Source organism: Aphelocoma coerulescens (assembly GCF_041296385.1).
Source record: "Aphelocoma coerulescens isolate FSJ_1873_10779 chromosome Z unlocalized genomic scaffold, UR_Acoe_1.0 ChrZ, whole genome shotgun sequence".
NCBI classification, from domain to species: domain Eukaryota; kingdom Metazoa; phylum Chordata; class Aves; order Passeriformes; family Corvidae; genus Aphelocoma; species Aphelocoma coerulescens.
The window spans coordinates 5,727,941-5,800,029 of record NW_027184085.1 but is presented as its reverse complement, the minus strand read 5'-3'; the positions used below and the strand labels follow the sequence as shown (position 1 = coordinate 5,800,029).

Genomic DNA, 72,089 nt, shown 5'->3' with positions numbered 1-72,089 from the left:
AGCATGGGCATAGCCAGTGTTTGCTTTGGACTGTTAATTAGGGATGCTGGTAACTGGAAAGTCACTAATCAGATTCTTCTAAGTCTGTAGTATCTCATGATGCTGATCAACAAAATCTGCCATCAAGCTAACTTTCAGTAAATTTGGTGGCATTAGCCTGAGATCTGTACCATCTTTATTCCTTCTGATTGTTTATAGAGGAAACATCTCCCAAGTTACCCAAAGGTTAGAATTTGTGTGTGTCTATTATTCTATTTTAAAAATATCTTTGATTTTACATTAAGTTTGTTACTTCTGTAGATTTAGAAGTCAAATAAATTGATGGAATAAACCAGAGAAATTTAGCAAGGAAATTCAATGCATGGTATTAAGTTTAGATTAAATTAAATTGGAAGAATACCTGGGAAGATAATGTTTCTTAAAAGTTTTGAAGTGGTGGAGACTAGATTCTTATACAACATAAATAGAAAGGTAATTTTCATTGCTTTGGCATTTGTCAGACCTAGTCAGAAGACTAAATAGCTCTTCTGTCTATTTCAATCTTCAAATGTATTTCTGTTGGAACTTTGATTGAACTTACGATCAGTAAGGATTTTAGCAATTGTGTTTTGTCAGTAGGACTACCCAGAGAAAGAAAAATGTAGAACAATACCAACATGGGAAAATAAGGCAGGGGAAGATGTTCAGCTTTAAATACTTTAGAAAAATCAGTCCATTTCAAAATCTCTGTTAAAGCATGCACTTTTTCAGATTTTGAACCCAAAATGTGAACTACAATTTGGCCACTTTGCTTCAGTCTCTTTTAGCACCAAGCTGGTAAAGATAGGACCTTTTTTGGGTATGCTGAAGTTTCCTTATACCAGTCATTCTCCTCTTCTAGAGGACCATCCCACTGTGCCTCAGGTTAGAGCAACCTTAAGGTCACTCTGGTTTTTGTAAGTCACATATTCGCCAGCCCATACAGAGTTGTAATACAATCACTATTACCCTATGCAAAAAGCTAAAATTAGAGATTAAGGCACATCCTTTTTAAATTATTTGCAGGTTTTAGTCTGGTTTAGTCTTTACCATCTGACATACACAATCAAACATATGAATGAAAACATCACTGCCAGGTTTCACTACTCACATTCATACTCACAGTATGAAATGTACCTCTCATCACATGGTTTCCCATGTCTGTTAAAATGCACAAAATTATACTTTTAAGATTTAAAACCACTTGATTATAATTTACATCTTATTAGTATAACAAAAAAAAAAGGTATCTATTACCAAATGTAAAATTAAATTATCATTAAGATAATTAGCCAGTTTGTTGTTCTCATTGCGTTTATTGTTTCAATTGTGTCTGTGCAAATTAGCAAAGACCTTAATTTGCGCAGAAATCAATGAATTCTTTCATTGTTGTTTTCATTGGTGTTGTGATAATACATTCACATATTTAAATTGCTTCACTGTAAAAGTCTATAGAGAGAGTTTACTTCAGGCATTGCCAGAAAAACATAGTACCTGTTCTCAGATGGATCAAAGATCCAAATGATTGGTGAAACAAATATTCATGGCCAAAATTTGCTTGATATTTTCATGTGCTTGGGGCCTGGTAGCTCTTATCCTGAGGTTTTTTTCAAAAATAGAATATATGCATCTCATGCTTGAATCATAAGAGTACTGACAAAGTGAACTTTTTGATATAAGTCTAAATGCTATATCATATCATGTACAATTAGTCTGGTACCTATGGATCCTTCCTGTGTTCCTTCAAGAATATGAGAACTGTCTTGGTTCAAAAAATATGAGAACTGTCTTGGTTAAAAAAAAAACAGCTGTCTTGTCAAGGCAGACACCCTAAAATACAAAAAAGAGGCTTTTATTTTGCAGGGGTGAGTCACAGTGTGTAACTTTTAAGTTGTCTTGATGGTACAACTCATAATTGTGTGAGCAGATTGATCAGGCTGGGATTTATCTCACCTCTCTTTAGATAAATATTCCATACATTTATATCTGAAGTTTCTTTGCTATCAAAGAAAAGAAAAATATAAAAGGACAAAATGAAGTGAAAGAAAAGGACCTAGTATATGAACTCTCCCATATTTTTAATGGCTGCATTATGATGAGAGAAATAACCCCTAAAATGGACTGTTTTCCTCCAAGGATTACAGAGGATTACTAGAATGATGAGCTTTGATGAAGACATCTGCATAGCAGACATCCATATCTGAGCAAAGAATGTACATCCTTAGAATCTATACATAATGCATAGAAATACTCACATCAGTTCCTGTGCCTCTCCCCTGGCAGGATAAAGACTATGGAGAAAAGCAGTGAAAAAAGCCAGAGGACCTTCAGTTTGCTTTTAGAAAAGGAGGTAAATTAAGTTTACCTATCTGAAGAGATAGGTAGAAGATAAGAGGATAACTTTACTAATTGCTGAGACATGGTAGTTAAAGAGTCTTTCCCTCTTCCTTATTTCTCTTAATAATCATTAATAACTATTTGAATTTTGTCCTGTGTTCTGGCAAATTCCTATTTTTTACAGAGTGACTTCTTCCTCTACTTGAATAGCTGCTTCGTAAAAATATCTAAGAACTGTATCCTAACAATTTCATTAAATCCCTCAACCCTCTCTGGGGTATCCCAGGGTTATTTTCTTTATACACAATGGTTGCCATTACACCTTCTCCTCATTCTAAAAGGCTGAACAAGGTAAAGAGAAGAAGCCAAACAAGCAAACAAATAAATAAATGATACCATGACACACACACCCCAAAGCTGGATCATACAAGCTACAATAATTCATAAACAGGGGAAGAAAGGGATAAAAAACAACAGCAACAAAACACAATTCCCCAAACAGCTGGCACATAAAAGAGCCCAGAGGCAATCTCTCTTGTAGCACACCAGACAAACACGTAGGTATTTATGTGCAAAACAATTCAGTTTAATTTCCCTAATCCTCCTGACTCCTCCCTCCCCTGACAAAAAAAAAAAAACCAAAAAAAAAACAACAACTGTGGTGCTTATCACAGGAAAGCTGGTACTTTGCCTCGTCACTCATATAGCCCTGGGGTACGTAGGGCCTTAAAAGAAGCCCAGGTATGCGTCCCTTGGATATTTTGTTGGGATAGGGCAATAAGGAATCTAAGGAGACAAGCATTGACAAAACAACCCATCAGAACAAAGTGAGAGTTGGGTTCTCTGGACTAGATGTAGTTCAATTGTCTCATATTAATATAAATCAAATAAGCTTAAGGGACACATGTTAAAAATAGTTACTCATTTCCACACATCATAAAGAAAACCTAACTTTGCTAAATTATTTTGCTAGCGTGATTAGCTAAGGTATATACAACTCTTGGTGCTATATATGAAACTAATAAAAGTCACCCATTGCTGTTTATGGTTATGTTTCTGAGAGGTTTTCTTATAGTTCTTCAGTACTTCCTGAAAAGATCCTAAACCAGCATATTGAGTTTACATGGCAAGGTTTTGGTAGTGGGGGATTGCAGGGGTAGCTTCTCTGAGAGGCTGCCAGAAGTTTCTGAATGTCTGATCAAGCCAGTGCCAGCTGGATCCAAGATGGACCCACCACTGGCCAAGGCCAAGCCCATCAGTGGCAGCAACAGCACCTCTGGAATAACAGGTAGAAAGATTGGAGAGAACAATATCCGGAGAGAAGAGTGAGACTATACAAGTGTCCTACAGACACCCAGGGCAGTGCAGAAGGAGGGGCAGGAGCTGCTCCAGGCTCTGGAGCTCAGATTCCCCTGCAGCCCCTGGAGCAGCCCATGGTGAGGCAGCTGTGCCCCTGCAGCCCAGGGAGGGCACGGGGGAGCAGAGATCCACCTGGAACCCCTGGAGGAGCCCAGGCTGGAGCAGGGGGAAGCCCAAAGGAGGCTCTGATTCCAATGGAAGCCCATGGTGGAGCAGGCTTCTTGCAGGACCTGTGGCCTCGTGAGAAGAACCCACACTGGAGTGGGGGAAGAGTGGGAGTAGTCCTCCTACTTCAGAGGAAAGAGTGGCAGAGACAACAGTGATGAACTGACCAAAATCCATATTTCCTTTCTTCCTCCACTGGTGCAGGGAAGGTAGTAGAGGAAATCAAAAGTGAAAGATAGAACTGGGAAGGTCAGAAAGGAATGCAAAGTGTTTATTCTGGCCACACTATGGCTGCAACAGTGCCTAGGAAGTGATTTTCAAAAGGAAGAAGAAAAACTAGTCTGAATAGTAGTCCTGGAAAGGTTACATAGCCCTCAAGGATATTACATCTTACAAACGACTGAATCTTACCAGCTTACTGACTGAAACAGACTTCCTCTGAAGGCTAGTGCAATAGGAAATAATGAAATCAAGGAAAATTTGCACAGGTATCATGTTTTGAAAATAGGTGAACATCCCATATTAATATTATTTATCAGCTGTTCATAAATATATGAAAACCTCTGGATATAAATCACAGGATCACTGATGTTGGAAGGGACCTCTTGAGATCATGTAATCCAGTTTGCCTACTCAGGATCATCTGGAACAGGTTGTTTTAGGGGACATGACTGTTACTGTGTAGGCAAATCTTCGTATCAGAAAACTTTGCATGAGAACTCTAACCAACTCCCTCCCTCTGACCTCATGCTTACAGAGTATTCCTCAGCAAACTTCTGCTTAAATTCACAAGGAATTATACTGCATGGAAAAGCTGACAGTGATCATTTTAAACACACAATGTCAAAAGACAGCACAGAATTATCCCAGCCCTAGATGAGAAACTTGGAGAGGAGGAAGTAAGCATCTGAGCAACCACTGAAAGTAAAAAGTTTGAAATTTAGCTCTTCATCTCCATTTTTTTACCATGAACTTCGGTCAGCTACTAATTTTCCCTGTGGCAGTTGTGGTACAGGAAATTGTAATTATTGGGACACTTTTGTAAATTACTGAGACTGTGTTCTTCATTATATAATTATAATTATTCGTCCAGCTTCAAAATTAATTACTCTACATGCTTAGATGAAATTATTTAATATTGCTGCAGTGCATCAAGGACTAACAGGGTTGTAGCTGTGCTAGACACCATACACCAATCTGCAAGATGAAAATCCTTGCATCAGAGAGTTAATAGCCTAAATAGTGGGACTGAAGGGTAGCTAAGGGCATGGGAAGATGAAATGACATGCCCAAGGCCATATAGCAGTTCAGAAGTACAACTGGCAGTAGAAGTCACAATGCCATCAACAAGACCATCTTTATGTTAAACAGGCTTTTGTATGGAAATCTCTTTAAGCTCATATTCTCATGAACTCTTGCAAGTCTACATGACACACACTTTCCTAATTAAAAGTGAAAATTACTCTGTTGAACAAGAAGACAATGCACTTCCAGATTATTGTAGAAAGTAACACTGGCATCAAAACTTTAAAATTAATTAAAGGCAAAAATGAACAAACCATTAGGAGAGAAACATTACTTGATGATTTGTGTCTGCAGTAACATGACAGATGTGACTGAGCTCAGAATACTTTTCCTGTAGAGGAAATTAGAAATTAACCTTTTAAATTTTTTTTTTAAGAATTTTTCTTATGATACATGTTGGTCTTGGACTCTCTCAGAATCACCTTTTTTTTTTGTGATATACAACTTAATTAAAAAGGTAATTGATCTTTGACCTAAATCTCAACAAAATAAGTAGCTAGGTGATTACTGAGGTTGCAGCTAAGATATTAAAGAACCTTTTCAACCAGCTAATACATGTTACACAATTTTAGTCAGTGTTGTATTTTTACTGGTTCTGCCTTGAATGCTCTAATGCTGTGCAGATAAAACAAAGATATGCTGGGAAAAAAAAAACATCTGGGATTTGTGATAGCTGTAAAACACCTGGTAATATTCAAGGTGCACAAAATTGAGAATATGCTCTGCTCCTGCACGTGATTAACATACCAGCTTCTACAAATCTCTGAGATTTCTTGGCAAAGAAACACAAAAGTTAAAGCAAAATATTAGAAGTTATCTGCAATACCTCTGCTTGGGGCTGTAGTTCCATTGGAATATGCTTCACCCAAGGCCACTGAAGACTATGTCTTGCTTTAATTGATGGCTGAATTTCTTGGTCCATTAGAAAAAGATGATTCTCCCTTCTTTTAAGACTGATGAGTTAATCAATAGAAGGCTTTTGCTTTTGTACTCATGCCTATGAGGAAAAACTGGAAAAAGAATAGCACAGGATATTTGTTGAACCAATTATTCTTGAATAATCCAATTTCTTGTTTACTATTGAGCACTCTAATTTTAAAAAGTATTTCAAAAAATGTGGTAATTTTAATGTCTCTTCTAAATATGTAGTCTGATAGTGATGGCCCATTTTTGCGAAGTGCTGTGTTTTACATAATATACTGGGTAATGTGTGCTGAAACATAATTATGAGACTATAATATTGCAAAATAAAATCTCTATTAAAAACGTCAGTGGAGGAAATACAATCTGGAGATTAAAATTAAGTTGATGAAGAGGTAAATTCAATAGAATTGTAGCAAATAGGATGCGTGTGACTGTAAGCAAGTTACTGAATATTTTAGTGCCTGAGTTCACAATCTACAAGAAACCAGTTAATGCTTCATTGTTTTCTTTTACCTATCTTTTCTTCTCACCTGGACAGGAAAGGAAATTCATATTGTAGCCTGTACACATACTGCCAGCAAAAACAAAACATGTACATGTAAAGGAAATATTCCTGAAGTTCAGTAGATACACAGATATATGGATAGGAAACAGGCTTCCTTGAGACAGCTAAACTTCCAGCTACACTATCTCTGTGGGCAATTTAATTATCTCTCACTGGTTGGAAATAATATAAACTATATAATATAAAAAATAAAATCGTACTTTTAAATGTTAAACCTAATCAATTTCTGGGAAGAAATGTTATGGGTATCCAGCATGAGAACTATAGTACCTGCTTGTCAATAAGCATACCATGAATTTTTACACCTAAAGTAGTTTTCTTTTCTCCTTTATAGCATGAGAGATCTGTTACCCTCAGAGAAAGATTTCCTGAGTATCGTGTTTTGACAGATGCACAAATACATTAAATGAATCATCCTCTGGTGATATCATACTTTTGACTAAAGAGAAATTTATATGAGATACTTTAAAGAGCTGGTATAGAAACAGAGGAAGCACACTCTCAAAGTGCTGGCTCTTTTGCCCTAAGTGAAAAGGGAAATTTGATGTCTTCACTGTAGAAACGTCGCATACAATTTACATCCACTCAGGACACCCTAGTCCTTCTCCTGGTTTTCAGGACTGTCTCTCTGAAGGCATGAATCTCTTGGTGTCAGGAAAGGAAGAGTCTGCACTTTAGAACCTCAAGAGGATGGTTGTTGGTGTTTTGCAGTTCAGAATGTGGCAAGGAAGTGTCAAGATTTCACACCTGTCAATGTTTCTAAATTATGTTCTGCCTTTGTTCTAACCATGATTATCATCATGCAGAGCTACTTTTAGTTCTTTTCTGTGAGGTTTCCTTTTTCCTGTTTGTTGTATATGGAAGGGTAAGCAGCGTGTGAGAGCATCTGGTTCATTAAGTCACTTTGTTCAGGACCATTCAGTATATAAGAAATAACATTTAACAAGGAAAGTGATAAACACACAGACACACAAAGTTGACAAAAACATAATACTGGTGACAACAATGAAGACCTGAGCTCTTTAGCCACTGGCTGATGGACCACTAATGAAACTACTCAGGCATAGCTTGGAGAGGGTCAGCGTGAAAAACAAGTCTCTTGACACAAGTATTGTGAGATATCATAAGGGTATTATGGAACTGTGGAAAACTTGTAATGAGATCATTTGTGGAAGTGCCAAATGTGGGGGAATGGGAGGGGAAGCAGCAAAATAGAAAGAGACAGCTACATTCCAGAAAGCTTCCAGACCGTGTGCTTGCCTGATGGAACCCTGTACATGATCACAGCAGTCTGCCCCACCTTCTTATTAAATACTTGACTTTTTACTCCTGTGTAGTTTTGGTTTTTTTCTTCTGTCATATGTATGAATGCTGCAAGACCTAAGTGCCAGAGACTGACAAGGGGTCTGAGGGTCTAAGTGTCCTTATGTCTAAAAGTCAATATCCAGACAGACCACTGTGCAAGAGAGGTTTTGTTAACTGGGAAACAAACCAGTGGCCTCAGGGCTCACAGGTCCACGTGTTAGCACCTGTGCATATGTGTTATGTTTGGCTGTGTCAGAATGTGTGACAGAGACCACACTGGTATTCTAGGAACCGTGAATATGAATACTTTTGAAACTAGAGATGGAGGGGGGTGTGTGAACTTCAATCCTGTGTCTGTGGGATGCTCCCTCAGCCTTGCTGCTGATCAAACCCGCAAAGGGAAATATCAGTAACTGCACCTGTTGGGTGGGGAGCGAGAGGCTTCCAAGTTCTGAATGTGCAGTGGATAAGAATGCAACATCCAGGAGCTGCTTGATGTGTTGGCTTCCTCACATCCTTAAGACTGGAGGCAATACAAACTCTTCCCTGAAACTTTGTTATATTTCTGAGGCCAAACATCTGGGGCTACTATTTTTTTTTTTTAAGTGTTTCATTTTCTATAATTTATTTCTATATTAATCTGCATGTCTTCATGTCAACTCCTTCTGAGTTCATTGACAAAAGCAGAAAGACTCCTAGAAATATATCTACACATATAAAGATGATATTTCTTCTCCCTCAGTAGCCTAAGAATCAGAAATTTACAGCAAAATAACACAACTTCAAGAGGAAGACAAAAAAGTACCCATCTCCTCAGCACTCCCCTTTCCAGTTTCTTTCAGCCCCATTTTGGGGCAGCTTCCAGTTTTAGACTTGAAAATTAATCTGAATGTCCACAGTTTTAGACATTTGCATTTTAAATAAAGTAGAAAAAATTTCTATTTTGGGAGGAAAAGGATCATAATTTTGACAGATTTCCAGGCATGCTCTCTTATCTGATAGCAATTTTGACAAAGCAACTGGTTGTGAGCTGAGTGCTAAAATGTCTCTGTCAAGACAAAGTTACACCTAAATAGTCTCAAAAGCTTCTCAGAGGCAATCAGGAGGGCTTTGATAAAAAATGAGAAACTAAAGGCTGAATGAACATGGACTAGAGGTTTTCCAGTCCTCTGGTTTGGACTTGTGGTATCTAAATCCTGTCTAGGTGTCAATTTAGGAGCCTAAGTCACCCTGAGACTAACCTTTGAGTCCAAGGCTTCATCTAATTCTTGCTTATATCCCTTATCCAGGTTTTTTAGTGCTAGTTATCACCCTTGATAGAAGGCTCAGGAAAGAGAGTTAGCACTGACTCGTGGGATTTATGCAATCCTTTTGGTTTGTGTGAAGTAGCATTGGCTAGATGTTACTGCTTCAGTAGCTAAGCCTGAAAAGCATAAACAGTATGGAAAAACACAGAATTACTGTAGCTGCCTATCAGGGTTTAACCCCAGCCAGCAACTCAGTCCCACACAGCCAGTTGCTCACTTTACCCCTATTGGGATGCCGGAGAGAATCAGAAGAGTACAAAAAACTTGGGATGAAGACTGTCTAACAGGTAAACAGAAAGGTAAACAAAACTACCCAAAATGTGTAAAGCCAGGCACAGAGCAAAGGAAAACAAGGAATTCCTTCACCACTTCCAATGGGCAGACATGGGCTCAGGTCCATTCCTGGAAGAGCAGGACTCCATCACAGGTAACACTGACTTGGGAATACAAACACCATCCCTTCTAATGTCCTCATTGTTCTTCCTACTTCCCCCAGCTCTGCGTGCTGACTGTGGTGCTGTGTGTTATGGGATATTCCTGTGGTCACTTGTGGTAAACTGTCCCAGCTGTGCTCTCTCTGAATTCCCTGTGCATTCCCTGGCTCACCCTGGGGGGGGTGAGAGGCAGAAAAGACCTTGACTCTGCAAGCCCTGCTCAGCTTAACGACAATATCTCTGTATTATCATCCCTGTTTCCAGCACAAATCCAAAACACAGACCCATACCAGATATTATGAAAAAAATTTACTCTACCCCAGCCAAAATCAGCACATTGCCACACATTTGGGAAACAAAATGGCCTGAAGAGCAGACATTTCCCAAGAAAGCTCTCTATCTTTTCTTTATGCCAACTGGCTGATGAATACAAAGAAAAACATCATTCCCCATGGCTGTGAGAGCAGTACCTTAACAAAGCACTGACTTCTGTCCATGCAGCCCTTTCACTTTAATGGTAAAATCTGTGGTTTTGTTCAAGATTCTATAACAGATTTATTTTAGCTCATGCTTGCAACCAAGCTTTGCCACTTCCTTTGCAACATATCTCTGGTTTCCACCTTTTTATCCTGTACTAAAGAGTAGCTTAAGGAGAAGCAGGGGTCAGTCCAGATTTCACAAATCCATATTTCACTTAGCAATACAGTCATGGCTCAGAAATGTAGTTGTATTCCAGCAAAGAAAATCAGGGCTTTATCCTTCCCCCATTGGAATTACATTTAGCGTTAAAAACCGTAAGTCAAACTTCTGAGCCAGGATTTGGAGATACAAGGTACCTTGCATCAGGTAAGCCAATTCCCTTTGATTACACAGTAAACCTGTGCTTAAAGCATCTTCTGACATGAGATTGTCATAACCTAGTTGTCAGCTACTACACCTGCCTTGGGCAAAGGAGAAGGTTTAATTGGGCCTTTGCAAGTCCGAAAAAGAAGGGAGTATTAAGGAAATTAATGGAACTATGTGCATTGCCTGAAAGTGTCCATTTTCAATTTATGCCTCTCCAATTTCACCTATTCATAGTTCTGGAACAGCTAGAACTTCACTAACATGTCTGTAGTTAAATTTTAAATGAAACACATTATTATTATTACTAGGGTTGCTTTCCGAATACAGGCAAGTCACATTCCTGTTCTCAATACTATGATACTTTCAAGAACTTTTTCTAATTTTGAAAGCACTTTGCAGCTGCTCCCTCTTTACTGAGGATTGTACCAATACTCTGAAACAAATTAAATTTCAAATTAACTCAGAGACTAGAAAATTACAGGGATTTTGCTGGTTTGTTGTTTGCTTGTTTTTGAAGTCTGGGTTTTAGTTAAGCATTAAGTTTTGGTATCTGTTGATGAAAAAATAGGCATGGACAGTCATATGGACACATTTGGAGTTAATAGCCTTGCTTTTCTGAGTCATGCTCTATCAAAGAGCCATTCCACCTTGGTTGTAAAACCCCATAGAAACACAACATTTACTACCTATTTTTATTTTTTATTTTTACCTACCTCTTTCACAGCTACAGACTGAGGGACTATAGTGTGATCCTCATGAAAAAGGGAAAAGAAGATTAATATTTTTCATCTGCACTGAAGTGTTCACTAACTCATTCTAAGGAGGAGAAAAAGTAATGCTCAAGTTGAAGAGGTCCTAAGGCAATTCATGCTATAAGACTTGTTAGCAAGTTTCCATCTCACAGAATTATGGGGGTATGAAAGACGATATGTGTTCGTAAGGAGCTCTGATTGTTTTCAAGGCTTCTCTTCAGCTATTGAGTTACCTGTTTTCCACAATATGTCCCAGTGTATCAGGATTCTGTGCTACAAGAATTCCCAATTTGTACACCAATTGCAAATAGTGAACTGCGTCACACAAAATATTCCCAAACTCAGACACAAAAAACCCCCAAGATTTTACTGTTAAATTAGAATAAAATATAGCCAGAATTTGCATTCCCCCACCAAGGCTAATCCCTCAGAAAGTTTTAATTTTGTTTGTATCTTTCTTTCTTTAAATTCATGTCTTGATATGCCCTCTGCTTCTGTTGTATCTGGGTCTCTGTGTAGAATTAGTTTTGAGTAAGGAAGAACCCAACAGACATTCAAGAAATTAAATCTGCCCCATAGTCAGCAGATACTTCATTAATTTTCAGGAGTTCAAGGTAAAGCCATCTCTACAAATGTTTAGAAATACTCAGCTATTTTGAATCATCATAATGCTTCTATAATTTAATGCTATATTTAATTCCAAGGATGGTCCAAATGACAAAATATACCCTCGTTTTTCTAAAAAAATGCCTTTGTTCCTAGTAGGTCAGTTGAATTCTGTTAGTATCTACCAACTGTGGATATTATTAAAAGATAAGACATGTTTTCTAATTTTCTGTGGGGGTTATTCGGAAGTGAGGCATCAAATTGAACAGAAATCATCTTGTATCAAAGTATTTATTCTCATTTGTCTCTATATATATACAAAAAAGTACTCTGTACATGATAAAACATCAATAACCAAGTAAAGCTTAGAAAGTGTTTTAGTAATATACAGAAAATTTTGATTAACATCACGCATTTTTCTTGTGAAGGTTTAAAACGTTTGTGAAAAAAGGACTTCATAATATGTTTGTTCAGGGGTCAAACACTTAACAACATTTTCACAAACTACTTAAGGAAAATAAAAATAATACAGAAAAGCATGGGGAGTCCATAGGGTTCAATCCCCAAACCCACAGATGTCAATGAAAATATTTCTATGCAGCTGATAATTTTGATTGAGTTATTAAAATAATTATGTTTAACATTTATTTTAGTTTACATTATACATGTGGAACTAGACACTTTTAAGACACTTGCTTTAGCTCTGTCTCTGGTGAATGGAGAAAGCTAAATGATAAATTAGATGTCTAAGATATATGGAGTGAGACATCTTTTGGGAGAGCTCATCTTTCTGTTTTGACTTTAAATGGGGCACAAATAATAAGTTTTAACTAGACAGCTGGCATGTGGATGGCTAAAGCTGAGGCAAGGACAGCAGTAACTGATAAATAAAATATACAGGCAGCATAAGCAAGGGTTTACTTTAATACTAATGCAGACCATCTAAAAATACATACAAACTAGGGACTCCCATTCCAGCTGTCCTTGCACTCATTTAGCAGTACCTTCACAAACTGGATACTGAGATTCATTTGAACCATTGCAGAGAATGGGATCTACCTTGCTAGTACTAAATCTGATCTTGTCTGCTGTGCATACAAGAATTCTCAAAATTATAAAAAAAAAACCAAAACAAAAAACCACAAAAAATGCCTAAAAACTAACAAAAAACCCCGAAACCAACCAACCAACCAACCAACCAACCAAAAAACAAAAACAAAAAAACCCAGAAAAATGTGAAATCAGAGACCAATATGAGAGAAGCAGCACAACAGTCATGCCAAACCCTGAAGCAGCAATATATTTCTCATTCACTCCCCAAGACAAGTCTTGCAGAAACACAAGAGCTGGCATAAAAATTAAAGCATTTCTGAATGAACAAACATGCCTTAAATCACTTCAGAGCATAGCCAGCATAGCTTTGAAACTCTTCAGTTTCTCTTCTGTCTCGTATCTTTCTGCTCCTATGTCCACACTTCATAATTATGGATAAATATAGAGAGTTTAAAGAAAACCTTAATTGAAGGTTAATCCCCAACAGTTGAATTCGAGAGTTCCCTTTGGTACAAAAAGCAAAAGACCCTTAGAGGTAAAACACATACAATTTTGATTAGTTTTCGGAGTCTGTTTGATGACAAAAAGGTAAACGCATTTCTCTTTAAACTTCTTTTTATTTGTTGGCTGTTCTTTTGAATGCCTTCAGCTTAGAAATAGCCCATGAAGGATAAACAGAACAGTGATACCTGGCACTCTCTTGATGTGTGGGTGGGGTGTACATTTTGTGATAGCTGCAGTGAGTGCTGACCACACCACAATCAAACAAGGAGTGATTTCAATCAAATTTCACAGAAGGGAAATTCATTCAAAGGATACAGACCTCTGAACAAACCACAGAGCCAGGGCCACCTAAATCTTACCAAACTGAAATATACTACACTTTTAAAGCAACCCAAGAAAAATGAGTGATTTTAATCATCCCAGTACTATTTTCTGGTGATTTCTGAAGCATTGTTGTTGATAAGTTTTTTTGATCCATAATATTTATAAACATGAATGGTGTCCTCAGTGACACCAACAACAGTGTGTTTGTTAAGAGATTAGACACATTCTGTATCTGTAATAGAGATAGGGAAAAGGGGGACAGGAAAATATTTAATATCTTTAACTAAAAGTATACCCAGAGAGGATGACTATGAATGAACAACATACTTGAAATGACCTTTAGAAAATTTCAAGTTATTATTTGTATGTACTTTAGTTATTCAACCTATTCCTTATTTTCAGTGCTTGAATTTTGAAGAAATCAGAAGTATCCATTAACACCCGTGATACACAATGTTAGTGAGACACAATGCTAAATATGCCACAGAAGGAGAATTATTTTTCTACTCATGACAGAGAAGACCATAAAATGTCCCGTAGCAAAGGCAATGTTTTGACCTATGTAAAATATTCCATTACTGGTCAGAAAGCCCAGGGCAGGGCCAAGGGCAGACACTGATATGCCAGTGGTCATACCATGAATATTTACATCAGCAGATAATCAGGGGTTTTAGAAGCACATTCTGCTTTCCCTCTGAAGATGACTTCGGTAACTTCACTAACATTACTCCCATATTTCAAATAGTTCTCCACTCCTCTTGCTCATAGGTCTGGAAAAGATAGACCAAGCACCATAAAGGTACAGACTGGATGGAAGTTTTGGATCCCTTTCATGCACCAGGCTTGTGATAGCAATGACTTTCTTCCATCACAATATGGCTTCAGTTTGCAGAGAAGGATGTGAAAATGTGATTGGGTGAGCCAAAAGACTTAACCATTGGGGAGCTTCACTTATTGCTAGAAGCAGTCATTTCACTTTCACTTGCATTCCTGTTATTACATGATCGTGGAAACAGTAAAGAATGACTACAAGAAAGATGGAGAGAGACTGTTTACAAGGAAAAGTAGTGGCAGGGCAAGGGGGAGTGGATTCAAACTGAGGATAGCTTTAGATGAGATATTAGGAAGAAGTTCTTTCTTGTGAGGGGGATGAGGCCCTAGCACAGATTGCCCAAAGAAGCTGTGGCTGCCCCATCCCTGGAAGTGTTCAGGGCCAGATTAGATTTGGGTTTGGAGTAACCTAGTTTTGTGGAACGTGTCCCTGCCCATGGCAGGGAGTTGGAACAAGATGATGTTTAAAGTCGCTGTCAAACCAAATCATTCCATGATTCTGTGATTTACTGAAAGTACTCTGAGGATTTTCCCATAGACTACGACATTAATCACTGGTCCTCATTATTCAGACAGATCTCAAAACTGATGCAAAATGTCTTGAGCATGGCTGAAAATTAGCCATAGCTCTTTTCAGGCTGCATGTGGCATGACACTTTTGGTCATTTTTCTGTCTGTGGAAACAAAGTGTTCAGGACTCATACTCAAAATTCCTGGGTCCTTAGAAAAGTCACAGATTAAATCCCAAGGTGAGTAATCTCTGAATATAGTGGAATACTTGAATTCAGGAAACAATATCTGGAAATTATCTCAGACAAAAATATTTACAATTATTTAAAAATTACCAACACCTTCACCATCTTGGCATACATGACATTAAACCTCAGTGTCCAAGCCTCTAACATAAACACTAAGCTAACATTATTTCAATTAGACCTTTAAACTGTCAGTGTACAAACCTAACGTCCTTTTTAATTTGGTGGTCCCCTAAGATTATCAACTTCCACCATCAGTATTTAAACTTACCTACTTTATTGCAAGGGGAAGGAATTCTATGGGGCCCTGGTTTTGATTTATTTTTTTGTATGAGAAAATGAGAGTGAGAAACACACTTGCACACTGGCAAGCTGTTCAATACATGTCTAGGACAAAAAAAGCCACAAAAATCCAAAAACCCAAACCACCCCCTGCCCCGCAACAACAACAACAACAACAACAAATTCAACCTCAAGCAAACAAACACAAAATCAAACAAAAAATCACCAGACAGAAAAACAAACAAAAGCAACAACAACAAAAAAGGCAAACAGAAGCCTCAAAAAGAATTTAAAAAAACCCAAACAGGTTTGTTGGAGTAACTCTAGAAAGTTCTTGTAAATATGTTTTATTCACAAAAAAGGCCCTTGGCATTGTGTTCAGTCCTGTTATTTCAATAATAGACTTCTTGGAGTGGTGCTTCCTGTAGAAACATCTTGTTTTGCTATATTGTATGTATATCTACTGCTTCTGACTCCCAAGGACCCTATTTCTGGCAGTCAAGTTTTGTTGCAAAAGTGTACAAATGTATAAAATGTGTAACTATTTATATGTCCAGAGGGCAATTTATGTTTTGCCAGGCTTATACTTATCACTAAGAAATTAAGTTACAGCCATCCTACCACCTTAAAGTGAGTGTACTGAGGAATAATTGCATTTTTGAGGCAATCAGGGACTCAAGATGATTTTTCAGTATAGACTCAAGGTCTGTTTTGGCTGGCCTTGTGTCCAAGTGAATGCAACACAAAAACCCAGCAACCTCCACAATCATGAGTAAAAAGACCGAAACAAAAGCCAACAAACCATACCCAAAACCATTTCATTCAGGATCTCCATATTTACCAAACAGATTTTTTTCCTCCATTGTTGCAGACTGAGCACCTACCAGATAAACAGATTATGTCTTTTATATTAACAACCTACTGAGGAGTTAGAGGTCCAGATCACTTAGCCTGGAGATTTATGAGTTTCTGATTGTCCTTTCCAGGTAAAAAAAAATGGATTTTCACATAGGTTGAGGACCCTTCAAGAGACTTGAATAAATGACATGAGTTGTGCTTGTTACTGTGGCACTTCTCCATGTTAAGATGTCAGCAGGACAAAAATTAATTTAGAAATAACCTCCCCTCTTTCTACCCCTGCAGGAGGCTCTTGAATACCAATAGGTACCCTCAAAGTGAGAGGACAGTAAATCTTCACCCGAAACATCTCTGTGTCTCTCTAGATGTTGAGCATGTGAGAAGAAGCCTACTATGGACATTTTGGAGGCAGACTGAATAACAGACTGAAGGCAAAATTCCTAATCAGCTCAGAAATATAGCAAGAGAGATTGTAGGCACTTACAGTGTCCAAGATCTTCAATAAAATGTTCCCTACTAAAAGAATAAGTTTAGTAAAATTTTAGGTATCTGAGGATATGAACCCATGCTACAAGGAAAGTCAAACCCTTACCACACAAATCCAAAACAATCTGGCCCACCTGGCAAATTATTCCTGACACAAAAGTCTTAAAATTAGTTTACTTTAGGTACAACTTATAGGTATGTAAAGCAAACATCTGAGAAATTAAAAAAAAAAAAAAAAACAAAACACTAAAACCTGTGATGCACTCTTCCTGGACCCTGTTTCCAACGTATCACAAGAAAGTAAGAAACAAAAGAAAACATGTTATTAATGAGTGAACTATGAAGGAGGAAATCTTTTTAGGCCCTGCTAGGCAAACAACAAGGGTCCTGAGGTTTGTCACTCACAAAATATAAAAAATGTGAAAATAATTAAAGACTCAGACTTTTCTCAGACACAAAAAATGCTCAGGAACTCACAAGACACAAACAATTTTGGGAATTATGAGACAATTCCGTATTGGTTTCCATCAAAATCAAAGCAGGCTCTTTGTCCTATGCTGCTAATACTAGTACTTTTATTGCTATTACTACTAGATAAGTAGAAACCTTAAAAATTTTGATCTCCTTTCAGTCATCTCCAATTCTTAACTTTTTCGTTTTTGTTACTTATTTTCACCTTAAATTATCTTTCTATCTTGACATGTACTCAGAAATTGTACTTTATGCATCTGTTCCATTCTATCCCTCTGAAAACACTTCTAGCCCCTTCTACACCTCTTCCAGCTTAAGTCCCTTGACAAAACCCAGAAACACGAGGGATTGCTCAAAGTATTCCTAATAAGATCTTATCAGTGCCTTGTACTTCAATATTAAAAAATCGGTTTTTGTATGAAGTGAAAAAATATAAGCTGATCCATTGCAAAGCTTTGGATTTTCATGGCTGGACCAGGCAGGTATCTCATGGTTGTGTTGAGATCAACGCATATGTGAAGATCTTGCCCATCCTCGCTGCCTCCATGAACAACAGAAACTTTCATTTCCACTCCTTCTTGTCACTAAAGTCTCCTGTTTTTCAATGATGTCGCAATTCTCAACATCTACTGCAAAGTTTGGTTAATGTGTGACAACCTTAAAAAAAATAAAAAAAACTGTCCTTACCTTTAGCATAAGTAGTATAACATGAGAGGTAGAGTAATATGAAAAATGCTATCAATCTAGTGTACGCTAGCTTTTCAAATGTATTCTTCCTGGGTTCAATGACACAGCAAAAGTGCAAAATATATACACAGCCAGAGCTCTTTTCCTGGGCTGAGAGTTGAGATATGTTATTTAGTTCCCTCTCTATAATTTAATGGTAATGTAGCAGTCCTATAGCCACCACCTGCACCTTCTTTATGCAAGTTTTTCAGTGCAAAAGTTTATCTGATTTGTTTTTAAGTATCAGAAACATTGTATATTTCATGCCAGATGAAGACTTTCATGGTGCTGCTATGTAGAAAGCTGCACTAAAGCAGAAGTAACAACTGGGAACTGTGTCACAACTGAATGCAGAAATTAGGCTGAAATGAAAGGACTTATTTTTCCATTTGCAGAAAATAAATGAATTTTTTTTTGGACCAAGATAATAACTGGAAAGTCATTATTTTAAATATTTCTAATGAGTAGAATTGAATTGAGATTTTGCCTGAAAAGTGTGACCTGAAAGAAAAGAGATAGCAAAAAAATCTTATTTTAAAGTTTGATTCATAACATCATCTCTGGAGGTGGGTGAGGTGCTGGCCTTTTGACTCCAGTCATTACACAAAGGGGAGAGAGAAAAGCCAGCTACTGACTGAGAGCAGGAAATATGATGGCCCTCCTACAGAGTAAGAAAGACTAAGAGGATTGTGTGATCAGACAGCCCCTAGGAAGCTGCTTTTAGAACTGTCTACACAAAATTAAAAAGGTTTTTTTTAAAAAAAAAAAAGGTAAAAAAAAAGAAAGCCGCAACCCTGTTGCTGCCCTGACAAACCTTAGAAAGGATGTATATGCTCCATGCAGTCAGCAGTCTTGGGAGCAAGTGCTTCTCCTTTAGTAATGGGTCACAGCTGGTTTCAGCAACGGGCTGAAAGCTTCAAGTTTGGCATGACTGAGCATTCACACAGCTTAAGCAGAGGCGTTTGACACTAGTGATGGCAAGCCTGGATGGATTAAACGCCTACTTTGAATACAGCAACAGCAACAAAAACAACTGTGAGAGTGAACAAATAAAATTTGTTTGATGGGTAAAGCACAACAGTATGAAAACCTTAATGTAGGCATTGAGGGGAATGCAAATTGGAGGGGAGATATAACGTGCAGAAATTAAAACCTCATGTGAGAATCTTGGCCTGAATCTTTCTCTGCACAGAATTTTTTATTGTCAATCTACATTAAATATATGAGAAAGATTTGGTAAAGAGTTAGGATAAAAAAGTATTTGCTAGAGAGCAGTTCTAAACTTCAGTAGCAAGAGTTCAATTGCTATTAATAAGATTTAGATTAGGACACAGATTCTCATCTTTAAAAGTCTTGCACTCTAGGGAAATTCACAACATGCAGGAGAGGATTATTTTCACTAAACTTCTTCAAAAACCTTATCCAGGTTTTGTTGAAAGAAAGTGGTGAAAAGAATTCAGACAATTTGAGTTGCAGCAGAAGTTACATTGTGAAATAATATTTAGAGTGTTTGTTGTTTTTTTTTTTTCTTATTGTATTAAACACTGTTCAATCACAAACCAAAACCAAAAAATCTTTCATGTAACTTTCAGTGTAAAGGTAGGATGGTGCAAAATACCTGAATTCAGGAAATGACAGAAGCTTGACTTCACAAAGACGTGGTGTGAAAGTATTATCTTTTTATTATCTTTTTTTTTCTTTTAATATTGCCACCAATTGTTTAATTTTTACTCCATATGAAGAACAGGAAGCTGTTTGAATTCACCCATAGCTTTCAGAGTAGAGTGATCCCCACTAGTATAGTGACACTCACAGCTTTCAAGATGGTTCAGAATTTATTTGAAATATTTATATTGGATATATAAATTGGTATGCCCACTTCACAAAGATGGCTTTCACTACTATATATTTTGCCATTAAATTATAATTAATTATTTCTGTGTCAACAGCACATAAAACCTCCAATAGAGACCCCAGGTGAACAAAGCTCCTTAAAATATGTCTACAGTTCTGAGACCTGAACAATTTATCACCAAAAAAGAAAACATCACTAAGGTTTCAGAAATTTTTTTATAGGAGGAAAATAGAATGAGAGTTCCCCTTAATTTCTTGAGTCCCTTTTGAAACTTGTAGAGACCTAGATTTATCATTCTCCTCTGCTTGCTGATTACAGCAGGAAACAACCATGGACAGGAAGCAATGAGTGCTAAATATTTTACGTTTGCTTTGTTTGCCTGTTGAATTGTTTACCATGACACATCGTTGCTTACTGTACTTTAAAATCTGGTCCCAAATTAGAAAATATCAAGGCAAAACAAAACAAAAACCAAACCAACCAACCAAATAAAATACAATACAATAAAATACAATAAAATAAAATAAAATAAAATAAAATAAAATAAAATAAAATAAAATAAAATACAATAAAATGAAATAATTAAAATAAAATATAAAAGAAGCACCAGGACACTTTCTGAAAGAAACCTTTGCTTGAAGTTAACTTTACCTGAAATTTAAAAAAAATCCCTCCCTCCCTCCCTCCCTCCCTCCCTCCCTCCCTCCCTCCCTCCCTCCCTTCCTCCCTTCCTTCCTTCCTCCCTTCCTTCCTTCCTTCCTTCCTTCCTTCCTTCCTTCCTTCCTTCCTTCCTTCCTTCCTTCCTTCCTTCCTTCCTTCCTTCCTTCCTTCCTTCCTTCCTTCCTTCCTTCCTTCCTTCCTTCCTTCCTTCCTTCCTTCCTTCCTTCCTTCCTTCCTTCCTTCCTTCCTTCCTTCCTTCCTTCCTTCCTCCCTTCCTTCCTTCCTCCCTTCCTTCCTCCCTTCCTCCCTTCCTCCCTTCCTCCCTTCCTCCCTTCCTCCCTTCCTCCCTTCCTCCCTTCCTCCCTTCTTCCCTCCCTCCCTCCCTTCCTTCCTTCCTTCCTTCCTTTCTCTGTTCCTTCCTTCCCTTATTAATTCCCATCCAAATGCATACCTCTACCTCTTCTGCTCTCCTGCAGTGACAGGAAACTGAAGAAAATTGATGCTCTAACAGTTCTAATATGACATTCTAAAAGTGACTTTTTGATTTTCAATTAACCTTGCACAAAGAGGAAATATTGAAATTCCCCACTTTGCTACTGACTGCGTACGTTAGCCAGGCTGGTGTTGGTAGGAGTGGACAGGAGGGGTTGGGCTGGGGAGGGGGAAGCTGGCGCCTCATTCAAGCACTCCACTGCTGTTTGCACAAAACGAGACAAGACTACCCTGCAATAATTACTCTCTGAAGGGGGAAACAGGTAGGAGAGAGAGTTCTCTTGTCATTTGTTTGACTTAATTGTATGCTTTTATGAGTCGTCTGGCTGGAAGGATTAAAGTTACTTTTAATAACACTACTTTTCAAAAGAATTTGATTTGAGATTTCCCAGCAGGGCTGCCTACCAAGCAGCAGGACCTTTTTCTTCCCTCCAGACCCCCATTTCTTCAGCATTCCCCTATCCTGCCCCCTCTTCCTCTCCCTGTGAACACCAACATTGTTCTATCTGTCTAAGAGAAGCCAGGCTGGATAGCATGGCATGAAGTCAAATTTTTATATTCACTTAAATAAAAAAAAAAAATAAATAAGTCTATGAAAAAATATGCATAAAACAGCCTTTCCCAAGATGCTGGATATAGGGAAAGTGAGACATCATCATATAGTCCGGTTTTCCTTCAGGTAGTCTAGAGATGTTCGTTACACTCCTACTGAGCAGACTACAGAATGGGCCAGGAGTATTTCTACAATGCATTTTTAATTTTAGAAAATAAAAAAGTATAATTAGTCAAAGTGAAGCAAATTTCTTGGGAAAATATAAGAGTCTGGATAATGCTCTCTTAATATCATGAGGAACCTTTTCTTAGAAGTAAGTTTTCAAAGCCATTTGGTGCGTCCACATATTAATGCACGTCAATTTAGTTTATATTTTGTCATCAAAGTATGCATGAAGTATACGTAAAGAAAAACAAAACAAGAAGCACAGCCATGTAATGTGAGAATTCAATTGTCTCTTTTCCTAGCATACGATCCGGGATCCTCTGTCTGTCAATAATATGGGTTAATGTGATATTAACAGTCATTATCCAGCAAACTGTGAACTTATAGATAATGGTTGGCCAGTTAAATATTCTTTCCCTCATTAAATGTGCATTTTAAAATATTATTTAAGGTTTTTGTAGAAGACATTGCTCACTTGCACCGTAAACCCCAGAAACTTGAAGTCAGTCAACCTCTATTAGTATTATTTAATTTTAATTTCTAAAATCCACAGCCTAAATTTTCATTTTGTTGATTTTCCTTCTGGCTAAGGAGTAACAAGATAAAATAAAATCAGTTTCACAGGGAGTAGAGTTACTCTTTTACCTAAAGGATACCGTATAAGATAGTTAAACTTGCTTGGTTTTTTTTTCATTCAATTTCATTGTCTGTTACATAAGCATTTACAAACTCTGTCCATCATTTATATGCCTTCTCATCATTATGTTAAATATATGAGCATATCTTCTATAATACCAACAGAATCAGCCTTGTTTGATTTTTCAGCAGTCTGGGAAAGAAGTGTGATTTTTTGCTAATGTTTTAATGTATCTAATGTCAAACTCCTAGTTTGCAAACATTTCACACCTGACACATTAATGCATTTCAGGTCAATTGCTCTTCTGATTCCATTAAAAGGAAGAAGATGCCCTTTCATACATGAATGTAAATCATGATATACTTAATTCACTCTCACATCCCCTGTCCAAAATCCAAACCACTTTTATATCCACAGCAACAAATAACAAAAAATTTATCTGGCATTCTTGAAGCCTGAGTTTATTTCTGCTCCTGAATATTAGCAAGAGCAGTCTTTGGATATACTTGAATATAATCAACACTATCCAATGTCTAAGTGATTGTGACACCAACATCATGTGGCAAAAATATTTGTGCCTCATCATGATCACTGGTTGGAAGTTTTTTCTTCTGCATCCTAAGCAAGTTCTGTTCCTCACTTCACTGAAAAAGTTTGCTTGACAATAACTCAATTCCCCTTTTTGAGTTGCTACATGATGTATATTTTAAGTATAGAGAAAATAAAACTTGAACTTAGGTTATTCTGTTCTGAAATAAATGATTTGGCATTGCTTTATTTTCAAGGGGCCTATTTGTTAATTTGTTAATTTGTTAATTTTTTAGTAAAAAATCAGGTGTAAAGAGAGGAGTATCAGATTATCCATATACTTTTGTGTTCTTTTCTCTCGGAAATCTTGAAAGCTGGGAAGTTTGTTTCCTTTTCAGATCTAATTGAAGGCATATTTTATCTATTAAAAAGTCTTATTCCTCATGTTTTTATCATTCCTTATGTGCAAAAATTTGAACTTATGTCCCGTATGGAAAAAATATTATCATTTCCTGTATTTAATTTTTCATTTTAGCACAAAACCTCATTCTTTGAGCAGTGGAGGAGGTTTATTATCTCTGAATGCTTACAGAAACAGTTATTGCCTGAATAGCTTCAGGCAACTACGTAAGGTGGACAGAAGCAGCCTTTAAATTGACTTTATAGAAAATACAGTTATTTCAGGAGGTCACATCACTCAACACCTAAAGTTTTGATCTCAGATAGCAAGCTGAATCCTGTATCTAGCCTTTTATTCTCCAAACAGAGAAGGTGAGGTTAGAAATTGGAAAATCCAGCACACCAGTGTATTTGTACACATTTATATATTTTTTCCATGGAGCCTCTATTAAGCCAACAAAATTATTTGCATCTCTAAGTGCCCTGAATACATTAACAGTATAGTTCAAACCCTGACTGAACAATGCTCTCACATGAACTACCTCTAGGTAGGAAATCAAGCAATAAACAGATAATGAACAGTAGTGGGTAGTTTCTTCCCTCATCTAGGGAATACCCACATTTTTTTTCTTTTTCTTTTAACTGAGACATAGCTGCTAATACAATATTGACTTTTGAAAATATTGCCTGAGTTATCTCCCCAGTCTTGGCTGTATGTGGAATTATGAGGAATTATATAGAAGAATTGAGTGGATTTAAACTATCAGGCTTAGAACATATTTCTGTGTTTTTCAAGTGGATATATAGAAGAAATAACAACTCACTGCTAGCCTAACAGAAAACAGAATATTTTGTGCGACTGACCTTTTTAAGCTACAAATTATAAAACAGTTGTAAGACAACTGACAGTGAATTATTCTTTCAAACCAGTAGAAAACAACAAACTGTAAAGTCTATATAGAAAAACTAACAAGTAAAAAAAAAATGTAAATATGGTTGGGTCTTGCACAAACTTTGACCCTCTATTTCCCACATTTTGCAAGCACTCTGATGATCGTAACACACTTCCCTTTTAGGATAATGTTGTGTGATAACTCCTAAAAGTACTAACATTTCATATTGCTTTCACAAAAAAAATGAGCACGGAACTCCCGTTAGATGTTCTTATTTGTTCATTATGAGTGATCAAGGACTGAACCCTTCTTCATTGCCTTTTTTAATATTTCTACCTTAAAAAAACAAACTAGAAAAACAACCAAAAATGAGCCCAAAAAACCCCTCAGTATCTTTGGCAAGCCTCATTATTTTTTAAAACCAGACAGATGCTCTAAAAAGGCAGCAAATACATAAATTGTTTCTTTCTTCTATAACTGCAGTTAAATAGGATGAAAGTTCTTTGTCTTGCTCTCTCTCTATAACCTCATGCAGCAGGTCACTACAGTAATGATCTCTCACAGCTGGTTCCCTCATTAAGCTCCTCAGTGATTATATCTTACTAGCTCTCTCATGTAAAACCCAGAAGTTAGACACATTATGAAGTAACCCCCTTGATTCATATTCACATATACACAGAGTTCAAGTATGACACATGTAACTTTACAGGAGATTTTGAAAGAGTATCAGAAATAAACCTGACTGACAAATTTAGGAATCACACAGAAATCCACCTTCCCTATTCATGGTGAATTAGTGAAAGAGGTAAGCTGCTGCACTGAGGTTAGTAAATTAGACAGAAAACATTGCTACTTTTGATTTTATCCATAGCAGTGGTTAGGATGTGCAGACAACTGGGTTGAACACCACAAGGATCTTCATGATGAGTAATAGCTCTGATTATTGCTGGAAGTGGTTTTTTCCCTTTTTAGTGAATCTATCAAAATATTATTGATCATTTCCACATGAAAAAAGTCAATCTCCTTGTTTATACTTTGCTGTATTAACATTTGGGACTTTCTGGGCTTCTGAAGTCTGTGGTATGTTTACATAGCTGAAGCAGTTGTCCTCAGTCCAAGAACTGACAGCACTGACAAAACTTTACTGCTATCTAGTCATGACCAATCCTGAAGTCTGAGTGCTTTTTCAATGTGCTTTCTTCTATCTCCTTTAATGGAATATTTTCTTCCTTTTTTTTTCCTGATGTTTTAAAATAATTGTTGCTTCCCTGATTTTTTTTTTCCTATAGGAACTACTATTTTTCCTAATTAAAGCAACAAGAATAAATATATTATATTAATGTCGTGAAAAAGTTTTCTTTTATCACATTTCTGTAGAATCTAACTGCTAAATACAACCTGTATTAATGAAATCTGTTTTGAATGCTTTAGATATCTGAATCTGTTTCTTCTCTGAACTCCAGCTCTTGGTGAAACTATATTCAAATGTCCAACTTTTCAAGTGAATTCTTTTCTTCTCCAATGTCTCATTAGTCATGGCTAGGCCTATATTCCTTCAACTATCCCACTGATTTTATTGATTTAGTTTGATAATGATTAATCCTAGGTGCAGCTGTATGAATAGAGTGTAGCATCAATGAATTTGTCATTCAGAAGAGTGATTAAAGGAGTCAAGTCTCACATATTTATTCTGTAACACAACATGTGCACAGTTTTTCCAACATGTGCTCTATACTCTTGCATCTTTTAGTCTTGGTCTCAGGCCAATGGTGTTTCTTTGTCTGAAATGTTTGAGTCACCTCAGTTCAGCCAATTCTGAGCAAGGTATGTAAGAAAAAGTACAGTGATGTTTCCATATGTTCCATTTGGGATTTATGTGCTTGGCTAACTCCAAATGGCTGAATCTGGAAGCATCAAAGTTAGCAAGCCTATAAAATTCATCAAGAAAGGATAGACAGCGAAGTCTCAAAAGAAACAAGATTTATTGTTATGAATATTTAAATATGGCATATTTACAAATACATACAGGCCATTTTTCATCCTACTTTTCATGGTACCCTCAGGCTAACACCATTTAGTAAACTGGGTGCACATCAAGTCCCTTTAGATTTAAATTATCTTAACTGCTAAAAGCTTTACAGGGATAAACAACCCAAATTTCAAGACCTATTGGGCAAAATAGTTTCTCTTGCACTTCATGGGTGCAAATTTGGCCCCCCTAGAAATAAGAGGGGAACTCATCTTCTCTAAAATTGCAATTTAAACTTTTAAGAGATCCACAAATGAGTAATTTTGTGAATTTTCCATAAAAGGGTGATGAACAATAGTTACAGCTTGGGTTGCTGGCAGCCCTAGAAATTTTTGTTCTTAAAATGTATTTGGTGTTGGCTACTCAAATTTAAAATCACATTTTGACTTTTCTATTACAGTACTGTACTTGCAGTAACATACTGCACATTTTTATCTGTAATTGTGATTTTGAATGACTGATATTCTCCATAAACAAATGAGGACAAAATTGCCTTTCCCCTTTCCTTCAGTGTTTAGAAAGTCACAAAACTTTCAGGAACATTGAGAGCAGTCAAGAAAGTATCTTTGAGGTTCATTAATGCTATTCATACACTTAAAAAATTAGGCATTTTAACCAAAGCTGTCTACTCTGGTTTGGCTTTAAAGGTAGCAGCAAGAAATAGCCAGTTTCCAAGAATAATCCATCAGACATTCTTTAAAATAAGGTGGACATGTCCTTTAGACGATGCATATTTTTCTCAGTAACTGGATGACAATTAAAATGTTACCCATTTAATATCGAAAGTTAGGTGAGTGGGGCTACCTTTTAACATTTGGTGGCTTCACCACAGTATGAAGGTGAGGTATGTGTTGTTCTGTGTTCTGTATCAGGCAGCAGTGTTCAGTATCACTGTCAAATGAGCATAAGCATTTTTAGGTCTTTTGAGGTCTTTTCTGCAGAGCTGACTGTGCCTCACTGAACTGCTGTCAGACAGCATTGGTGATTCGTCTTTCTTCTTTGATACTCATCCTTTGGCCCTATATGACTTCTCCTGATTTTCAAAAGAATTTATCTCAGACACATCTGAACTTCAATTTGTCCCTACTATGTCTGATTTTCAGCCCTTAAGTCACATCTGACTATGAGCAGAATTGCCATAAAATTGTTTTTCGTTAATAGTCTTTTAGTGTTGATGTCAGATAAGTGTGGGATTTTTTCTTGGTTTAAGGCTATCCCATCCATGCTGGACTTCTGACTTTTCCCCCACCAAGTTTCAACTGCTTAAAATAGAAATGTTCAACAAAGGAAAGAGAATAAATTTTGATGCTACCAACTTTTAAGCAATTTAACTCATCAGTGTACTAACCTTAGCATAAATGAACCTTAGTCTAGGAGCTGCATGATCAAATGCAGTTATAGAATAATTTAGGTGAGTAGAATATTTCAGTCATGAAATAGAAATTAATTCTGGGCACATTTAAAACTCTCACTCATCACTTGCTCCTGAGAGCCATGTTCCATACAGATGTGTAAGCTCCTGAACAAGCTTAGAATAAATTGCTCAACTTCATATCACTAGCTGGGATTGTCAGCTCATGATTCCCAACCCTATAATATCTTGCAAGTGTGACAGAATGTGATAGTTTCCAGAAACTTGTACAGATAACTAGCATAAAAATATCCAGACAAAAGATAGTCTTTGCTGAGAGTAGGTCATTACCTTCTGGGTCAACGGCTCTTCTCTTCCTATAGTGTTCTTATTACAAAACTACTTTTAAATGACTAATAACATAGAAAGGGATCAGGGGTCACAATAATGACCACTGTAGTATCTTCAATTTTATGGCCCAAATGATTGAACAGGGGATTGAATATTAGAAACCATATATTTTCTTTGAAGACTAACCTATGGCCAAGTAGAAACCCTAGATGAGTTATTTTATTGCTCCATGTCTCAGCTATCAATAAACTGGGAATAACAACAGTTAACAACTTTAAATGGAAAAAACTTAAAGGGCGTTTATAAATGTGACATAATATTACCGGTAAAAAGACTTAAAATATTAATCATATTATTGCTTTCCACTGTATTTTTAAATTCTATTATCTCACTATTCATTTTATCTCTGGACAGTGATATTTCAAATCTTTAAGCAGCTTTGACAGTGGTCATTTCACTTCCCATTGGAGCCCAGACACTCAAACAGACCACTGCTCTTGGGATACAGGTATGATTCCTCATAATTACTGCTGTGCTCCTTGATAGGCATAGCCACTGTGATTGACGTGATCAGGCTCAGTAGTTCATTGACACAGGAAGCCACAAGTGGAGTGGGTGGCTAATTCTTTCCCGTCTTTTCCTGCTCCTTTTTGGTGTTGTACTCTGCACACTCTAAAGGAAATGGAAAGAGGGATCTAATCTTCATCCAACATTCCTTAAAATTTAGGAGCAAGACTTGGTCTCATTCTGCCAGGCAACTTTTCTGCTTATTCTACATTCATAGCTCTTAGTGATTACACTGCCTGAACCTTTATGTTGCATATATAACTATCCTACAGGCCTTTTTTGGCCCTTTGTTGGTTACACATTTAAATATTTATGCTTTGCTTTGTTAAAAATATGGTCTTTCCTGTGTTAGAGTGATGTCAAATATCAGCATCACAGTGTTATAAATGCTTATGTGCAACCTGTGATCACTATTTTAGTATGTTTCCACTTTCTTTTAAGGCAAATATGAATTCTTTCTTGCTTAGTATTTTTTCTATTTTGTGGATTCAGCAGGATCTTCCTAGGACAAATCTCTAAATTAAAATAGCAAATAAACACCAAAACTTAAGTCACAGCACAACCTATATGGTTTGACAGATTTATTCATTCTACAATAAAAGTTCAAGTTTATTCTTCTATAAAAGTTAGGAGGTAGTTTGGGGTAAAAGATATATAAGTGTTGGACAGTAAGAGTATTGCTATAGGAACTCACTCAATATTGTCCATTTTGATGTTTGACCCTTTAATTTGCAGGTTTTTTAATTCTTAGAAATACTGCACAAACCAAGATCCACTAAATGTGTGGATACATAAATAAATAGACAGTATTTATTTATCCTCTTCATTCTTTTATTAAAAAAATGGAGTTTATTTCTGAGGCACACTTTATGTACTGTGATGGAAGAGACAATAAAGCCCTGTGGTGCTGTGGCTGATGTGTCACAGCTTTAATGGCAAGAAATTTCCTGAAAGAAGGGATTCGAGTCAACAGAGAGGTTAGCTCGACATTAAAATAAAACAGTTCAGTGATTTCAAATTAAATTACTGTGAAAATTTTTGTTCTTCATAGGATTGGGTTATTTTGACCTTTCATTTCATTTCAAGATTAAAAGAGCTGTCAAAACATAAGGATTTTTGATGAGCAGAAATTCTGCATTCTGATCAACTCTAATAAGGCGTTTTCCACGGAAGCACATCACTGAAGCTATCCAAACCATCTCAATTACTATTGATTAGAACATATCTCTAACAGAATGATGTTACCAACTAGTCTCTGAATCTATTAAAAGAGAATGAGTTAGAAAATTATAAAGATCCTTATCATTATGAGAGTTTCTCCTAACTGTATCAGTTACTTGTTTAAATTCTAAAACAGTGATGTTAATATATTTTTCCTTTTTTTTTTTTTTCTTTTTTTCTTGTTTAATATATATTTTCTTTGCTGGGTTTTGGAGAAGTGCATTTCTTTAGAAAAGCTAGCCTCATGTTTAATGCATTTTTGGATTAATAATATTTTGTGCCACTGAGCTCCACCAGCCTATTAGTAAGTTTAATTTTAAATAGCTTTCCTTTTGATCATTTTTGATCTATTGTCTTTTAAAAAACCTTGTATTTTTAGAGGCATGTGGAAGAATATTCATGAATACCTAATATATTTCTATAAAATTAATTGCTGCATAACAACTCTGATGTTATTTTTATTTCTTTTCAAACCAAGCAGTCACCATTACTTTTATGTCTCCTAACTAGCTGATATTTTGCCCAGCTAGACAACCAAAACATGCAGGTTCCAAGGCAACATTAAATAGAGTGTTTATTTAAACATCCTCTGAAATTTGTTTGTCTGCTTGACCTAAATACTTGCTTAAATGGAGTGAGAAGGCATTTTAACACCATTAGTATCTGGATTCCAGCCAAAGAAAATCTCCTTGCTTTATATCCCTTTAGACTCCATTGATGAAACAGCCTAAAAGTGGGTTTGGTGTTCGTTAATTCATTTTAAATGGGGGGGGGGGAACTCACAGTCTGTATAACAGGGAGACAAAAAATCAAGGTTCTGAAGATTAAAGGGCCTGTCCTGGGTTGGACATTTCCTAGCATATGTAACAATATGATTGTTTAGTTCTGCACAGTTATAAGAGAATTCAATCCTATGTGGTATGGTGACTTCAGACAGAATATGCTTTTGAGATTGTGTTGGAGAGACATTTTTCTCCTCTTTTAGTCCGAGATGAGAGTTGGTTTTTGTGACTTTTTTTTCCCTTCTCTTGTGTTAATGCCTTTAGCACAATGAAATTAAGCAGTCCAGATTTCTAATGCAAACTGCTCAGGGACAAGATGCTAAGTGATTCTAAGTGTTTTGTTGAGAGCCACTGTTTAAGTAAACATTACAAATTATGGTTATGTAGTATATAATGTAGATTGAAGCCCTTGAGCAATGTATTATTCATAAAATACATCACTTTATCAGTTTGATCATGTTTCTTTTCTTTAAAGAGAGAATATGACAAGGATTTTAGTCCTGTTACTGAGGCAACTTGTTCAATAGCAGGAAAGACACATCCTTGAAAGGTCCATTTTCTTTTTCAGATCAGGTCTTTGATTATCTGGAAAAATGATGTGGTTTTCTGGAGATGCCGTTTCTTGTGCTATAGCAGATCGAGCAGTCTCGGGTATTAGAAAGTAAAGTATACACCATTTTCAGCAGCATAATTGGTAGTATCAGCATTTTGTTTGTACCTTATGTTTTGTGCTTTGCTTGTTTATAATTATTTTATTAATTTAAATGGAAGTTATTCTATAATTAAAAAAAATATAATTCCGTGGCAGTGTGCCTGTAAGAAACAATACTACCCTATATGAAATTAAGTTCAATAAGTAGGTTCACAGGTTTAGATCTATTTATGTAGTATTAAGTTCTACCACCACTCATAGCTTCTAACTGTGGTTTAGGTTCTCCTGTACCTCATACTCTCAGCATGCAGAGTAAAACCAGGAATCTGTGTGAGAACTGGAGGCACAAAAAGATGAAGATCACTGGTTGAGATATGTACAATTTTTTAGACATGAATTTATTAAAATTTATTGTAACACTTTATTAGCAATGAAATAAGAAAATGAAAACCACAAGAACAATACTCATAGCAGAGTGTGCAAGATAGGAGAATGACAGGAACCCAGCACTACACCACAGCACACCCTGGCAAAACTGGAAAACCCACCCCCTTTTCTGCTCTCTGCAAATGGTCCAGAGTCCTGCCCATGACCCTCGAGGCTGCTGCAAAAATTGGCCAGAACAAGGAGAGTGCTGAAATGCTCATGCAACAAGAATTTCACAACACACAAGGAGTGAACCATTGTCCTTGTGCTTATGTGTGTACGTTGTATTTCTTTGCGTCAGGTCAATGTTGGCATGGATAAATTTAATATCTGTTAGAATTATCAATATCTGTTAGGCATATTAATAGGCTTATTAATATCTGTTGGGCATATCAAAGGACAAACCCTCTCAACTGTATTAAAATGGTAAGATGAAAAAGCAGGTCTTTACTGGAAGCTCCCAGGTGCCTCCATAGTTGTGGCCTGTGGGCACACCTGGTATTGGATTTCTACATTTTTTATAAGTCTAACAAGTTAGCCTGGCTAACAAATTAGCCTGGCTAACAAATTTTGTCCAATTAGAAGAGCAGTTGATTTGGTAATTTTCCCCCCAGGTCCTGCTCCACTGGAGTTGGTCCAGGGCTTCTTTGCCCCATTTCTTCTTGCGTCTTCTCAGATTCTGGTCAGAAAACAAAACGTCCTTCTCGTAAGTTATCTTCTTGAAAATAAGACTAAACAGTATTTCTGGAATGTGTTAGCAGGTTAGCCTATTGCTCTGAAGTCTAAGAGAAAGGGTAGGAAAAATACCAGGAGTATAGTCTTTCCATAATATTTCCAAAACTGATTATTTGGAGCCCAATTCTATCCTCCTTTTCCACACACTGAGGAGGCATGGGAAGGATGAAGTTATACTTTTTTGCCTTTTTTCCCCCTATTTTTGTCAAAAAACTGCTATCAGTGGCTGACTGCCTCTTGGTGTTTCAGTGCTGTTATAAGATGACCATGGGTCCTCCATCTCTTCACAACATCAACTGGGAGTCTCCAGATCCCTCACTACTGTCTCCAAACAGCAGCCTATCAAGTAAGATGTTCAACGTACGCCATCCTAAGGAGGAGTAGACAAGAGGTTTCCATTGGGCATTGAAGATTTTGTGAAATTTTACTATTCTAATGTAAATTCCTCTGTTTGGCACATGATTTAGACATTTAATTTCATAAAATACCGTACTTAAACAACAATAATTCTTGGTAACTGAGTGCAAACAACAAATTGCAACAAAAATTGCAAGTTTGCACAAATAAATTTATTTTCATGGTTGCTGTGAGAGACTATCAGAAATGTGCTTCCTACCAAGAATGCACAGTGTGACTTTAAAGATCATACAATATGTTCTGAGTTTGATACTCATCACAAAACAGGATTAACCTAGTGGTAATGTGTTAGTATTAAGATAATTAATACATCTTGCAGAATGTGAGAAGAAGGAACTGTTTTCAGGCTTTGGGAGTATTCTCTGTATTTTAAGGTTCTACAAATTAATTTGATAATACTTCCACTCTCCTGTTTATTCCTCTTCTACCTCATGAACACATTTCTTTTTGTTAAAAGAGGTCTGTGTGATTTTTATTTTCTTTCTTATAATTTTTTAACACTTATGAACATATACATTGTATTAACTGTACAAATCTGGTCCACATGAAGAAAATATTTTGATAAGTATGTAGTATGGTCAAAGCTTGTGATAACTGAAGAGGCTTTATATTCATTACATCTTAATTACTCTAATAAGTTCAAAAGTTCTCTGTTTGGAATGACAGAGTAGTTATGTGAGAAGAGATTAACATTTTTGATTGATGAAACTGTCAATTAGGAATAGCTAGGCAGTCCTCACATTGATAAAACTGATATGTTTCACCTTTTTGACAATTTTTTTTTAAACTTTCATATTTTTGGAGCTTTGCAGACAGTTTTCAACATGATATGATACGTTATGTTGTATCATAATTTTTCCTTTTTTTTTTTGCTTTCTGTGACCGCATATATGCTCTTACTGAAGACAAGGAGTGTTTCCATCCCTGCTCAGTTTCCATGGTGAAAGATGCTTAAGCTATGGTAGACCTGATGACTCCCACATTGCAATCCATTTTTTTCTTGATACATGAAATCTTCAGTTCATTCTGTCGTCAGTACTAAATGTTAGCTGGATCACACATACCTTGATTTCTGATGCGGTGATCTAGACAGAAATTGGATGGCAGCGACATGCAACGCCTTAGCACCTGTTTTTTAACTGAGTTTCCTCTTTAGAGACTTCCTTTTCAGGTATGAAATGCTGGTAGAAGAGACCTTGTTCATACACATTATAAGAAAAGGTTCTCCATCTTCTCCCCATAGTTATCAACAATATCTAATTACTTATTACTATTATATGATAAATTGCATAATTTTTGTTCGCTGTGAAATTTTTGCTATCCTAAATAATGGTGTGGGTGGGAAAACCTTCCATGAATCATGCAAGTTGCCTCCTACCAGGCCAGTAAAATTATCTTCTCCACACTAATCATCTATATCATTGACCTTTGTCATAAAACTTGGGTCATTCATATCTATATCCCATTAGAAGTATCATCCCACGACCACCTCTTTGGGTCTATTAAAGTCATGTCAGAAAGAATCATTGACTTCTTGTCAAACACATCCAACCTTCCACATTAATATATCCACAGATGCCTCACTAATCACTCAGCAAACAATGCATGATACATACCAGGCAGTGAGAAGTGTGGGAGAGATCTTTGGAGGACCCTGTCCTCCTCCAGAAATGGACCTGATGGTGACAGTGATAAATGAGACAGGATACACAATATGCTTTCTTCCCCTTCATGAGTTGCAGGAATGGGTAGACTCACTGTTGCTCATTTGTTTTCTCTTTCTTCCTCCTCTGCTCAGGAATAGAGGAAGAAATGCACTTACTTGATTAGATGCTGTTAGATTTGTAAGTGTTTTCTAGTTTTTTCCCAAGTTCCACTTTTTGTCACTGTGACTTGTCTCCTAGAAACTTAAACCATACACCATCCTGAAGTGGGTGAAGATGTGGTCACAATAATGCTTTTCAAACTAAAGTTGCATCAAATTTGAAAAAAAAAAAACGCATTTGTTTGAAGCCCTGAAACCTTGACTGCATTTTCCAATGTCACACAAACTATTCAAACAATGCTGAACTGGAGGATTAGATCCTTTAATATTTAGGTCAGCTATTACATCACTGGAGAATAACTCCAGAGACATTGACTCTATTCATAACCTACTGATTTAGTTAAGATTACCAGATTGATATACCTCTTGGACCTCTGTTCCAGCTTCAGCCTTTTACTATTGTCTGAAATTCTTTACATTTGTTTATTCAAAGTGTAAACTCCTCAGAGCAGGAACTACTCTTCTATCAGCAGGAAAGAGGAGACATTACAAAACACCATATGGGAGTGAAAAAACACAGAGGAAATCAGGAGCAGACAGCTGATTTTCAGGGGTTCCCAGGCTCCATTGCTCACTAAAACTTCAAAGAACTTCGGTGTTTTATTAGGGAAGTAAACTAAGTTGAAAATGGGCTCTTTGTGTCTTCAGATATTAGATATCCCACTCTGAAAAAACTGACCTTGTCTCCATTTTGTGCTAATTCCTTTATGGATGAAATGTTGATATTTACCCAACCCAAAATAGATGTGTTGAAGCTAAATTTAATAGTCTTTGGAAAAACTGCTTTAATATCCCTAAATGGGTGCAATTCTCTAGCTGCAAATTATAACCATTATTTCTGTATTACATCCATTAGCAAACTCTCAGGGGGGAAAGGAAACAAAAAAGTAAAGGAAGATAACTGGACATTTCTGAGGCTGTATGCTGATAAATATAACATATGTTAAAATGATAAAAATAATTGTAAGAAATACCAGTAATCATGATAATAATAATAATAATAAATGATAATTTTGGAAAGGATATAAGTTCATCTGCTTCAGGGCACAAGCTAGTTTCTACCTACAAGGACTTAAGAAGAAATTTCGCCTTTGGCCAAATTGTACTATTCATCTCTCTCTCAGAAGCATCTGGTGCCAGCTGCTTTTAAAAGTTCATTCCCTATCTATCTGTTCCTTGTGTGCTATGGCAATTTTTATGTTTCTGTGAGCCGAAATAAAATTGTCTTTACCTAAAACTAATTTAAAGGTAGAGATATTATCTGTGCCAACATTATGCTGGCAGGGCACTCTGTAAACTACTTCTGAACGTGGAGCCAAATGCAGCCCTTTTGAAGATCTGCAGGCTTAGTCTGACAATTTTGGCACATGCCTGGTATACTTCAAGGGCGTTGAAGTTTGTGCCAGATTTTCTTCTTTGATTTCCACAGATCTGAATGCACACATCTGGTTGTGGGAGGGGTTATCACACATCTACATCTGCCAAATATGGACATGCTCTAACACATGCATATTTCTTTAATTCCTGTGTACCTTGTTGTGACAGGCTCATTCCAGCAGTGAGTTATTTCAAAATCATTTAACGGAAAATATTCACGAAAAGACAAGCAAACAAGCAACAAAACACAACAAAAACCCCCTGATAAACAAACAATGCACAAACCAGCCAAACAAAAACTCTCACACAAATAAACCTCAAAAACAGTGCTGAGGAGAGGGAAAGAAAATCTGAGCATAACTGGCTGAATTCCCATTGGAATCTTAAAGGTCTATGTGTTGTTCAAAGTTTACTGAAAAAATATTCCAAAGAGTTAACCTGGAAGCTCAGCTGTAAAAAAAATCAAAGGATGTGAATTCATAATAAACCTGAAACCAAAGTCATTAAATATAGATTGACAGGGAGGGCAATTTCTGTAGGAAAATAAAGAGGAGAAAAATAAAACGTAAACAAGAAGATATTCAGAGAACTTGGGAGGAACTTTAGAAAATATAATGAAGTAATAATTGTTAGATCTGAGCCAATAATTCCCAAGGAATAACTTTCTCAGTGTATTTTTTCTCCTTTCTTAATCACAAAAAACCCAAGGATCTGGTTGTGGATTGTTTTGGTTTTTTTTAATTTAGTAATGGGAGAAACAGACCTGTATTTCAACATTTTGTTTTATTTTAAGTGTTTGAGATTCCAGGAGTATTCGGTATGCAAATTTTGGCTTGTTCTTGTTGTAATTAGGCCCAAGGGTCACGTGGTACATTTGTTTTCTTCTGACTGAATCTCAAAACACAACTGAGGGAATCCTTGGAAGAAACTATCACTGTTCTGAGACTCTTAAGGGATAACAAGTGTAACTAGAATGAAATTTCAGAGCCATCAAAGCTTTGCATGGTGAAATATTACTGTAAACATGCTCAAACTTGCCTCCACACACACATACAAAAACACCCCTCCTCTGGCTGCTGAAACTTCCAGTAAATTACATCAATAAAAATACAAATTAATCTTATATTAAAAACTGAGTTTTTAACGTCACTATCCCTGCCCACCTTTGACTGATGCTGGAATTTAATTGCTTATCTTAAGGTCCACTTTGTCTTATAGAAGAACAAATGGAGGACAGAAATTAAAGCAATGCATTGTAAATAAACAGGGATGATCTAGGATACTTCAGTATTAATCAGCAAAGATTTTTCTTTTTGTCATAGCTGAATACAAACAGAATTAGTCTTTATGTTATGTGAGGACTTTCTCACTTATAATGAAGAGAGACTAGGGAAAAAATCTTGTTAAGCATCTGGATTATGGTCAAAACCCCACTGGGATCACCTGGTAAACTCTTGAGAGAGATAGGTAAGTATTTTTTGATAGATAATAGTATATCTCAATATATATGTTTACGTTTTGTGTGGCAGTTGTTGACTTACATGCCCCTCTTCTTTGCATGTTAAATGCACATAAATCTGATTAACTTAAAGGAAACACAACAACTCTAAAATATCCGTGGGAGTATACTAAATGGCTAATTGGAAATTGGGGTCGTAGACAATATCTATTTATTCTCCCTTCCCAATTTTAAACAACTCTGACAAATGATAAACGAGAAGACACAGACACTTTGAATTTGGTCTTCTACCTTGGAGCCTTTTCTTCCTCCTTGCATTCAAAAAGTAGTTAATATTGCCTGAATGTTCTCTCAAGGATGGGTTCCCAACTCTAAATCCTAAACTAAGAGGGGCACTTTTTTGTCATGTATGAGAACCTTACCTTCATTGCTGTGAACTTTTTAAGCTTTTCAATTCCTTTACCGGTTTCCTGCTGGGCTTCCCTGAATTCCTTTGCCACTCAACTAAATAACTGCATATGATATTTCTAGATATTGGATATGTAGGCAGAACACCTAAAATATGAGCCTTCAGTCACAGATCATAATGATGACTGTTGAAATTCTCACATCCAGCCAGAGAGTACAGCTCAAGTATTCAAATAGAAGTGATGAGTGTTGCATCCATGTCTGGGTGACTGACAGATAAAGTCGTCTGAAGTAGATATCAGCGAAGCATGGATCTCAAAACATAAATGTAGAAATATGTGGATAACAATGTGAATAAAACCTAAGGAATGTCAGAGGTCAGATCTGGACCTGGTATAAATTGGCACACATCTGCAGCTGTTCTACACCTAATGAAGATCTCATCATGGAAAGTTTCTCTAAGTTTAATGATTCTCAAATTTATTTCCCAGAATACTTTCTAAACTTTGTGAATGAGCAAAAAATATCCTAAAAATATGGATCATTCATCTCCAGATTTTGTTTTGGTGTAGATTCTCAAACTGTCACCAAAAAAAAGAAAGAAATTATGAAATCAGAAATACTTGAATAGTAGTCACACCTTGGGATACCATCTAGATCATCCTAAACTATGACCATAAAAATCTGTTATGACCAGAAAATCTGCTACTTGAAATAATGTTATCACTTCCTATTAAAAGTAGCAAATACTTTTAATATCTTATGTTTCTTTTAATTTCTTTCCCCATCCACCTTTGTCAATTTTTTTTTCTTTGGAATCAACATTGTTAGCAGTATTAAATGGCTTCTGTTTCTTATAATTGGCTTCCCCGTATAGAATTCTTTTTATTTGCCAAATTGAGGAGGTGATTCAAAGCAAAGAAGTGAAAACAAACAAGAGAAGTCTAAACAGCATTGCTTCTGAATATCAGTTTTATTTACATTGTGTCACAGTGGGCCTAATTCGTCTAAATGGTCATCTTCCAGAGTGACCTGTGCTTTGGCAAACCAGTGCAGAGCTGCAGATGATGATGAATGTAGAGCACTATCTCAGGTACCTGAATATCACTGTTCCCTGGTGCTCTAAGAAGAAAGTTCTTGGCAAAGGCTTAACTGTATTAAAAGGAAGAGAGCAATTTCCTGCCCATAGATTTACAGAAACTGATGCAAAACTCAAGTGCATGCAAACTGAGCAGGTCTAGTTTATTTTGCTCATTGTAATATTCAGATTAGTAGGTTCAAGGAGAGTTTAAATATCTATTTAATATTGGACAGCCATCATGACTAAATAAATCTACTCTTTGCCATAGATCCAGACTAGATACTCCTGTGCAATAGCACAGGTGTTCCCACCTGAGAAAGGCATGGAAGGGACTCTTATTTCTGTCATAAATGTGCAATAACTATCTTTGTCAAAAATGGTGATTAGTCTGGTGGCTACTGATTGTTTATATCAACTACATGTTATATGTTGTTATAAGTAATAATCAAAGGATAACATAAAAATACATCAGCAAGGATTGGGAGGAATACAAGAAAAGGGAAGGTCAAGATAGGCACATTGGGGATTTAGACCATGAACCAAGATGATTTGATTTGATTTGATTTCATTTGATTTGATTTCATTTGATTTGATTTGATTTATCCATCCACAAATGCTTAAGAACTACAAGTGGATAAAACCTCTGGTGTGGAATACAAAATTTCAGTCCAAAAAATGGATTTTTTTTTTTTTGTATTTGACCAAGTTTTGAAGTAATGTTTTCGCTAAAATTTTGTTTGAAAGTTTTTCAGACATAGCTTCAGAGTTGCCACTTTTTTCAAACTCAAGGGGACCAAATAATTTTTGGGAAAACACACAAAAATCTTCTATTTTTCTTTTTTTCAAACCTAGTTATCAAAGAGCAGATGATTTAACTGGTGATATTAATCCACTAATTAAGTCTCTCATGTATCCAGAAGAATAATTTGTTTCACAGCCTTTTAAAAATACTGTGCAGAACTGACTACAGCTAGAGATACAGACATAAATAACAATACAGTTGTTCTTCTAGCAGTTCCACACAAACAGAATTTTTCAAATTAATAAAATGTAACACTATTTATATTGCATCCATATCAGGTAGGTTTTTGTATCAATATTTACAGAAACAACACAAAATGTTTTATTTGGTAAATATTGCAAGCAAAGGGAGAGCAAAGATAGAGAGGTCAGACTGTAAAAATATATTTGTGAAGATACCTACACTGAGCAGAGGACAGTATTTGAAGATGAATGATATACATAAAGGACAAAGATTATAACATGAGTTTTACTACATAACATAGTAAATGGAGGGAGGAAAAAAGGCTTAAAAGAATGCTAATGGTAGAAAAATGGTAGAATTTTTTCAGTAGCAAACCAGAACTTTTCTGCACAATCCTTATGATACTTCTCTTTATAGAAGTGAAACTATGAGTGAAGTAAAATGACCAATAACAATTAATAAGTAGTTTAAAGACTGCAGAAAGAATATCATTGCGTATTAAGAACCCAAACTGATGGACTTTTTAAGCATGTGCTTAAGTCTAAGTACAAGCTGAAGTTCCACTGAAGCCTCTGAAGTTGCACACATGAAATGCATTCATGTGTTGGCATTTCAGTGCAGTGGCATTTAATTGAAGCTTGAAACTACCATGCTTGTTTTTGCAAAAATGTGGTATTTTCATTCCTATTGAAATTTACAAGGCATTTCCATGGGCATAAATGTTCCTTTGTCATATCCTTTTGTGTCTGTTTTTAGTTTTCCTCCCAAACCAATCTTCCTTTACTGATGAGTTTCTGCATACCAGCAGATATCAGGAGCAAACAAGGCTATCATATACCTATCACAGCTAGCCCATATGCCCAACAATGGATCAAAAAGCATCTTCAAGTGGCACACTACTTATGCCTCTGAGCAAAGGTCTATTCCTGGTCAGTATGTGTACTCTATGAGACACACACTGCCACCTTAAATTAGTTCATTTTCCTTTTTTGTGTCATTCTCTGCTAGACCACTGTAATATTTAAGACCATTGTCCTGACTTTATGGACCAGGTATGACTTCATAAATAAAACATTTTTGAGGTATGAATAAAGTGGAAAACAGAAAGAATAGAAACGCATTGGGGATGGAACAAAAACTGGTCTGTAGGACATGTGGAATAAAATAGCTCTAAGCTATGGCTCAAGCAAAGTCCTGTGTGATACCCACCCTGTGAAGAGCCTCAGATTTCCACTTATTCACAATATTGTGAGTGTGTTTATTAATTTCCATGGGTTTTTAAAATGCTTAGTTGATAAGGAGTGAATAGAAGAGAAGGGACAGAACTGTAGAGGTTGCATCCCTGGGGAAGAGAACTACAGCTGGTGATAGAAATTATTTCCTTCAAGAACAGCTGTGAGTGCCTTATGTGCCAGTAGCTGCATGTGAACCCTTTATTTTTGTAGTATAAAATCTGACAGGAAAGTGTAACTCTGGAGAGAGTATTTATATGTAACCAAACACATCCACTTTACATTAAATATCCTTGTTAAGCAGGTTTATGTACTCGTGTCTGCTGTCAGTCAGGTTTCTGTGCACCCTCAATCAGTTGCAATCACCTAGTTTCCCTTGCTTGGGATTGAGTACACAGTGCATAATTGTAAGGTATTGCAAGTCCCTAAAAAGGGCATAAATTAATCAGTTTGTCAGTTTGTCCAATATTCTGCTCAATCTCCAATTTTTAACACTGAAAAACAATTTTTTTTTTTCTTCATTCCATTCAGAGTTCACTTGCAAACCCAGCAATATCTGTGCAGGTCAAGTGCAACACCTTCCACTGAACAAGTCCTCTAACCCTTCCAAAACACATATCCCACTCCAGTTCACCTCTGCCTGTCTTTGAACATCTGCAGAAAACAAGAATGTGAGTTCAGTTCTGTCTTCAGTAATTCCAGCTATGACCTTCAGAAACTACCTTAAATTCAGCCACTGATTATCTTCCCGCTTTTGTGAAACGAGATGAATGTTCTCTTATCTTTAAGTCCGTATAAAATACAGTTAAAATTAAAGATAGTCTCCAAATGCTAATAAATGCAATCCCAAGCCTACACAATCGGTGTCAGTGGGAGTTTTGCCATGGAATTCAACAGGAGCAGGGTCAGGACCTGATATAATTGAGAGAAGTTGTTAATATACATCACTTACTGCCTGCCTGCAGTTCTTGTCTAGCTAATAAAGTCACTCACTGACATAACAATATAGAGTGCAGGAGCAGGTGACACACTCTACTGTGTGCTTATGAGGTCTTTTATAGCACACCTTTCCCTTCAGTACATAGTGGAGGGTATATAAATATACTCCATATGCTTTATACTACTATATTGAGTAACTTTTTGAATGTATGCTTTGGCAGCTCAGCATATCTCTTAGTATGTGACATCAATAGCAGATTAGTAGCTTCTGTGCATTCATGAAAACACCAGAATAGTCTAACACCAGTAGCTATTCAATATACCTAATTGGCTTTTGGAGAGCACTAGTAGACTCACTTAGAATTAAGAATTGATGGGTTGTTTGTTTGTTTGTTTAAATATTTTTCTTTGTCATCAAAGGTTTATGTTCATGGTATTCCAAATGTGTAACATTAAAAACAAAATTATATGCAATCAGCATTTGAAGCCACCTGTTTTTTCAGGGGGGACCGTGGCTGTTAGATGAAATCAGGGACAGCAGCAGAAGCAGCTCCTAATCACACATTCTTCCTCTGTCTCTCACTAGTTACTATGTTATTTAGGTTGATAACCACAGAAGATGCTTAGTTATGCTGTAGACCACATTTTCCGTATGGTCAGGAAAGATTATAAACCAAGGAGCAAAATTATGCAGGGTGATTCATATTTATGAATAAGGGAATATTGCATATCATGGTGTAGAATATTGTGTTCTCAAAAACTTTGACCTTAAAAAAGATTTAGTTATTAAAAAAGTTAGATGAAGTCATAAAGATAAGGACTGTTTACTGTCCCTGCTTAAAAGAAAAATATTGAGTTCTAAGTAGAAGTGAAAAAGTTTTGTATCTTCATCTAAGGTGGTGGAGAGGCAAATATGGAAAGACTGAATTTGTATTTTATGTTGATCATTGTAAGAGAGGAGTGAAGAAGAGGAAAATGTCAGTCAATATCTTTTGAAATGATTTGAGGTCTAGAGAAAAATGTCAAATTTTAAGAGATCAACTTGTTTATTTTATCAAAAAGATAGGAAAATATTTCTATTTAAACATCAAAGTAGCTTAAGATAGGAAAAACTCCTGATGTGAAAGCACCATTATCTTACAGAGGAACACAGAGCTAAAATTCATAACAAACATGCTGTATTAATACTAACCAAAATTGGGAAATATTAGTTTGGCTTTGTTTTTGTTGTTTTGGTGGGTTGGTTTTCTGTTTTCTTTTTTTTTTTTTTTTTTTTTTTTTCTTCTGTTGTTGAGGTTGTTGTTGGTTTTTAAGAACTAATTTATCAGGAAAACTAAACTATAAGAATGTCAGTGAATAATGGGGTTTATGACATTTGTATGTCAGTGCCAATTCTTTTTCTAACCAAATGTTTAACAAAGTGCAAATTGTAATCAAAGTACTGAAATTACTAGTTCTGCAAAATTTAAGATACAGTTGATAGTATCAGCTTGATCTGATAATGGTGCCTTTTGATCTGGAATACTATAAAATTTTGAAATACTTGTCAAAAAAAAAAAGAACATTACTTTCAGTGTAAGTTTACATTACTCTTTTTGAAATGGGAAATTTCAATTTTTTTTTTTTTTTTTTTTTTTTACCTATATGAATTTATTCATTTCAGAGTGAAGAAGGTCTCTTTTAGTGTGCACAGAATGGGGACAGTTATTTGAGTTACCTCTGGATGTCTTATTGAAATTCAAGATACATAACTCATTCTTGAACTGGTCAGTCCCAGATATAAAAGGAAGAATCTTTCAAAGAGTCTCAGGTTATGTCAATTGTAGATGCATGCAGCTTCAATTAATATTTTTAAATACATTTAAAAAAAAACAAAAAAAAAAATCTCAAAGTGTTTAAATTGTTTTGAAATGTAAATATAATTCATGTTTTATTGTTAGGGGGAAAAGTACTATAACTCTGTTTTGTGAACCTTCCCCCCCCAGCCCCCCTCCCTCCCCCCCAGTTTTAAAGCTCTGTTGATGGACACATCCTTTTAGAACTCACACCATGTCTGGCTGCAGTTGTCACTTTACATTGAATTGTAAGTTGACAAGAAAGTCCTAGCCAAATGTTGCACTTTAACAAGACGACACATGAGACAATGAAACCTGAAATGACATGGTTTTCTTTTTTTTTTGCTATTTTTTTCTTTCTTGACGTACGGTATTTTCCTGAAGAAATAAGAAAAAGAAGAAATTAAAAGGATGGGTCTGCTAGAACTCTCCATTGACAATGACAGCATCCAGGCACCTGTCTTAAGCTATGCCTCCAGTTTCTAAATATCAGTATTGAGGTGAGATAAAGTTAGGCCAAAATAACACAGAGAAGTATTGCAGTGGTGAGAAGTTTTTTTATTAAAAAAGACTTTGGTGGATTTGTTTTTATTCTTCAGGGAAAGGGGAAATAAAAGTAAACGAGTGGATAAAGTGGTTTTGGTGAAGACAGTGGGGTTTTGTGTTCTCTGTTGATTTTCTTCTTAGTTATAACCTCTCCTAGCTATAAGTTAGTCTCAATGTTATGTACTCCATCTCTGAATGCAGCCATGGAAACCTGCCCACACATTTTCCTATATGTCTGCACATTTGCAGCTCTTCTGATGCAAAGTGTAACTCCCTTCATGCAGTAAAGCACAAAGAAATAGAAACAGTGCAGACACAGAGCTGGGGGTTGTGACCTGGTAACGGAGATCCTCCACCTAATTTATTTTTATTAAAAAAAAAAAAAAAAAAAGTATAGCATTTGTGCTGTTTTGGAACAACTCTGCCATCTGCATAAGTTGAAACTTGAGGAATTGCTTTAAAATGTGAGCTAGCAAGGGAGGTTTTTACCCAGGTCAGATGGAATGACGGTGTGTTTTGACATCTGGTGGCCCATGTTAATTCAAGTAGGCAACCCACAATAACTGGGTTAACCAGCAAAAAAAGTAGGTTGTTAACTCCATACGCTGCCAAAGAAACCAAAATATCTTCACCTCTGTGGTTACCTTGAGTCCTGGAGAGTTTTAATATGGTTTACCACAAAATTCTGCAACTTATGGAACCAAACCAGATCTCAGAACGTCATAAATCCAGGTCACAGGTGGTGACCTCATCTGCTACTCTTGCTTACTCATCCATCCTCAGTATTCCAAACCCTCAGTAACTTAACTGTCAATGTCTAGAGAACCGTTATGTAATAAATTTTTGTTTATTAGTTTTCAAGAGCAAAAAAGGCGGGAAAAGAAAGCACCTTCAAAAGAAGGTGTCTTCAAAAACAGCCTGCCCAAAATCCACTAGGTACCCCTGATACTTAATGAGGAACAGCTCGTTTCAGGACTAATACAAAGCTCTGTTTCCAGTGCCCACTGAGAAGGAGAGGAGATATGCAAATGAATGTCTGGGAAGACTCACGGCTCCGAAGCTTGCATGTGCTCCGTTTTTGTCTGCAGCATTTCATTTGTGAAGCACATTTTCCCCAGGGGGGAGTACGACAAGATTCAATTCAGATTCTCCCTATATTAAATTAAATGCAATGGCCATGGAGCCCCAGGGGGGCTGGAGTGGGGTTGGCACACTTCAGATCCTGATAGGATGATGACTTATTTTGAAAGCAACTAACTTTTGAGCAAATTTGAACTGCACATGACAGGGACATAGGGTGGTGGAGTGAATTAATGTGAGCATTTAATGAGCTATATTATTACTGTCCTACTCTGAAAAACTAAGACTTTCTAAAGCAGTTAGGAGCAGTTTGAAGTGAAGACATGCTAACTAGAAATCTAAATTTATATTTCTTTGATATTTTCTAGAATTTATTCGTTTAAACTTTTGCTCATACCCTTGGGATGGTTGGGATGACTATAACTACTTGGCTGTTAGAGTCACAACTTTTAAGAAAGGTTGTCATCCTGTAAGTTCTTAAAGTTAGGGCATATATACAGGAAAAAAATTACTCAAAACCATTAAGTCAAAGTGTTTACAACACATCTCTCATTTGTGAAAAGCTCTAAGGTCAAAGCTAATGGAAATTATCTTAATTTATTTGAAATAAGGATTAAAGCTACTTTCAGGTTATTACCTTCTGTGCTATGTTATACAAAGATACAAAAGACTTTCCCAAATGCTCCGTGAGAGGAATAAACAACCAAAAATATGGGAAACCAGAAATGGGAAAGCAACAATGACCCAAGATAAAAGAACATCAAATGGCCTTAAGTGACCCCGGAAATGTTATACAGGAAAATCCCTCTAGATTAAATCAGATTAGATTGTATTTTCACAAAAAATGATATTTACCATTTTGTAAAACATCCTGTGGTGCATCAAAAGCCCTGTTTCTGTTTTAAAATTAATGAACAGCACTAACTCATCCAAAATACAGGTTCATAGAGGAAATATATAATTACTCAATTGCGATTTTAATGAAAAGTGAGGGACATACATTTTTCCTTCATCCGAGAGATTTTGCCACCGGGAATGCATGGTTCATATGCTGTTTCTCTGTGTGATCCAAGAAAGTTTTGTTCTGATGAAACTCCTAGCAATCCTCATGCTCTGTTGTGATTATAGTAATCAAGTTCCAATTAAAAATAAATGTCATAAAAATTTGTGGGTAAACAATGTAATAACTCACATGAAGCCACTAAGAAATACCTGTAGAAGGAGAAGCATTTGTAGAAGTCTCTGTTCATCTCACAGTGTGATCACACTTGCAATAAACTCTTCTGCTTTATAAATATTTAGAGGCAGGAGTCACAACACAGTTCTCAAAATGATGTAAAAAAAGTCTGTAAATATTCGAACAGAAAGAACTTAAAGAGAAAAAACAAGAATGTCAAAACCTCACAAACATTTTTTTTTTTTCAGATGCCAGCACTTTTTTCCCAAATCAGTGCTGCTTTAGGGATTATAATGGTTTTGAAAAACATACCTTAAGTTCTCTTACTATGGATTGAACGGTTTACATTTAAAGAAGGTTCCAGAATTAGAGTTGTACACATAAATAATCACTGACATAATATAGCATCTCCCCAGTGAGAACATGAATGTAAAAAATATTGGAAACAGTTTGATGATACAATTTGAAATTCAGTGTTCCGGAAATGCATGCTTTCAGAATTCTTGTTAGATTTTAAATGATCGAAAGGAAGTCCAGAAGATACAGATATAACAAAAATCCTCATTATTTAATATTCCAAAATGGTACAATAAGTTAAATTATCTTGTCGGCATATATTTAGAATACACAAACTAAACAAAGGATATGGTAAAATACAAAGATATATGTGTCCTGTTTTCAAGAAACATGTGATTAACAGAGAAAAAGCTGTGTGATATATTGTTGAGAACATTAAACCAATTTGAACAAATTTTATGAATATATGGATCATATATTCTCTTCCATAAATGCTTTTAAGATAATAATATCCTTCAGCAATGACAAAATGATTGCAGCTGATCTACAGTATATTTTTCTTTATGCGCTTTATATCCATAAAAAATAAATTAAAAAAAAAAAAAAAAACAAAAACAAAAAAAAACAAGAGAAAGGAGAGGGAGAGAAAGATACTGAAGATACGGGAAGCATAGCAGCTTTTTTTTCCTCTGTTTTTGAGTTGAAACTAATTTTACTCCTTGTGTGAGAACAGAGCGACTGTTCCCTGTGGCTCTCTTATAAGGTCTTGTTTCAGAAGCCGACTTGTGTCAGTACTTGAAATAAAGAGGAGTGAACCCCCAATTGGCATCTGGTGCACAGCAATGTCAAGAGCTGATACAGCCCTAGAACATCCTGTGAGACAGAAATTTAGTTTGTTTTTTTACACGTGGTTGCGACTTTTCATCTGATATTAAATAGTCCCCTACAGTATCATCCTCTTAGTAGTCAATGGGTTTGCTATTAATATGTGGATGTATTATGAGTCACGTCTCACAATAACAGGAAAATTGAAGCATTAATGAGCATGGCTTTAGCAGGTATGGCATTAGAAATACTTCATCCTCCCTACAGCGCATTTTTTGTCCAGCAGGTGCAGAGAGACCTGCTTTTGGAGCAATATATCAAAGGAAATAGAAGTGGTTTCTGACATCAGCACCTATTCTAGCTAGAACATTTGAAGTTGATTTGACATGAAATGGGGCAGGAAAAAGGAGAGGGTGGAAAGGAAACAAATTTCTTAAGCTGTTCCACTTAAATCCTCAACTGTGGTGCACTGTGCTGGTATCCTTACATGGAAAACAAAATAGAAACCAGGAACAAATGAAAAAGATATGGTGAATTTTGCAACACCACCTCACTCCAGCACTAGGCTGGTAGCATTTTTCTGATCTTGAACCAGAAAAACAAAAAAAAAATTAAAAATTGTGAGAGTTTAATCTACACATTATCCAGATACACCAAGTAAGTCTCTGCTCAGACTTTGACTGTAACCCCCTTGAAAACATCACAGTGATGAGTTTTTGGAGTGGCTGCATATTTTCCAATAAAATGGAAAAACAGGAGTGAAATCACTCCAAGTTTGGGTGGAGAAAAAAGGAAGACAAGAGAGCTGCTGAATGGTATTTGTAATGCAGTTTTTTCCACTACCCTTCTTCTGTCATATACAGCCACACCGGGGCAGACCCAGTTTGGCCCTCTCTGTTTGAAAAGTGCTTTGAAGTTGAAACATATTTTGTACATGCTACGTATTATTATCAAAATTAATTGATAGGGGGACTGTTCTGTGCAGCTGCCTGCTAGCTTAGATTGAGTTATGCTGCAGGATATTGTTTGTGTTGTGATGAAGAAGGCTGTGGTAATACTCTCTGACTGCCTCTCCTCTGGGAACTCTCCCAAAAGCAAAATGTGCATCTGATGAGAGTATCCCAGTGAGCAACGATTTAAATACATAAATAAAATTAATAGGAATGAGAAACATGTGTGGGAGGTAATTTGAGGTCTTCATAAGCATCAGTCTTCAGTTTGGATAAAAATTGTCAGTGGTCTTAATTTTGGAAGTAGTGAGAGGTACAAATTTCACTCCAATATGGAAAAGAAGTCTTAACAGAACTTTTGAGCCTCTTCTGAGATTGATTTTTAACTCAGGTCATCTCCCATCCACTGTCCAGGGTCTCTTTTTATGCGCTTTGATGATTGAAAATTAAGCCAGTTTGCTTTTTCAAGGCATCTACAGACATATCTAATTTAGGAACTCCAGACTTCCTTTGCATTTAGTGAAGAGGAAGGGTAGTGGGGGAGAGAGGAAAGTTGATGATTCAGGATGATGGTCAAATGGGCTGTGTCTTCTTTCACTGAAGGTTTGTTCTCCTTCTGAAGCTGAATGCAAGCGCCTCAGCTAAAGGATATCCATTAATTGGTATGGTTCCTCCTCCCACAGAAGCAAACCTGATCTAAAAGACCCCCTGACTGAGACAAACTCTCTTTGCTACGCATAATGCCAGTACTCACTTTTTTCATTTTTATTTTTGTGCTTTCTTTGAGTGTGAATTCCTTGAATCCTTTGTTTGTTGTTCCTACTTTCCAGAGCTGAGCCGCCCGTGCAAACAGCTTTGTGAGAGTGCAGCTGTCTCATTTTGCATAGCACACTCAAAACACAGCTCTCACCAGTCCATGTTATGCTAACTTATGATTGAAACATTCAGACCTGAACCCCTGGAATTTTCCATCTGCTTTTCATCTGCTGAGCTGACGGTAGAAGGGCAACCGCTGCGAGAAACCCCGCAGGGCAGGTTTTACCAGTGGGTGTAATTGAGAAACAGTAGCTAACACTCTCAGTTACAGGGCAAGGGGATGGTTAATAAAAGAAAATATAGATCAAAAAGATGTAAACACACATCACAGCGTGATCCAAATCAGTGTGTTTTTAGGTTTTGGTTTTTGTTGTTTAGGTTGTTTTTTTTTTAATACATACACGCTCACACATTCTCAAGAACATGTGCACTAGTGTGTCTCATTGAAGAAAGTAAAAAATCTAAGATTCGTGGAACATGACCAGCATTTAAATGGAGCAAAAAGTCTTATTGAGATTCTGGAGAGAAGGGAAAATTGAGAGCTACTTCCCAACCAACAGTGTCACCCACTTTTTGAGCAAATCAAGTGAAAAAAATAGCTGATGATTTTAAGTGTTTGACACAACATGCCTTTAAAGTCCCTAGGATGCAAATCCAGTCCTTTAGTCTGCTGAGCACTGCTAAGGACCCTGAGGCCTTGTTTAATCCTTTCACAATGAGTCTAGTGATAGCAGGTATGCTATCTACAGTAAAAAGGGAAGCATTATACATCAACTGCCATATTGAGGAATAAGCATGGACCTTGAGCTCTGTGGCACCCTCATTCTCTGAAAAGTGTCTGGAAAAAGGGTCTGCAGTGAGCACTGTCCAGGAGGCTGTACTTCCTTGTAAAAAATATTTACAAGGTCAGTCATCAGAATGTGTCTTAAATCACCTTAAATGTTCCTTCTTGATACATTTTGTTTTGGATTGGTTCAGTTTTTGATAGGAAATAAAAATAAGTATGAAAAAGGAATCAAAGGAAATGCAGACAAAAGCACATGCACACATACATATACATACTGAGAAATTGTTATATAAAATGACCAAGGCAAATCAAGAAAAATAATTATTGCAGCTGATGAAGCAGAAACCCCATTATGGCTAGATGCTAGTTCACAATGTATGGTCCTGGAGGTTGAGAGCTAAATGCATTTTTCAGCATCTTTAGCACAATTTATTAAATTAAGTTTTAAAATGAACCACATTTCTACCCACTCTATATTTTCCCTCCTCCTTGCTCTCTGCTCAGGGCATTTTACCATCAGTGTTTATCACTGTTTGTTTGCTTCCTCTCATTTTCAGACCTGATGCTGGAGTGCGAAACTCTCCTTCCAATTATGTTGGAAATGTTATTCATACGGATAGCAATCCTTATATTGGGGTGCAAGGTGGGGAGAGAAAAACATCTGGAATATCTTTTGATACCTTCTGATGAAAGCCTGAGGTGTCTCAACCCAAAACCAAATCAAAGCTTTGAGATGAAGCAATGTCTCCTGTTAAATCAATGGTACCATTGAAGCAGGGCAGATATCCACAAATCAAATATCTTCCTAAAGTGGAAACCTAAGGGGTAAAATGGTAAATGCCCTTTAAATCTGTATGCACATTGCTGGCATTCATCTTTTCCCAGAAGGAGTTTCCAGCACTGGAGCTGCTGAATATATAAGTTTCAGAGGCAGTCTGAAGTAAATCTGGTACAGCCTTTTCTCAGATGTAATCCTTTGACCATGCAGCTGGGTAATCCCCAAACCCTTTAGATACAGCTAGTGAGTCTGTACTGAAATTATACTGCAGGTATCTTTCAAAAAGAGAAAAACTGTTCAAAATCTTCCAGCATATGGCACACATTTTGAGGATAATTTTTACTTGAGTTTCATCTTTCTTCTCTTGAACTTATTGTAAGCTAAAACCCAATTTTAATTCCCATGAGAAGTTAGTCTCATGTCTCCTGAATCTTAAGTAATTCTCCTTTTCATTTCTGCACACTGATACTGGCTCTGTGTTTGCAAAGACAGGTTCACTGTCACTGTCAGTCTCTAATTCTCATGGAAATAATTAAAAACAATAACTCCCCCTTTTTTAGGTAAAGAAAGGAATGGGAAGAAATGAAGTGAAAACATCAAAAGTGGCAGTTGCAAAATGGAACATGGAAGCCATAGCGCCCATCACAGAGGCACTTGCTATGGATACATAGCACCACAGACTGGAAGACATGACCAATTCTTTGTCTTTTCTGGCAGTTGTGCAATATGCACAGTACTGCAGAATGACTCACAATTTCAAAAAATCATTATGAAGAAAAACAATGTCAGTTTTGGGTTTCTGCAAAGGAATTGCAAGAAAGGAAATGAGAAAAAAGGCAAAGCTAGAAATATCTACCAATTCCTTCCTCTGCTTATAAAGTATGAGAAACTAATTCAGGATGTAGCTACTGATGTGGATTTTAACACAGTGTCTGTTCAGGTATGCATAGTATGAGTAGCTCCAAGTCTAACCTGGTTGAAGAGTGATTAAATTAATAACACTTAAACTATAAGCTTTCATTTATAGTGAGGCCCTGTGGGGCTTATTTCTTTGCATCACGGCTGGAACAAAAAGGAGACTTAAAATTTGCGTAAATTACTTTTATATGTAAGGTATACAAAGTGACACGTACAGGAGTTTCACACAAATGCATTTGTGTGTGCATGTGTGGAGGGAGGGATCTTTTGAGGGGTATCCATATGAAGAACAGATGTATGAATAACAGTTTTTTAAAGATCTTTTTTCTTGATTTAATTTTTCCCCTTTGTATAAAAAGGAACATGGCAAGATTATCTTTCACAGTTATTAGTAAAGATCTATTTATACAGATGCCGCTCTAAATTATGAATTCAATCATCATCCCACAGATAAATGTTGAGTCATAATGGCATATGTTGATTTAATATCTGAGAATGAGACTTTTGAGTCAAAGGACTGTATCACATTAGAAATGCTGGGCCAGAAATGGTTAGGCTTTGAAACTTAACACTATAGCAAATAAATCTGGCAATATGTTTTAAAAGAGAGAAGACGGAAGAAAAAAGATAAATTGCAGCCGTGAAAGTATCATCAGAGTATTTTTCGACCAAATTGCTGCATATTTCAAAGGTGTATTATCAAGGTAGTTTTCTCTTTGAGGGTCAAATGAATAACTTGTTCATCAGTGTAATAAAGCATGTTTTATTCCATTTGAACATATATGCTTTAGATAGAAATCAACAAGCACTGCCAATTTGAAAAGCTCTGAATTTTGCTCAAAGGGTAAAAAGGTGTATGACCCACCAGAGGCAATTATAAAATAAAATTTAAAAATATGTTTTAATGTAAATATTACAAAGTAAATATAAGAAGTGGTTTTTGTTTTTTTTTTCCCCCAGAGTGAAATGTACAAAATCCCTCTAGAGATGTGGCTTCCCACATTTAGGGCCAAGATTCAGAATAAGATGACAGTACATTTGCATTTGAACCTCCTTCATGCAGAGTTCATAAGGATGACATCCAAACCATATAATTGGAAGTAAGACATGCAAGCCACTCTGAAACTGTTAACCGTGGCTATCCCATACAAATCCAAATGTAAGGAACTGTGTTATATGTAAAGACAGCTTCATACCCTAAGGATGTTGTCTCTTTTTCTTATCCCCTCTTTAACTGAGACATGAGCTAACTCCCAAACAGCAACCCAGAAAACCCAGTGTTTTCTTCACTGGCTAACCTGTAGATTTTTTAATCCACAGCTGCTTCACTAATCACCCTTTGAGTTCGTTGGGTGCCCAGATGAAGATGCTGAAATGCACATCCTAAATGATGGGTGATATTCTTGTACATGAAACTTCACTGACATGCAGCCTAAATATACAGGCACAAGCTACTAATTAATTCCTCAGTGAGAATCCAAATTCAGCCCTGACCTAAGGTGTTTTGCCCCCTCTTCTGAATCATGGCGCTCTTACTGGAGTGTCTGGTGGTCGATCATCTCAGTGTGAAAGCAATGGAATTAGCATCCCCCGTTCAATGATGGAGAATGACAACTGGAGATTGTGGCAGAGCTTCAAAGAAACAACTCTAATGGGAAAGGCTAATATTTCATGTGCACTGAATGAATCATGCTGTGAAGGAAAATCATCTCTTATGTAGTCAGCGTGGTCAAGGAGGAGCTACAATAGACAGACCAAAAGCCTGTGATGTCTTTCAAAGGCATTTTCCTTTCATCATCTCAATTTGATATTTATGGAGCTCTAGGTACTTTGGATTAAAGAGATACTAAGGATATCCATGAGGTGAGTTCTAAGCTAGCCACATAAATTAGTTGGGTTGGGTTCTACTGTGATAGAACAGGAGCCAAATAACATCAGTTTTCTCTTTGGTTTTTCTCTCTCTCAAAAGACCTCCAATCAGGAAGCTTCCAATGTCATAGTGCCCATAGTTTGGAAAATTTCTGGAAATGCACGTGACATTTTTCTGATTCTGACATATTTCTGCTAAGCAACACTGGGTCTACCCAGAGATTGGGGAGCTATCCTTAGCTGCTAATAGATGTATTTCAGTGATGGAAACCTGTGAAGTTGTTTTGGCTTTTTGGGGTTTTGTTAAACAGATGTTCTGAAAATATTTTGAAGACCTTTCTGAAATGGCATAAATTTTCAAGATGCAAGGGCTGTGGTGATTCTAGGTCCAATTTCTAAGGAATGGAACCTCTAAATCTGTTAATGAACTTCCTGTAATCTCCAGGATACACTACATTGTAACATTCTGTAATGTGTTGTGTTAAAAAGAACTTCTAGCTCTGTGTAGTCATGGTCATATTTCTAGGAAGCTTCTCACTTAAAAGTCACATTTATCGAGGGTCTTGCTCTGTGAATAGCCACTTGTGAGTGAAAAAGGTGCTGATCTTTTCTTTTAAGACACAGCATATTCTTTTGTAAAATTCCATTTGAATTTTCCTTTGCTTTTATGTTTCTATTAATAGTGAAAGACACTAACTGTAGCTCCCTTTGAAGCACAAATAAAAGGTAATAGCTGGTGAGGACTGAAAAATAAAGCAGAAAATATCTAATTCCAACTAAACAGGATACCTGGATACTGTCTACGAAAGGTTTATTGTCTGTTCAGGGTGGAGAAATATCTGATAGTTTTATTCAGCGCTTTGGCTTACCTTGATTCAACATAATAAGTAAAATCACACATTTACTTTTCAAGGAACATTAGAAATTGTTCTAGAAAGGCCTTATTAGTTCTGCTTTTCCAGTTCTCAACAGTGTGACATTATGAACAATGATAAGCTTTACAGACTTAGTAAAATGTGTTATTGTCCTTGCAGACAAGCCCTGGCAAGATGCTGTGTGTGTTTTTACAGAGCCCAATGTCAAAACTTTCTTTTACAAAGCTTGAGGACCTGTACAGAATGAGCTACAACAGGCAGACATTAGCAAATTCCAACCGTAGCTGTTTACAGATTTGAAACTTGTGTATTCACTTGTGGGGCGTCACGGTTGTATATTGAGCATCCATAAATCACAGAGTTCCCCGGCCTTGCTATGAAAATATGACAATTCTGCTCGGCACCTGCTCCACCCTCTATTTCTGTCACTTGCCAGAATGACAACAGGCTATAAACGTCTCCGTGTGCTGAAGTCTCAGCTCTGATTCAATGGAATTAAATGACCTTGGCCAAGATGATATTTTTGATGTGGAGAGCTTATCCCATTCTTCATGCAAAAGAAGCAGGGCTCTAAACTTGAGTGACAGAAGTCAAATATTCTTGAAGACAAAAAAAAAAACAAACCAAACAAAACCAAATCAAACAAATACATTGACGTTATTTTAATATTTCTTCTTCAATACACTAAAGTTTTACCAGGTAATTGCCCGACACAAATATTTATGAATGTCAGACCACAGAGTTATATAGCATTTTCTCAGAAAATAACATCATTTAATGAATTCTACCATGCACATGGGACTCAGATCTTTAATGAATAGGTCACTGTGATTTCTAGAGATGGCTGTCACTTTGAGATATGAGAATCATTTCTCTTTAGTGAAGAGGAGCTTGGATATGTGCATATTTAGGGGTTCTTTTTGCACAACTTTAGACCTCTCACAAATGATGCAGAGCTGGGGCTAAGATTTAGGAGATTTCAGGTGCTGTATCACTGACATCCCCAAAGATTAGGAAAGTACACACACACAATTTAAAATAAAACAAAAATACCCCCAAATCCTCTGAAAAAAAAAAAGATATTTCTTTGTTACTCCTTGAGTTCTGAAGCATCAAACATGTAGTAATGATTTTTGTGCATTTTTTGTCATGGCTCACTGATGTTTATTCATTTCACAGGTTTCACCCTTTGCTAAAATTTCATGTATAGATACAGCACTGTTACCATATAATATAATTATTTAAATGTAGTTACATTTTTTACCTGAGAGCATTCTTTATTGTCCTGTACAGGATGAGGGAAATGAGCATCATTACCATGTGTGGAAGAACTTGACCTTGATGTTCCAACAATAGCTTCATACATAGAGAGATAGCCAAGGAAAATTTACCTTCAAAAAAAAAAATCAACATTATATCAGAAGTAGTCTTACTTGTTTTGGCACAGAGAAAAAATGAGTTTTGATAGTGGAGAGTATTTACATATTTCTCTTAACTAAGCAGTTAATGCAGTGTGAAGGCAGAACCTTGGTATCCATGACTATCCCCTTGCAAAGTAGAAGAAGGATTTCAATCCGCCTGTTAACAGTCCAATTTTTTTTTTTTTTAATTTTTTACAGAAACAAAACCACATTAAAAAGAGTAAAGTAATAAATAAAAGCATTTCTCAAATATAATTTAATAGGCTTCTTGAACTACTAAAAGTAGTGTTTTAATGGAGTAGAGTAACAGATGTATGTATTGAGAAAGGGAAGAGTTTCTTTGTGTACAATGGAAATGAAAATGACATTATAATTGACAGAATAGACTGTTTTAGTAGAAAAAAAATAAGATAAGCTTTACAACATATAGGGCATCACAGGATGTGGAAATGAAATAAGCAACATCCAGGATTTTGAAGTTAGCATGAAAGCAAAAGTCTGGTTTATTTTACCCACTTACTCTTTTTAAATTAAGATCTCTCTATTCCTGATGAATTAAAGATACTGCAATATAACTACAATACAGCGAAAATATAAATCCATTGTCTAAAATTCAAATAGTTCAAATTTGGATGAACCTCTTTCAGAATGGGTTTGAAACAAGACATGGTTTCAGATTCAAGGACTTTATTCTAGAAACTTCACCTTAATCCCTTAGCAAAATAGTTCTTGCAAAAATTCAGGTCTTCTCCAACCCAAATAATTCTCTGATTCTATGATTCTGTGACTCTTACCATCTTTTATTCATTTTGAGACTTTCATCTTTGCACTCTGCACACTTGCACCTTTTTTAAGGTGATTGACCTGTGACAGAAAGTTCTATTGCCTAACCCTGCTGTACAATATTAAAATTGTAAATGTTTCTCTATGATGATTTTCCCTTCTAAGAGAAAAGCTTATCTAACTTAAGCATAACATGTGCAAAACCTGTCTCAAGAGCATACACAGTGCTTTTACATTCATTTTCTCTTTTCTCTTTTACATCCATGTTTCCCTTTTGAAATTGTTGGGAAAGTTAATGGGAAGTTTTAATCAAGGGGTCTGTAGTTATATAAAATATATCTCAAGTTTGGAGCCAGTTAATGAGAATTTTTCTTTTTTTAATGCAACAAGTTTATAGAATATGACTATTATACCTTATTGTGGATTTTATATCAGTTTAGGCATTTATATTAAACGTTGTTTACTGTGAGGCTACTCCACTGTCTTTTCAGTTGTTATTTATGGGATCCTATATCAGTTTTAAGAACCTCCAATTTAGTTACTTCAAATAGGTGTTCAGTCAGAAAAATCCTCAGCATAACTTGTCCAGGTAAAAGCAAATACTGGGAAAAAAAACCAAAAAAAAAACCCAAACCAAACTAATAAAACATACATAAGGTTATTGAAAGAAATAAAATTTTGAAACTGTGTCAGAAGAGAATATTTATACTTTTGTAACAAAGTGCTCTTAATTTAGCAATCAGCGGAAAATGTGTGATGACAATAAAAGAGAAAACGTTAACTTGAGTGTGGATTTCTGGTCAGGAAATACCTGAGAAAAAGACCAATTACTTCAATCCCAACATGTCTTCTTTACAGCTAACACAAAAAAACAGGGACAAAAGCAGATTATTTCTGTAGCCAAACAGAACTGGAGCAGCCAACTTTGTCCTGAAAGAATTTGTTCATTACTACCCATTAGTCAATTCCATGTAAATCTTAAGTGACCTATAGTAGACTTTTTAATATTATAAATCTTTTTCTGGTCAATATGACCAGTAAGACTGTTGAGGACTTGTTCCCCTGGCTGTCAATGTGCTTTATGGGTTTGACTACAGTGAGGCCACATCCTTTCATTTCTGCACAGGAATGAGCGGATTGTAGCAAATTCTTTGGGTGACTCAGAGCACTAAATCACTCCCTTTCCCATGAAGAATACTATTCAGCTTCTGCCTCCTCTCAGGAAGCAACTCACATTTTGTAGAAGAGCTTTTTATTCAAATAAACACCAAACAATAAACTGGCTTTTCGAAAAGGATGCTCTCTTAAAGTGGCAGTGACATCCTGTGCCTTAATCCACTCCCCTGACTCAAGCAATAAAGTGACAAATGAAATCAGTGACTGTTGAGAAATAACCATGTTCAGTTCAACTGGATACACACACACTCTTCCCTTGAACAAATCCATCCTTTAAGAAAGTAGTCTTTAAAGTTGCAGCGCCAGGCTGTGAGTTGTAAAACAAAACAGCAACAAAAACCCCAGCAAAAAAAAAAAAAATCTTTTAAAACATATGGCTAGAGAATAAATAATAGATAAAGATGACAGTTGATCAGCTGATATACCACATTAGTTCCACAGAAGCAACTGAAGATGTGTGTCTGAGCGTGTCAGGTACACTTCTGTTCATAAACCCCATGACAATATTCTATGGTAATGGCTCTGAATGCTGTTGGAAGCCACATTATTACATCTATTACTGTGGAATACTGCAGTATTCGTTTTTAATAAGCGTTATGTCTAGACTTCCCTCCAGTGTGTTCATGTTCACAAAAGCTAATCAATAGTTACTTTACTTACTCTATTGAGTTTCAGCACATTAATTAATGTATCCCTCAGTAATCATGACAGACCTCATCATTGGATCAAAGAGAAGAGTTTGAAATTGGTTTTGTTAACAATGAAGTTATTTGTCCCTTCTCTCTTATGACCTTATCCAAGGAGAACAGAAGTGTAAAATGCTTCCAGATCAGAACAGTAGTTTTATAAATTCATATGGGCCAGGCAAAAGTCCCTTTTTATATTTCTTGATCTTTGATTTACATTTCATATCAATTGACAAAATCATAGTCTTTGAAAAGGGTCTAATCAATTCAGGATAGAGTGTAATCTCTTTATTAAAATTCACTTTTCTACATATTTTTTAATTTAAAATTGCATGGCATGCAGCTTCTGTTTTAGTACTGACAAAACTATGAAACAGCATACATCAGTCAGAAATTTAATGTTTATCTGGTTTAGTTCAACACATTGATGATTTCTAACATTTCCATTTCCTGAATTATTGTTTTATGACTTAAAAATACTTTTTCTTGACTACATACATATAATGTGACAGGAGAAGTCACTACTGCAGGTTTATGAACTGGGATGTAGTTGTAAATCAATATTGAAAATCATGGCAGTATGCCACATTAATTTAGATTTTGAGTGCCAGACAGGAGTTGCTGTTTCTTAAAGCAGTTTATGTGTTGATTTCAAGAAGAAAAGGGAAAGGGAAAGGGAAAGGGAAAGGGAAAGGGAAAGGAAAAGGAAAAGGAAAAGGAAAAGGAAAAGGAAAAGGAAAAGGAAAAGGAAAGGAAAAAAGGAAAAGGAAAAGAAAAAAGGAAAGGAGAAAGGAAAGGAGAAAGGAAAGAAAGGAAAGGGGAAAGGGGAAAGGGGAAAGGGGAAAGGGGAAAGGGGAAAGGGGAAAGGGGAAAGGGGAAAGGGGAAAGGGGAAAGGGGAAAGGGGAAAGGGAAGGAAAGGGAAGGAAAGGGAAGGAAAGGGACAAAAAAAAAAAAAAAGGAGAAATCTGGTGCCTCTTATGAGTCATATTGGCACTAGGTTCTGTGGCAGTAGCTGGTGTTGGTGAGATTTTTATTACAGGAACATATTGCCAGAGTCCCTATGAGGAAGTTGTACCCAGAGAAACTTCCCAATGTCCTTCTCCATCTCCTCACACAGAAACTGCCAGGGCAGGCTGCTGAGAGTCAGAATTGCTGGAAAGAAGTGTCAGCTGTACTGAAATCAGAGATTCCTGCCATACACAGGTTCTACCAGATTTTCATCCTAAATGCATTTGATCTGCTGACTGATGTCACAGACAAATCAAATTATAAAAATGGAAACTATGGCAGAACCCCATCTTTGTAAACCTCTTATGTTGAATGACTCCATATACAGGCTTGAAAATTCAGGTGTTTTGCAAGTTTCAGTTAACTGGATTTCCATGTACCCATTTTTAGGGTATTTAGGGTATAAAAATACTAATTTTCACCTAAGTTACATTCCGGTGCACCACATAGAGAAAATGAGAAGGTGCAGTTCTAGGATGAAGCACGCAAACAGGATATTACTTTTTAAGAAATCTTTGTAAAACCATTTCTGATTCTTCCTTTCAGACATCCGGTTTTCAACTCTCTTGCTGGCAAAGCAAACCAATGCTAAACTTACTGAAATAAATGGTGTGTGGGTAACTGAAAAACTCTGTTTCAAAACATGCCTTTCAGATATCACCACAGTACTCCAATTTACTGTTTTTGTTTTTCTTGTGGTATGCAAGATCTACTGGGATGCCTAATCTACTTACAGAATCACCAAGTAGGCCACCTCTGATTTATTACTCAAATATGAGAGAAGTTTGCTGAATTTCTGCTACTCCTAGTTTTCCTGTTGTGGATCATTTGAAAAATCCCCATTATTTGAATTAGCAGAACAGGTTTTAAGAAAGTATTCAACTCCATTATAATTCCTGAAGGGTCAAGTACCAGAACTTCTACCCTTTGTACTTTAGAAATGAGTTTGAAACATCTATTCCTAGCAGGCCACTGTCCAAAACAGACAAGAAAGACTGCAAACAATATTTTCTAAAATAGATTGCTGAAACATTCTTATAAAAAAGGCTCGTGTTTCCTTTTCAATGGCAAAATTGTCTGTAGGAGACAAAGTAAGTACCAAGGTTAAATTTGCTATATTCTCTTTTGTTCAGCACTGATGGGGGCACATTGTCAGTACCTAATGAAAAACAAGGAAAACAGCTGCCTTTGTGGTGTCCCTGCAAGTGAGGCTGCCATTTTTTATCTAATTTGGATCCATGCAGGGTCAGATCCTTCCCTCACTGGAGAAACAGATTTTCCTTCTGCCAAAATAATATAATTATTATATTATAAAATAATATAACATAATGCAGCTCTACTGCATTTCAAAACCTGAACATATCATCGTTCCAAAATCCCCCAAACAATAGAAGACAAAGCTCTGAATGTCTAATGTGTCATTATAATGAATGTCATTAGCTACAAATTAAACAGCATGCAGTACATCCTGATTTTCCTCCTCTGAATCGCAAGAACTGAAAAATTAATGATTGCTGTTTTGTTCCTCTTTTCCTTTGTATTTCTTAGAATTTTCTGACTGTTTTTCTCTTTGGCAAGTCATGGTTATTTCCGTAAAACAAGATATTTAACTAAGGAGCGTCCACAGCTCTGAACAGAGCATACATCTGAATGTCACTCAATAATAAAACAAGATTAACTTAAGGAGCTGCATTTATCTGTTTAGCCATGTGACTGAGAATTAGTTTATTCCCAAATGGAATGGGTACATGACAGTATTGCCATACAGACTTGAAAGCTTGGACAATGAAGGTTTAATTGCTTTCAGTGTTGTAAAATGTAATTTAAGAACAGAAACGAGGGCATTTTGAACCTATAAACAAAAAATATGTATTTACTTTCAGGGCCATTGCAATTTTTCTGTATATGAGGTGGTTTTTTAGCATACAAGAAAGATGAGGATTCTGTATAAAGGTCTCTTACTTTTCTCACTTTTCGGGCAGAGCTAAATGAATATATTTCTACAAAACAAAGCAGTGATTTAAGACACAACTTGTCCAAATTATGATCCCTTTTATGAACAGTATTTGCTACAAATCCAGGTTGCTGTTTCTATATGCAACTCTGCTGCCTCTGTGCTGTTGTGATTCAATACCTTCATGAGAATTTTATTTACTTTTGGTAAATTATCACCAAACAGTTTTCACAAACAACCCTAAACACACTAGTTGTCCATTACTCTGTTCTTTTGCCATAACAATATAAGAATACCTGTAATGAGTCAAATGAAATATCCATTTAGTGCATCATCTGTCTCTGAAAATTGCATTACAGAATGCCCTGGGAAGAATACAGGCTGGTCCTAGGAACATCCCAGATATATTTGAGAAAGAGATGATGATGTGCCCTACTCTCTGCCATCAACCTTTCTTTTTTCCATAGCAAAAATAACTGTGATACCATGGTCTAAACAGGAGCCTTTGCTCAATCCAGCCAGTTCTCAGGCAGAATGAAAACAGAACTAAGTATGCAATTCAATGCCATGTGCTGCATACATTCCCAGTAAAGACAGATATGATGCAATTTTGAATTGTTATTTTAAGAAACAATCTTGTCTCTGTCTCCCTTTGCTGTTTTCCTGTACCTTTCTTAGGATAAATTGGGAAAAAAAAAAAAAAAAAATGGAAAGAAAGGCTGAAGAAGGAGGGACTGCACAGCTGCATGGCCTTGCCATCATATCATGGATATTGTGATCACCTGGATTTTGGGCTGAAGCATCCACGATGGGCAGCACAGATTCAGTAGTTATCATTACCCTGGCCATGCACCATTGTGCCCTGAAGGCTTTAAATGAGTTCATTCTCTTTATGCTTCTATGTTTAAAGAAACGAGAAATAAGTAAATAAGTGGACAGACAAATAATCAAATCCTCTCTCCTTTTAAAGCATATGTTTCTTGAATATGTGTTTGCCATCCAAGTCATGTCTCATGAATAAGTCATAGGGATGCCTCCCAGTTTGTGTATTACACAGCTAGATCTTAAATTTCCTTGTCACCTCTGCAATTTTTGCTGTATAAACTTTCTTCTATCTAGAGCTCAATTCTTTGTGTAAAGGTTTTACAACCAGGTTAATTTATGTGTAGTTTAGTGGGATATGTTGTACTACCAGTGAATTATTTGGGAAAAGGCTGCTTTGAAAAAACCCCTCCAAAAAACTCTGTCACTTCTCCTCTTATTTATGAGAATATTCCCATAACTTTTAAATGGCTCGTGTTAGACAGAATAAATTGCCCCCTACTCCAGCAAAAGTTTCATGAAAATTCAGACTTTTTTTTTCTCTTGGTATTCTAATATGCCTCCAGTATGTGTTTAGGAAAATTATATTCTAGCAAAGGAAAGCTCAGCTTTCTGTCTACAGATATCAAAACCACTGATCATGTTGCTGAAGATGCCTTTTTGAACACCAGCAGAACGCCGGTGCTACTGGATGTAAGTGGTTGGTCCTGTTTGGGCATATTGCCAGAAAATCTTGAATACCAACACAACCCATGACATCAAGAAGGAACAGACCTTCCATGTACACACTTCCAGGTCTGTCTGTCCTAGAAAGACTGTCAAAAATCCCCATACAACAGGACGAGGAGTTCAGGTGGGTGACAACTCAACAGACATCAGTGGGAAATGCAGAAACATCATCCTTTTTTCTTGTACCAGGGATATTATTCAATTCTGTTGGGTGGCTGTTAATACTGTACTACTTAGTCCCAACTTTTTCTGCTTAATTAGTCTGGTCTAAAGTCCGACAAATTGCTACAGAGTTCAATAGCTTTGGAATAAACTCACTTGGTAAGAGAAGCCTTGGGGCCATGAGTGCCAAGAGCACCCTGGCAACTCGGTGTGGATATAGAACCACAACTGCCTGAACTTCTTCAGCCCCCTTAATAACACTTCATAACATTTTTACTCCAAGCTGGCATCCCAGCTTTTAATTCTTCTTTCCCCATATAAAATAATGCAAACTGCAGATTTTTTTTCTGAAATCCTCCCACACAGACCATGCTTAGACTTTACACTCCTTTTAAAGTATTGTGCATCCAACTCACTTTGAACTTTAAAGCTTTTTACTGAGATAACAGGATCTACAGTGTGAGATCAAGCTTAGAAATCACAGCTTGAAATGCCCATCCAGGGGAAGTCATGCAGAAAATGAAACATATCTGGCAGAACAAGACTATGGTCGGAGTGACAAGACAAAGTCAAGGAAAAGGGCAATGAGGAGAACCCCAGACCAGGGAAAAGGCTCCCTAGTGTTACTGGGAAAAAAAGAGGGTAAAGATGTGGAGAAAATGAAGAGTTAAAACTCACCTAGCAAGGCTGAGATTGAAGTGCATGAAAAATCCCAGCTCCCCCCTCTTCCCAGAAAAGGTCATCCTGTGTGGAAACATTTTCTTGTCTCTGTGCCTCTGCTTTTAGTTTGGGCTTTATCTGGGGGAATTTTGTCCAGGTGTGTGTCTTTTCCAAAATGTTCAGACTTTTAGGGAGGGAAGGAAGGAACAAAGAAAGGAAAAGGAGAAAGGAAAAGGAGAAAGGAAAAGGAGAGAGGAGAGGAGAGGAGAGGAGAGGAGAGGAGAGGAGAGGAGAGGAGAGGAGAGGAGAGGAGAGGAGGAGAGGAGGAGAGGGGGAGAAGGGGAGAAGAGGGGGAGAAGGGGAGAAGAGGGGGGAGGGGAGAAGAGGGGGGAGGGGAGAAGGGGGGGGAGGGGAGAAGGGGGGAGGGGAAGAGGGGAGAAGGGGAGAGGGGGCGAAGGGGAGAAGGGAAGGGGAGGGGAGGGGAGGGAAGGGAAGGTGCGGGAAGGGAAGGTGCGGGAAGGTGCGGGAAGGGAAGGTGCGGGAAGGTGCGGGAAGGGAAGGTGCGGGAAGGTGCGGGAAGGTGCGGGAAGGTGCGGGAAGGTGCGGGAAGGTGCGGGAAGGAAAGGAAAGGAAAGGAAAGGAAAGGAAAGGAAAGGAAAGGAAAGGAAAGGAAAGGAAAGGAAAGGAAAGGAAAGGAAAGGAAAGGAAAGGAAAGGAAAGGAAAGGAAAGGAAAGGAAAGGAAAGGAAAGGAAAGGAAAGGAAAGGAAAGGAGAAAAAGGAAAAAGGAAAAAAGAATCTGGTATTCATGACTGGAGTTGTGCATGAAATTGTGACTAAATGCCACTGGAGTATAAGTACATAGCAGTTACCCCTATATGACTGAAAGGGTTCAGGGAGCACTAATAGGCAAGAAGCACAGTTTTTCCCTCATTTAATTAATCTTTTGAATGCACAAACCCAGACTAATATTAGAACTAAGTCTTGCTGTGCTTTTATGTAATCAACTTCTCTGACAATAATTTATAACACTTTTCAAAGCAGTTTTGATGCCTTGTTGTTTGGATACCATTTATGCCTAATGAAAAATAATAAAGAAAAGATTATTAGTTTTGTAAATGCAATTTTACCCCCCATATTCACATCTAATAAATAAAATGGACGTAGGTGATATGAAATTTAGGGAATTGAACTCCATTGACTCCAGCTTATTTTTGGGGTTTTTTTTTGGAAAATGAATGAAGTAATAAATTATGAAAAACATATAGCAGAAACCCTTTGATTATTTAAAAAAAATATAAATCTCATTTTGGCTCTCTATTACTATTGTTAACTAAATCCAATAAATCTGTTAATCTATATCCAATTAATCTAAAATTAATAAATCCAAACAGGATTATTCTTTGTTAATTGAGAGGAGGATACTAATGGTGGTTATTTATTGGTCTCAAATAAATAACTTTCAGGCAACCTTTAAGTTCCTTAAAGTGTAGAGAAGAAAAGATTAGATAAAAAAACCCCAACCATTTTTCCTTGAAGGAGATTTTCTGCCCTTAAGTGAGGAAATTGCATGTAATAGCACTGAGTTTTTATAAAAGAGATCTTTCTGTACATCCAACAGGACAGATAGAAACATAAGGTTTTAGGGCAATATGAAAGCAACTATATGATCTAAATTGTCCTTATAAGTTACTGAAGAAAAAAAAAAAGCTGAGAAATAGGTTTCAAAATAGAATTCAGTTTTTTTTCTTGCTATATGACGTTACATTTTACAGCTTTCTCTCTTTCTAAAATTAAATAAGTTCTTTTCTGAAAATTTTTCACTTATATATTAATTTATATTAATATAATATTTGAGTATATATTTATCTTCATGGATACTGATTTATAAATGTGAAATCTGTGTATGGATATAAAGATAAAAATGTGTTCTTTGTGAGTGTGGGAATGTAAATGTATATACCCATGGACAGATATGTGTGCTTTTGTTTTTGGTTTTTTTTTAAGTTCCATGCAAATATGCCAAAAACATGGCCTTGTATGAAACTTTAAAAAAATAATTTCAAAAAAATTCGTCTTCTATTATTGCTTTGTCTATTTCAGTCTTCCTGGCATATGTTCCTGTCGTCTGCCTGCATTGCCACTTATAAACACTAAGACAGAGAGACAGATTCTTTAAAAAAAAAAAAAAAACCCAGCTTAGGACATCTCGTTTATTTTGGTTTAATTCTTTCATTTAAAAAAATCATTAAAAATGACATTGTCCTCTAATTTTTGCTCTATGCAGCAGCTGCTATTGTCAAGCTGTTGTCTTTGTTACAGGATCTTTGTGAGAGAGAGCCTGCAAAATCCCCATGTTCGGGGATTTTATTTGTTTATTTGTTTTTAAATATGACAGCTATCTTTTAGTTTGAGACAGACTTTAATGGAAGCAACCTCTCTTGTTAACCCTTATTTCTCTTTCAAATGTTCCATTTGTGGAGGAGAACAGAGCCAGATTCTCAGCTGGAGAAACTGCAACAGTTTCATGTAATTTACACCAGTTAAAGCTGTGGGGTTTGGAAATGATGCCAACAGTCTCTGTATGGATTATATAGAATGGTGTTCTAAAAGAGCAAAGGTTAGACTGGTAGTCAACATATAAACAATACCTGATCTACTTTTCCTTCAGTTTAGGCCTCTTTGCATGTCTTCTTGCAAGGATGGCTATGTTTTCAACACACAGGAAAATGGATGTTTTCTAGTTTTTTTTTTAATTTAATCTCTTTTCCAAGGCAGAGGGCAGAAAGTGAGAAAGGAAGATTATCCAGCTAAACTGGACAGCACAGGACTCTGAAAGGATCCCATTTTGTGTGTTCATACACCTGAGTTTTGTGAACAATATGTCAACAGCAGATATCTAATGCCAAAATTCCATGACATGAATATTTACTGGTGTTTATTCTATCTAATCTTTCTGATAATGAACATAACTGAGTATCTGATTTTCGTAGGTTAAATATTTAATGGGGTTTTTTGTGTTCTTCTGAGCACTGGTGCACAAGGTAGTATATTTTAGGGCTTCTACATTTGTGTGACCCAATTCCATTGTCACATCTTCAAATTACAAAAAAAAAAAAAAGGGCTGCACTTCTATGCGGGAAACACAATGTTTTTACCACCTTATATGCTGGTCCAGATGAATCCATCACAAATATAATTTTTTTAATTTTTAATGTGGATGTATGCTTTCCCACCTGAGATTTGAAAGGTCCCAAGAAGAATTTCCTCTTTGCATTGTAGATATACAAGTCCAAGGACATCAACACTCAGTCTCACTAACTAGATGGGATTATTAATTAATTTAATTAATTTAAATTTAATTAAAAATTAAATGGGATGAATCACGTATTTCAGTCTAGATTCTTTCAAAACTCTTTCCTCAGTCTATATTCTGTAACTGTACCATTTCGTAACAAAATGGGCATGGTTCTGAGAAATCTACACAAAAACCTTACAAACAACAAAACACCAAAAATATTTTCTGAAAACACATCAATTGCTGAAAATGGTTCTCTGCATGGTCCCACAAACAGTTTATACTGACATAATTGGGTGGGATTACAAAAATACTAAGAAAGATGGAAGTGGAAATTGAGCTTTGCTGGCATTTAATTTCTTAATGTACAAATTTTGGGTCTCGGGACATGCACTTCCATCGGCTGAAACTTTTCAAACTTCCTTTTTATAACAACCAGATTTCCTTCAACTGGAAAACAAGAGGACTAATATGCCCATTATATAAATTAAGGCCAAAGTGATTTTTCAGTGGTGCACTTAAAAACAAGTTTTCTGATATGAAATACAAGTCAACTTCAAATGTGTCTTTCATGAGACCCATCTGAAGTTTCTGCTAGAAGCTATGAAATCTGCTCACAGTGTTTTCTGAAGCACAAAGTTCTGAAGATCAGTTTCCTCCTCTTTGTAGAAAAGAGAGATTTTTAACTGACTTACATAACTTAATTTTCACTCCTGAATATGAGGTTAATTTTACCCTGGACATGCATTTATAAGTTCAAATCTCTCTGTACCCACAGTGATAGCAGCTAAGAACACGGTAATAAACCAAACACATCTCTGCATGTGTTATCTGTGTATGGATATACATGCTTATATCATATTTAACAAGATAGCTGAATGAGAAATCTATGTATCCCTTTATTTTTGATGTCTTGGGTCTCAATAAAAACCTAATCGTATCCATTATGTATATAGCAAATCAACTCTTATTTACAAGAACACATATATATTAATCATGTTGCATGATAGAGTGATTCCCAAGAATATAATCTTTTTATATATATAATCTGTAATGGGTAGCTCAGTTTACAGCTGATGTTTAATTAGGAGCTTGCAGTTGCAATAAACTTTTTTTTTATTGCACTCAGCCAAGGTACAGTATAATGAAATGTAAGTGACCCAAACTAAATGGAAGCACTGAAGTAGATAATGTGGCAATATATCAAGTAAAATACACTGATTCTGCAGTCAGTTCATGCCCTAATGGCAGAAAAAGGGTTTGAAAGCCACTTTAACCATAAGTAGTGTGTTTATGTATTATTCACAGTAGCAAATAATTGCAAAATGTCAACATTTCATTTTCCTCTTAAGAATTTCTTTTGATTAGTGACCTAATTAACCATTAAAAAGGGGAAAAGAAGTATGTATTTTTTATTTTTAAACCATGAATATGAGAAGCCAGAGTGTTGCTTACTAGAAAGTAATTTATGATCTCCAAATGTCACAGTCAACATTATAGTCTTTAAGTGATCAGAAATAAAATAAATAAAACAGTCCACTGTCTTTATAGAGTGTTATTCTGCATTATGTATGTATGCATTTATTATTGTTGGTGACATTTCTTATTAACATGAGATAAGAAATGCAAATATTTCAACAATTGCCTGATTAATTTATTTTCTATTTTCTCTCTCTCTCTCTTTTTTTTTTTTTTTTAAATTTAATTTTATTTCTTTTCTTTTTCTTCTGCATTTCCCAGAAGTTCTGCAAACTGCATGGAAGAAGCAGTGGAGAAAAAGTAGCCATGATCTACCTATATCAGTGTTGCACATTCTCGGCTATCACGGCCCCCATGCCCAGCTTCCTAAGCCCTATTTCACACTGCTATTACAACATACACAATGAAGCAAGGCTGGATTTAGGACCTAGTTCTTTCACCAAATGATAAATGGGGACAAAGAATTACAGATGTTCACTAGTTTCTTTAATATGATTATCAGCTACCTGCAGGTGGCTCTCCTTAATTTAACATGTTAGTAGACATTTTTATTATTGTCATTATTCTTCCCGTGTTTGTGTAACAGTCCCTGAGAGGGTATGCTTTGGACTATGACTGCCCTGTTCTAGACTCCGTGCAAACACAGAACTCCCAAAGATGTTCCCTGCTGTGGATCACCCACAAAATGAGACCAAACTCACTAAGAAAGGAAAATGATAGAGAGATTAGAGAATTTATCTATGAATTTTATCTTTATCTTGCTGCTGAATGTGATGCCCACATATATAAACCCTCACAATCATTTCTCAGAGGTGTTTAAATTTCTTAAGAATTAATGAAATTGATTGATGACCCAGACTCCATCTCTGAGTATGAAGAAATCTGCATTCAAACTTGTGAAGGTTCCCACTTCTCACCATTTATGTCCGTTCTGAAAGAAAATCTTGTATCACAACTCTTAGCATACACCTTCCACAATGCACTGCTGACAGATTACATGTTCTTATTAGATAATTTCCTGACATGTATGTCCCTGAGAGGCAGAACTCTGTTGAATTATTTCATCCTGATGCTCCATTTTCCCTGAGCAAGTACCACTTGTTTTGTTATACAGCTTTGAGGTTGCTGTTTAAGTGACTTTTCAAAAATTGTACTATAAGCAGAATATCCAAAACCGACTGGGTGGAGAAAAATCTTTAAAGAGTTAGTGCTTAGAGCTTGACATATTGGTGAACTCAACTGAGTCTCTGATCAATTTTCTCACTTCCAAGCCTCCCATTTTTTTGATGCACATTTCTTGGCTCAGCCATAATGAAATTATCTGGCTATCCAATTCAATCTGGAGCTTTCACTGAATTCAGTAGGTTTCATATCAAGAATCAGTCTTGTTCAATATCACTTAAGAAGTCCATGGATCAGCCAAAACCTAAAATATTTTCTCCTGGGGATATTTCTTCCAGGGTTTGAGATGAAAATCCAGGCACTTGTTTATTCATGATTTAGTTCATATGAATCCACTGTTTGTGGGTTGTGGTCTTTTAAGGAGTTTACACTTGAGATTTCTGGTAGGGTTCACCATATGCCAGATATGTAGTAAAAATAGCATCCCTTCTGCCATTATGAAAACATTGCTGTGTGGAGAAGTCAGTGCACTCTGGGCTTGTTCATGCACGTAAGATAAAATATAAATGACTCTCAGTCCAGAAACATAAAATAAACACCATTTCATCTTACCATATTTAGCTTTTTATTAAAATATAAAACCAGAGAAAAAATAGTGAACCAAACCTCTAAAGGTAAACTTACTGGTTTGCCATGTCCCCACAATAAAGGAGACACAGAGAAAAATAAAATGAGTTTATAAAAGAAGAACTTAAAAACATTTTCACTTCACACTTAACGACTCCTGGAGAGTTCAAAATAACCATTCACAGCCCCTGCTCTGAACCATAGTTGAAACAAATATGCATATCTGTGCTGGGTCTGTCTGGGATAGAGTTCATTTTCTGTCTATTCATTTCATGGCTGAGCACCTGCCTGCCCATGGGAAGTAGTGGATAGATTCCTTGTTTTGCTTTGCTTGTGTGTGTGCTGCTTTTGTTTTACCTGTTAAACTGTCTTTATTTCCACCCACAAGACTCCTCACTTTCACTTTTCTGATTCTCTCCCCCAAGCCATCACAGTGGGAGTGAGAGCAGCCACGTGAGACTGGGTTGTCACCGGGGCTTAAACCACACAGCATCCATCTAAATTTGATGACTGAAGTTTCATTTGTTACAGCATATTGCTGCGCTAACTGACCATTAGTGAAATGAACACATTGCTGAAGAGGTAAAGAACATCAGTTTAAGCCTTATTCCTCAGGTCTATGCCAATGCATAAACCTTGTTTTTGCTGCAGGATGTGAAGGAGTAAATGATGATTTACTGTGACTCATTTAATAAAACAAGCCAACCTAACTTGAACATGTTTTTGCATACACAGCTATTAAGGAATTGATCATCTAAAAATGGCTTATAGATGTTTGTACAACAAAAATCTTGGATTGTAAGATAACTTTGAATATTTCAACTGCTTGTTCTTCATCTAGGGCAAATGGGGAGGAATAAGTGTAAAAGAATCTTATCTAAATTACTCAAATCTCATCAACTTCTATATTAAATAACTATTGAATGACATAACTTTGCAATATGGGAAGGCCGCTTAGTTCCTTAGTTCATTTAGGTCCATGAATTGCTACTCAAATAGTGTACATGTTATTATCAAACATTCAGTTCACATATATGAATTTCTTAATGCTTTTAGGTAAGTTTTCTTCCCTGGAGCGCACCAGGGAAAAAGGAGAAATACTTAATAAAAGAATCATAGAATCCCTTATGTTGGAAAAGAACTTTAAGATCATCAAGCCCCAATATAAAACTAATACT

General features: G+C 36.3%; 1 long non-coding RNA gene across 1 annotated transcript; it reads right to left on the bottom strand.

Annotated features, from left to right (window-relative positions):
- Positions 1–54,599: 54,599 nt before the first annotated feature.
- On the bottom strand, positions 54,600–64,634 carry LOC138103760 (uncharacterized). Its single transcript, XR_011147842.1, has 3 exons — positions 64,406–64,634; positions 56,250–56,376; positions 54,600–55,584 (listed from the first exon to the last, which is right to left on the bottom strand). It is a non-coding gene; the product is annotated as an uncharacterized lncRNA (long non-coding RNA).
- Between the last annotated feature and the right edge of the window lie 7,455 nt (positions 64,635–72,089).